General features: G+C 48.3%; 6 protein-coding genes and 1 long non-coding RNA gene across 9 annotated transcripts; 3 read left to right on the top strand and 4 right to left on the bottom strand.

The window, feature by feature from the left end:
* Nucleotides 1-25977: 25977 nt before the first annotated feature.
* On the top strand, nucleotides 25978-28749 carry LOC101784153. Its single transcript, XM_004962216.3, has 4 exons — nucleotides 25978-26136; nucleotides 26214-26351; nucleotides 27467-27718; nucleotides 28268-28749. The coding sequence occupies exons 1-4, from the start codon at nucleotides 26050-26052 to the stop codon at nucleotides 28508-28510; spliced, it is 720 nt and encodes a 239-aa protein (XP_004962273.1). The 5' UTR covers nucleotides 25978-26049; the 3' UTR covers nucleotides 28511-28749.
* Nucleotides 28750-33800: 5051 nt separating this feature from the next.
* LOC101771332 (enolase-phosphatase E1) lies at nucleotides 33801-35047 on the bottom strand. The gene is made up of 2 exons (XM_004963759.2): nucleotides 34296-35047; nucleotides 33801-34161 (listed from the first exon to the last, which is right to left on the bottom strand). Exons 1-2 carry the CDS (start codon nucleotides 34930-34932, stop codon nucleotides 33962-33964), a joined length of 837 nt encoding a protein of 278 aa, XP_004963816.1. The 5' UTR covers nucleotides 34933-35047; the 3' UTR covers nucleotides 33801-33961.
* A 453-nt stretch (nucleotides 35048-35500) lies between these two features.
* Nucleotides 35501-41742, bottom strand: LOC101785222 (vesicle-associated membrane protein-associated protein SCS2). 2 transcript variants are annotated; one of them, XM_004962218.3, is made up of 8 exons: nucleotides 41522-41742; nucleotides 38707-38777; nucleotides 38392-38473; nucleotides 38085-38200; nucleotides 37487-37990; nucleotides 37234-37299; nucleotides 37052-37129; nucleotides 35501-35976 (listed from the first exon to the last, which is right to left on the bottom strand). In XM_004962218.3, exons 1-8 carry the CDS (start codon nucleotides 41574-41576, stop codon nucleotides 35860-35862), a joined length of 1089 nt encoding a protein of 362 aa, XP_004962275.1. In that variant the 5' UTR covers nucleotides 41577-41742; the 3' UTR covers nucleotides 35501-35859. The 2 variants fall into 2 exon arrangements, with proteins under 2 accessions (XP_004962275.1, XP_004962276.1); XM_004962219.3 differs by having other exon boundaries at nucleotides 37234-37296; nucleotides 41522-41737.
* A 1127-nt stretch (nucleotides 41743-42869) lies between these two features.
* LOC101785887 lies at nucleotides 42870-44843 on the bottom strand. The gene is made up of 3 exons (XR_214880.3): nucleotides 44120-44843; nucleotides 43436-44022; nucleotides 42870-43341 (listed from the first exon to the last, which is right to left on the bottom strand). It is a non-coding gene; the product is annotated as an uncharacterized LOC101785887 (long non-coding RNA).
* Nucleotides 44844-49937: 5094 nt separating this feature from the next.
* LOC101786159 (elongation factor 1-alpha) lies at nucleotides 49938-52943 on the top strand. Of its 2 annotated transcripts, none has more exons than XM_004962220.4 (3): nucleotides 49938-50020; nucleotides 50496-50977; nucleotides 51812-52943. In XM_004962220.4, exons 2-3 carry the CDS (start codon nucleotides 50516-50518, stop codon nucleotides 52691-52693), a joined length of 1344 nt encoding a protein of 447 aa, XP_004962277.1. In that variant the 5' UTR covers nucleotides 49938-50020; nucleotides 50496-50515; the 3' UTR covers nucleotides 52694-52943. The 2 variants fall into 2 exon arrangements, with proteins under 2 accessions (XP_004962277.1, XP_004962278.1); XM_004962221.4 differs by having other exon boundaries at nucleotides 49949-50020; nucleotides 50493-50977.
* Nucleotides 52944-54972: 2029 nt separating this feature from the next.
* LOC101770942 (circumsporozoite protein-like) lies at nucleotides 54973-55566 on the top strand. The gene has a single exon (XM_004963758.1). The coding sequence runs from the start codon at nucleotides 54973-54975 to the stop codon at nucleotides 55564-55566; it is 594 nt and encodes a 197-aa protein (XP_004963815.1).
* A 7361-nt stretch (nucleotides 55567-62927) lies between these two features.
* LOC101770531 (basic 7S globulin 2) lies at nucleotides 62928-64274 on the bottom strand. Its single transcript, XM_022825256.1, has 2 exons — nucleotides 63426-64274; nucleotides 62928-63323 (listed from the first exon to the last, which is right to left on the bottom strand). The coding sequence occupies exons 1-2, from the start codon at nucleotides 64272-64274 to the stop codon at nucleotides 62928-62930; spliced, it is 1245 nt and encodes a 414-aa protein (XP_022680991.1).
* Nucleotides 64275-69927: the final 5653 nt, after the last annotated feature.

Genomic DNA, 69927 nt, shown 5'->3' with positions numbered 1-69927 from the left:
GATCCGCCCGTTGTGGTGTTGCTCCATTTGGCTATTGAATGTTCATCGTAATAAAATTCTCCTTCGGGATTTATCACCTCGTCCACCAAAAATCCTATGAGAGCTTCTTGGATTGCCAAATGCCTCTCCTTCTCCAAGAGTTCTTCTCTAGTCCGCAACATCTATAATTTGTAATTTGGAAATATGTGAATATTACACGAACCATTGAACATAAGGAGCTAGAAAATAATTAATTATTAATAGGTTTATTTTATGTATAGTTATATTGTCTGATATCACCTTGTCCCACACAAAATGGTACATGTGCTCATAGACGTAGTATTCATATAAATTATTTTCGTGTTCCTATCTCAAGCACTTTAGTGGGAAAAAACAAGTTATGAAATATTCGTGTTATAGAATGTACAAAATGTGCAAACTTCATACGTATCGGGAATGTTGTATTGAATGTAAGTTTTTCTTTGAATTCACCACAGTGAGTCTTACGGAATCGTTTTCATGCACTGTGAATTAAAATAATGAATCATTTCCATCCATATTCTTGTTGAAGGTCTAGAATTAGGTTGCCATCTTCTTCAGCGTCCAGTCTTTCACAACTTTTTCATCGACCCCATCAAGAAGTGTGAAGTGTTTCTTGACATCTTCCCACAACATATCTTTCTGTGTCTGCGGGAGCATGTATGGATCATTTTGTTTACCCTTCCATTCTCAAATGCTGATGGGCACATTGTCCCTTACAATAGTCACGCATTGACTCACGAACTTTCTAGCGACTTTTTCGGGAGCAATTAGCTGGCCCTCTTCTATCACTTCAGTGATATGAAGCCTTCCCTCCACTATCTTTGTACGACCTCGCGGCTTCTTTTAGTTCATCGATCCAGAGGGCTAAAAGTTCAAGATTTGTTAATTAGTACATAGTAATAATGAATATAAAATTAAAGATTGGGTAAAACAATGAAAATGATATATACCTCACCGAAACCTTCCATCATGGCAAGGTCTTGTTCCGCATTGTCATCAACGCCGTGCTCTGGCTCATCATTGCCATCACCGGACATGTTGAGGAACATGTCCGCCTGGCTACCATCATCCTCGGTATAGGTTTTTGGAATGTCAGAGCCACTACCGCCAGCAATAATCTGCTCCATTATATACCTTGCATCCTCTTCGTCTCCCATCAAAACTAATAATTACATTAGTTATACAAACATGTAATCATAGATACATTAAATTCAAAATTATATCAAGTAGTACAATTAATGTATAAATATAAAATAAAAGAAACTTGTGAAATATGCACATCAAACCATACATTAAATTAAACACATGAATTGAAATATACAATAAATTTTCTAGAATTGAAATATAGACATGAAACCATAAATTAAATTATATACACATGAATTTAAATATACAATAAATTGAAATATATAATCTACCAAATATACACATGATTGAGATATACACATTTAAACTAATTTTCTAGGAAGTTCTATTCTCATATATTATACTAATTTTCTAAGTATATACTGATTTATACAATTTTTCTAAGTATTTAAACTAATTTGTAAAATTTTTCTATAAGTATTTAAACTAATTTTTACTAATTTTTCTAAGTATTTAAACTAATTTGGACAATTTTCATACGTATTTAAACTACTAATTTTTATAAATATTTAAACTAATTTGTACAATTTTTCTAAGTATTTAAACAAGTTCATACTAATTTTCTAAGGATTTAATCTAATTTATATAATTTACAAATTAAACTCACTAAAAAATGCGGCTTGCGTCAACAAGTCGCAGTTCGGAGGGGGCGCCCGTAACTCGCGGTCGGGCAGGGGGCGCCGCATTGGGGCAGAGCGACGTGTGGCAGCAAATGGTGGGGCGGCGGGTCGGTGCATGGGAAAGGGGACAGTGGGGCAGCGCCGCGAGATTGATCGATGATGACGACAATGGCTGGCGGTGGCACACGGCCGAGCGTCGTCCGGGTACTGCCGAGCTCACGCGCGGCGCCACGCAGCAACGGAGAAGCCTGTGGGCTGGGGGACAAGGAGGGCGTCAGGCCGAGAGGGCGCCACGGGGAGCCAGGGCACAAAGGCGAAGGGGCAGCCAAGTCGTGCGAAATGCGGCGGCAGCCGGGAGCGCTCCGGGGGATGGCGCCGTGGAACCGAGGCGAGGAGAAGACGACAGCGGTGCAGCAGCCGGAGAGCGACGACGACGGCGGAGGAGATGATGGCGGCGACGAGGAGGAGGGCCAGGATCAAAGAGGAGGCGGCGGCGGTGCCCAGCCAGTGTGTGGCGGCGCGCGAGGGGAGGCAAGGGGCGACAACGACATGGAGGAGGATGGCGCGGACTAAAGGGTGCTTTAAGAGCGGGAGATGAAAAAGCACCCTTTAGTCCCGGTTGGTAATAACAACAGCACTAAAGACCTCTCCTTTTCATTCCCCCTGATTTTGTAGTTTTAATTTATATATGTTTTAAGTTGTTTTGTATTGGTGTTTTAAAGAAAAATAAAAACTTTACATATTTTGAACATGAAAAATATATTAAATTAGCAAGTATATTTCAAATAAGTTTGAATCAGTCATTAGTCATTAATTCTATACTAGTTGATTAAGTTTCTAAAATAATTATTTTGATGCATCACTATCATCAATAAACTCTTCAATTAAATAATTTCAACACGCAAAAATGCAATTGATGTCTGTGGTTAAGTTAACATTCTTTGTATTGATCGAATAAAGGTTCACCATAGAGCATTACAATATAATTCAAAAGTTCTGATGGCCATAGAGCATTACATATATGTGCACCATATCCAGTGCATTACAATGTAACGTTAAAAAACTTCTTGATGAAAGTTCCTTGGTCATGATCGCGACGTAAGTACGGAGCCTCTTCTTTGGCTAGCATGATGCTTGGGTCAACTTCGACAGCGAATGGAGGCATGCCATCAAACTGATCATAATCATCTGACTGGTCCATTTTGTCCTCAACTCTCACGATTTTTCTTTTACCTGGAAGAACTATGTGGCGCTTTGGCACCCATGGTTCTTTTTTTATCTATTGAATTTTTCTTGGATTTGCTAGACATGTCCTTCACATAGAAAACCTGATGCACATCATTGGAGAGGATAAATAGTTCATCATTGTATCCAGTCTTGGTCAGGTTCACTATTGTCATTTCATACTGATCTTTCATTACGCCTACTCCAGTTAGCTTCACCCATTGGCAATGAAATAGAGGTATATTCAACTGTCCGTATTCGAGTTCCCAGATCTCCTCTATGAAACCATAATACAAATCCCTTCTCATGTTGTTGTCTATACAATCTTGTTGTCTATACAATCTATACGGACACCACTATTTTGGTTGGTATTGTTTTGGTCTTGGCCTCCCGTGTATAATTGTTGGGGGGAAATATCAACGGTCCCCTAATACACAGCTTAAGGAAACAAACCTGAAGGCCCGGGCCCACCAAAGTGTGATCAAGTCTCCGCCTCGACCGACCCCAGCGTCACGACCGGGAGCGCCCGACCTCCCTCCGCAGGGTCTCCGCCTCGACCGACCGCGCCCCCAGGGTCGGGAGCCCCCGACCCTGTACCACAAAGGTTCCGCCTCGCCCGACCCCGAGCGAGGGAGTCGGGCACGTTGAGGCCCACGGGTCAGAGTCCTCCTCGGATACGTTCCGCGTAGACAGGACAAATCCGGTGGGGCCCCCCGTCGGCCTCACCATAAATGCGCCGCAGAGAAGGCAGAGCGCAGGGCGACCGCGCCCCCCACGCAACCCGGCGCAAGTACCCGCGCACGACCCTCCCGTACGAGCTACAGTACTAGCGGCCAGCTTCTATTCGTCACAAAGCACTCATGACCTCCGGCGACCGGAGGTAAGCTAGGAGCGGCCCCGTCCTCGGGTCCCGCGCGCCCTCGGGCCCCGCGCAAACGGCAGTACAGGCGTGAAGCTCCCCCTCTCCACAAGCTATCGCCAGAGCGGCGGTATCCACCGTCCTCCCAAACGGACGGAAGGGTGACGACAAAACCTCCTCATCATGATCTATCCTGATACCTACGAACGTCGAAGTAGCTACCTGCGAAGAGCTACAACACATGGCATCCGGCGGCCACCCCTTCGGGCATGCACGGCGGCACGCGTTCAGGGTCGGCAGGACGTCGGGCGCCAGGAGCCTCTGCCCTCTTTCCCGCCAGGCCTTTTTTACCATCTCGTTCTTTACCTTTTACCCGGTTCCCAATTGTAACTCCGGCCGGCCCCTTGCGATATAAAAGGCGGAACCTAGAGCCGGAGGAGGGGGGGTTCGGCCTCTCGAAAGATCAACACTCCTCCTAGAACACAAGAGACCTGGGACCAGGCCCTCTCTCGCCCGTCTGTAACCCCCTACTACAGAATCCCCGCGCGGGCAACACGAGCATCCTCGATACTGGACGTAGGGCTCCCTTTGCCCGAACCAGTCTAATCCGTGTCTCTCGTGCAAACCATCTGAGGCTCACGCGCATAAAAGAAATTCACTAGTCTAAGTCCTGATCCGCCGATCTTGACAACGACAGTTGGCGCGCCAGGTAGGGGACCTTTGCGCGTACATCACCAAGTCTCAGATGGCCAATCGCGATGGCAGCTTCGCTCCGGGCTCCCTGATCCGCTTCGGGAGCCTGGACTTTCTGGCCACCGGGAACGGGATCGAGCTGATCCCTGTCCATGTCCTGCCCGCTCGTCCTGCTGCCCTCGGCACCACCGCCAGGACGACGACGACGAGAGGCCGGACGCCAGCCGGAAGGGCCTCACCAGAAGGATGGCTCTTCGGGCTACGCAACGCCGCGGGGGCTCATGGCCACCTCCTAACGCGGTCCCTCGCCACGTCGCCCGCGAGCAACGAGCTCGTAGGCGTGGCAAGGGCACCCTCCAACACTAGCTCTAGTAACGAGAATCCTGACCCCTCGCGCGAGTGCTTCATGGCTGACGCGCACTGCGAGGGGTCCAACGGCGATGGTGCCGAGGGGAGGCAACGGCCTCCCCCCTCGCGCGCCGCAGCTACGACTGGGGCCCTACCCGGGGCGCCAGAGGGCTCTCTACTGCCAGAAGGGCACATGGGCGCACGCCGAGAAGTAGAGCACCCCCACCGCGAGGGAGGAGCACGGCAACGAGCGCGCGACGTCCAGGAACGCATCTGTGCGGATGGAGAGCGTCCACCGCTCTTTGCCCGTGCCAGTCAGAACGTCGCCGCGGCGGCGGTGCTGCTCCGACAGCTCCCCGAGCCGGCAACGCCTGAGGAGCGACGGGCGCGCCAAGAGATGCGTAACCTACTCGAGTGCGTCGCCGTCCAGCAGGCGGAAAGTTCGGCGTCTCGACGACGCGGCCAGAATGCCAGTAAGGCAACACAGGGCGCCCCCCCGGAGCGGCGGGGGGAATCTATCCATCAACCCCTTCCGGAGGCGAACCCAGCTGCGACCGCCCAGCGAGCACCGCCGCTCGCGGTAGGCGAGGCCCGATCCATCCACCAACGCGTCGGTCCCGTTCGCGACGCCCGCGATACACTGAACGCGCGGAGACGTTCCCGCGCGGACAGGGCGGACGGGGCGGACCGTGGCTACCACGTCCACCATGGCGGACGCTACGACAGTGGGGAGGACCGCAGTCCGAGCCCTGGAGCAGCTGGACCTCGAGCTTTCTCTGCGCGCATCCTGAATGCGCCCTTCCCGCCGCGCTTCCGGCAACCAACGAGCGTGGCCAAATACTCGGGGGAGACCAACCCTGGAGTATGGCTCAGCGATTACCGCCTCGCATGTCAGGCCGGCGGGGCGGACGATGACCTGTTCATCATCCGCAACTTACCTCTGTTCCTGGCAGACTCCACGAGAGCCTGGCTAGAGCACATCCCTTCAGGACGCATTCGTAACTGGAACGACCTGAAGGAGGTTTTCGTAGGAAACTTCCAAGGGACGTACACTCGCCCTGGCAACTCCTGGGACCTCCAGAGCTGCCGCCAGGGGGCGGAAGAGTCCCTCCGGGATTACATCCGGCGCTTCTCCAGAAAGCGCACCGAGCTCTCCAACGTCGCCGACGCCGACGTCATAGGAGCTTTCCTAGCAGGGACCTCATGCCGGCCCCTCGTCCACGAACTAGGGCGCCGAGGTCCCCGAACCACGGAGGAGCTCCTCAACATCGCCACTAGCTATGCCTCCGGCGAAGAGGCTGTCGGAGCGATCTTTGATCGTTCCAAAGGCAAGGCAAAGCGGGAGGAGGACGTCGGCGAAGGCACCTCCAACCGCCAGCAACAGAAGAAGAAGAGCAAGCAGCGGCGCGAGGCCCCCCTCGTGGCCGCAGTCGAATGAAAGCGAGGGCAGCCGCCCCCCGAGGGCACACCCGGCTTCTTCGACAAGCTGCTCAAGGGACCGTGCCCGAACCACGAGTTCCCCGTCAAACACGCCTACAAAGACTGCAACCTCATGAAGAGGTTCTTCGTGGGCAACCCGGTGAAGAGCGACCGGAAACGGAAGCCCGATGAGGAAAAGAAGGGCGACGAGAAGGAAGACGGCTTTCCTAAAGTGGACGGCTACTTCATGATCTTCGGGGGACCCGCTGCGTACGACACCAGGCGCCAGCACAAGCTAGAGCGTCGGGAGGTTTACGCCGCCGAGCCTGCGACCCCGACTTTCCTCGATTGGTCCGCGCCGGCCATCACCTTCGACAGATCCGACCACCCTGGACGCGTCCGGCATCCAGGGCGCTACCCTCTCATCGTCGACCCCATCATTGGCACGACGCGTCTCACCAAGGTACTCATGGATGGGGGAAGCGGCCTCAACCTCCTCTACGCTGAAACCCTCGACGCCATGGGGATCGACCGCTCCCGTCTCCGACCTAGCAAGGCCCCCTTTCATGGCGTTGTGCCAGGGAAGCAGGCGACACCCCTCGGGCAGATCGACCTGCCCGTCACGTTTGGGACCCCTTCCAATTACAGGAAGGAGGTCCTCACCTTCGAGGTGGTGGGCTTTCGCGGAACCTACCATGCCATCCTGGGCCGCCCATGCTACGCGAAGTTCATGGCAATCCCCAACTACACTTACCTCAAGCTCAAGCTGCCGGGGCCCAATGGAGTCATCACCGTCGGCACGACCTTCCAGAAGGCATACGAGTCAGACGTCGAATGCTGCGAGTACGCCGCGGCTATCACCGTCTCGAGCGACATGGTGGCCCAGCTTGAGGAAACCGTTGAGGACCGGTCCAACGCCAAGCAGTCAGGAATCCCCTTCAAGCCCACCGAAGGTATCAAAGAAGTCCCCCTCAATCCCGGTTGTTCCAGCGCAGGGGTGGTGCGAATCAGCGCGGCCCTATCTCCCAAATAGGAAAGCGCGCTCGTCGGCTTCCTCCGCGCAAACAGCGATGTCTTTGCGTGGAAGCCCTCAGACATGCCAGGCATCCCGAGAGAAGTCGCCGAGCATTCCCTGAACATCAGGGCCGGCTCTAAACCGGTGAAGCAGGGCTTGCGCCGTTTCGACGAAGAAAGGCGCAGGGCCATTGGCGAAGAACTCGAAAGGCTCCTGGCGGCTGGCTTCATCAAGGAAGTACACCACCCCGAGTGGCTGGCCAATCCTGTTCTTGTAACGAAAAAGAATGGGAAATGGAGAATGTGTGTCGATTATACCGGTCTCAACAAAGCGTGTCCAAAGGATCCGTTCCCTTTGCCGCGTATAGACCAAATAGTCGACTCGACAGCCGGGTGCGAAACACTCAGCTTCCTCGATGCATACTCCGGCTACCACCAAATCGCGATGAAGGAGGCCGACCAGCTCGCCACCTCCTTCATCACCCCCTTCGGCCCCTACTGCTACGTCAAGATGCCATTCGGCCTCAAAAACGCGGGGGCTACCTTCCAGCGATGTATGCTTAAGTGCTTTGGAGATCTCATCGGGCGAACCGTTGAGGCTTATGTTGACGACATCGTGGTCAAATCCAGGAAGAGCGATCAGCTTGTTCCCGACCTAGAATTAGCCTTCGAAAGGCTGAGGGATAAGCATATCAAGCTTAACCCAGAGAAATGCGTGTTCGGCGTCCCAAGGGGCATGCTGCTAGGCTTCATCGTCTCCGTACGCGGCATCGAGGCGAACCCGGAGAAGATAGCGGCCATCAATGGCATGGGGCCAATCCGGAACATGAGGGGAGTGCAGCGCGTCATGGGATGCTTAGCATCCCTAAGCCGCTTCATCTCGCGCCTCGGCGAGCGAGGACTTCCCCTCTACCGGCTCCTCAAGAAATCCGACCGCTTCGAGTGGACCAGCGAGGCGCAGGAGGCGCTTGACCGGCTCAAGGACCTCCTGACGAAGGCCCCGATCCTGGTTCCGCCGGCCGACGGTGAGACCCTCTTACTCTACGTCGCGGCAACCACCCAGGTGGTCAGCGCGGCCCTAGTGGTGGAGCGGGAGGAGGAGGGGCACGCTCTTAAGGTGCAACGCCCGGTGTACTTCATCAGCGAGGTGTTGTCCGAGTCCAAGTCACGATACCCGCAGATCCAGAAGCTGGTCTACACCATCCTCATCACGAAGAGGAAGCTGCGTCACTACTTCACCTCCCACCCGGTAACGGTCGTCTCCTCATTTCCGCTTGGTGAGGTCATCCAGAACCCAAATGCAACAGGAAGGATCGCGAAGTGGGCGGTTGAGCTTATGGACCAGGGTATCACCTACGTCCCCCGCACCGCCATCAAATCCCAGGTACTTGCCGATTTCGTGGCTGAGTGGACGGAGGTGCAAACGCCGCCGGTGGTAGAAGAGCAGGAGTTTTGGACGCTGTACTTCGACGGGTCGCTGATGAGGGCCCGCGCCGGAGCAGGCCTCGTTTTCGTCTCTCCGCTGGGTGTACGCATAAGGTACATGATTCGCCTCCATTTTCCTGCATCCAACAATGTCGCTGAGTATGAAGCCCTTCTCAACGGGCTTCGCATCGCCATCGAGCTGGGCATCCGTCGACTGGACGTCCGAGGCGATTCCCAGTTGGTCGTCGAACAAGTCATGAAAGAGTGGAGCTGCCATGACCCAAAGATGGCCGCCTACTGCAACGAGGTACGTAAGCTCGAGGACAAGTTCGACGGGCTGGAGCTCAATCACGTCGCAAGGCGCTTCAACGAAGCCGCCGACGAGCTCGCTAAGGCGGCGTCTGGCCGGACGCCCGCCCCCGACGGCGTTTTCGTTAGCAACCAGCTAAAGCCTTCGATCCGCTACCCGGAGCCAGCAGGGGTCGGCGAGGCATGCCCAGCCTTGGGGTCGAGATCCGAGCCAGGAAAGGTCGGCAATACGCCATCCATCCTGGACCCGAACACCCGTCCCGAGGGAAACGACGCCGCGGAAGCCAAGCCCTCCGACCCCACGGTTATGGAAATCGAGGCGGGTCCCGCGGCGGGGGCCGACCCCCCGACCGATTGGAGAACCCCGTACCTCGAGTACCTTATCTACGACGCGCTCCCAACTGACAAGACCGAAGCCCGCAGGATCACGCGCCGAGCGAAATCCTTCGCCATCATCAACCAAGAGCTTTACAAGCGAAGCCATACGGGGATCTTCCAGCGCTGCATCCCGATCGAGCAAGGAAGGGCGCTGATCCAGGACATCCACGCCGGGGCCTGCGGTCACCACGCTGCGCCAAGGACGCTGGTAGGCAATGCCTTCCGGCAAGGTTTCTACTGGCCAACCGCGGTCGCGGATGCTACCCAGGTAGTCCACACGTGCGAAGGATGCCAATTCTTCGCCCGCCAAACCCATCTGCCCGCACAGGCGTTGCAAACCATCCCCATCACGTGGCCGTTCGCGGTCTGGGGGTTGGATCTTGTTGGACCCTTCAAAAGGGCGCCCGGGGGCTTCACCCACCTACTCGTCGCTGTCGACAAGTTTTCCAAATGGATCGAAGCAAGGCCTGTGGCGCAGATCAAGTCCGAGCAGGTGGTACAATTCTTCACCGACATCATCCACCGCTTCGGGATCCCGAACTCCATCATAACCGACAACGGTACGCAGTTCACCGGAAAGAGATTCCTCCAGTTCTGCGACGACCACCACATTCGAGTGGATTGGGCGGCAGTTGCGCACCCCCGCACGAACGGGCAAGTCGAGCGAGCCAATGGCATGATACTCCAGGGTCTCAAGCCACGGATCTTCGACCGCCTTAAAAAGTTCGGCGGACGATGGGTTGCGGAACTCCCAGCAGTCCTCTGGAGCCTGAGGACGACCCCCAGCCGGGCGACGGGATTCACCCCGTTCTTCATGGTTTACGGGTCCGAGGCCATTCTGCCCACCGACTTGGAGTACGGATCACCAAGGGTCAAGGCGTACGATGAACAGGGAAACCAGGCGTCGCTCGAGGACGCACAAGACCAACTCGACGAAGCACGAGACGTAGCCCTCCTGCATTCGGCTAAGTACCAGCAGGCCCTACGGCGTTACCACAGCCGCAGGATACAAGGCCGCGCCTTCAACGTTGAAGATCTAGTGCTTCGCCTCGTCCAAGACAACAGGGGTCGGCACAAGTTGACTCCCCCTTGGGAAGGCCCGTTCATCATCGCACAGGTGCTACGGCCAGTCACCTACAAGCTGGCAACTCCCGACGGGCAAATCTTCAGCAACGCCTGGAACATAGAACAGCTAAGACGCTTCTATCCATAGCTCTTGTTCATAATTTATACATAGCTTTGCCCCCGTTTTCGCTAAAGCTCAGGGATATCCGACCCTGGCCTCGCTCCAAGGTCGCATATCCCTCGGGGGCTACCAGTTTTGTTCTTCTGCTAAAAAAAAGAAACCTTGAGCCACATTTGCTCAGCCCTTTCCGTTTAAAGCTCAGGGGTATCCGACCCTGGCCTCGCTCCAAGGTCGCATACCCCTCGGGGGCTACCAGTTTTGACCTTCACGAAACAAGAAGGCTTTTTCTTTTAAGCTCAGGGGTATCCGACCCTGGCCTGGCCCCAGGATCAAACACCCCTCGGGGGCTATCGGGGGCTCCGACCCCAGCCGCTGGGCACCGCCAAAAAGAAAACGTTTTTTCTTCTTTTAGAAAACCGGCCACTCCCTTTTGAAAAACCTTTGGATACAGAAAGATAAGGATGCGTGAACGGTACTCAGCCAAGTTGCGATCGGACTGCGAAAGGCCTACGCCCCAGCGGCTACGGTACCCTCGCTCATCAAAAACTTACTGACGCACCCGGCAACGCATCCAAACGCTTTCAAAAACCAAAGGAATAACAAAGGGAAACGGTTTCCTTAGCAAAATAAAAAGTCATAAGAACAGGCCCGTATGGCCAACGCAAACGAGTTCGAAACGACTGACTTAAATACAAACGTCTTTTGGGCACATGCCCGGTGCAGTTAATTAACAGGAGGGTCGGCCGGAGCGGTAGTCCCAGGGTCGGCTGGAGCGGTAGTCCCAGGGTCGGCGACGGCGGCGGCTTCAGGATCGGCGACGGCAGGGGCCTCGGGGCCGGCAGGATTGGCTTCAGGGTCGGCTGGGGGGAACGGCTTCATCCTCCAGAAGCTTCGCGAGGGCCTCCGCCGGCGCAGTCACCGCGGAGTCGATCTCGTCCAGCTCGGCATCGGTGTAGCCGACGCAGTACCCCTCACTCATCCCGACAAAGTTAATGTCGGCATAGTGAGAGCCGAAGAACCCGAAGGCGCGCCGCACACCAAGGTGAAGCGCGTCCACGGCAATCTCGCGACGGCGACGGCGCATCTCAAGAACACGGGCCGGCAGCGAGCTCGACCCTTCTTCCGGAGCGACGCCGAAGTCCTCGCAGACGACGCGGACCGCATCCCGCAAGGCGCCATGCTCGCCGCGCTCCTCGTCAAGCGAAGCCTGCAACTTGGCAAGGTCCTCTGCAGGAGCCGATCAAGAAACCTCACCAAGTTAAAAGAAACGAAACACCGACAGCACGGAAATACAGAAGCAGAAAGAGCCTCACCGTCGGCCTTGGCCTTCAGCTCGTGTTCCCGGGCGACACTGAGGGACACGGCGGTCTGGAGCCCGTCCACCTGCAAACGGAATTGGTCGCGTTCCGCTCGAAGGGCTGCGTTCTCCCCCCTCAGCCGCGCCAGTTCTTCGGCGTCCCGGCGGGCCCGCTCGGTAGCAGCTGCCCTTAGCCCCTCGGCGTCATGGCGCGCCTTTTCCATGGCGGCCTGGAATTCCTCAAGGTCGAGGCGGGCCTTCTCCGCGACAGCCTGGAGCTTGGCCTCGGCGCGCCGCGCCCCCTCTAGCGCCGCCTGCTCGCGCCCCTCCAGGTCGCGAACGGCCCCCTGGGCAGCACCGAGCTGCAGGGCCAGACCCCTGGAGCGCTCCCTCTTGGCGGTGTAGTGCTCCCAGAGTTTCCGCTGCCGCCGGAGGAAGTTGGATTTCTCCAGACTGGCCTCTTGAAGAGCCTGCAAAGTAGCATGATGGTAAGACAAGAAAGTAAAAAGAAAAGAGCTTATCACCAAGCGGCGGAAACGAACATACCTGGTTGCCAGGGACTACGGTGTCGGCCAAGGCCCCTAACGCCGAGGTTAGCGCCGCCTGAGCCCGGGCGACGCCGCCGTGCACCACCTGCCACTTATGCCACTCAGCAGCGTCGTCCAGTGCATAAAGGCGCCGCGGCGGATCGTCGCGGGACGACCAGCGGAGGATGTGCCCTCTCCACGCCCCGGGGACGGAGGAAGCCGAGGGCGGAACGGGGCCCGACTCTGACGTCGTCGCCGACGACGACATCAAGACGCCAGAGATCCCCGGGTCTACCGACGACTCCGGCGCCTGCACCGCGGCCGCCGACGGCACCTCTGTGGGCACATCCACCTCGGCCGCCGGCTCCGGCACCGATACCTCCACCGCCGCCGCGCCCTCGGGGGCCAGCGCCCCCTCTGCCTCCGACCTCGCCACGTCAGCAGGAGCATCCGCCCCGCCCACCGCCATCTCTACCTCCTCCGCCTCATCAGCGTCGAGGTCGATCACCTCCCCGGCTTGCGGGCCCGGGGGAATCGCGACCCGAGCCGGAAGAACGACCGGTGGGACCACCGGCAGAGTAGGGTCCGCTCCCCCTCCGGCGGCCGGCCCCGCCGCCGTCCTGACGACCGGCTCCTCAGCGGCCACCTCCGCCGAGGGACCTGCGGCCACGCCAGGAACCCCGCCAGTCGCCACTGGCGGGGCGGCGGCCCGTCCCCCAGAGGAGGACGACGACCGCAACATCTTCTTGGGCGCCAGCCGCGGGCTGACGCCACAGGGAGAAGCGCTGCAACGTCGACGAATAGGCGTCAAATCGAAACATATGGAAGGAGAAAGGAAAAATGACATGCGGATAGAGTCAACTTATGCCCTCGGAACGCAGGGGCGACGTACGCGCTTCGACTCGGAGCCAGACGCCGACCCCGGGGCGTCTGGCAGTGGCCGCTTGTCGCCACCCCGTTGCCCCCCGCCAGCAGGCACGGTGGCGGGGGCAGCCCCCACGGATCCCCGAGGAGCCCCCCGAACGGACTCCTGGGGGGCGCCCTGCACCGGACCCGAGACTGCGGTAGAGGCAGGCTCTGAAGGCCCCTGAGGGACGCTCCGGCTCGGCGCCGGGGCGACATCCCTCGCCGGCGCCAAAGGAGCACCCCGCACCTGCTCCTGGGGAGTGCCCTGGGACGGTCCTGAAGGGGCGCCCCGCGTCCCCCTCTGGGGAGGATCCTGTGCCGACCCTCGGGGGACGCCCTGCGTCGCCCCCTGAGGAGCGGTCCGCGCAGGCTCCAGGAGCACGCGCCGCGCCGGCCCCTGAGGCCCGGCCCCAGGACCAGGGGGAGCCGGATCCCGCACGGGCGCTCCCGCCGCCGCACCCCCTGCCGCCGTCTGCGGGGGTACGTCGCGAATCACTAAAGCCCCCGAACGGGGGGCAAACAGTTCCCATTCCTCCTCCTCCTCCTCCTCTTCTTCTTCTTCTTCTTCTTCTTCTTCTTCATCATCGTCGTCGTCATCGGACACGACCGCCCCTTTCCGCCGCCGTAGGAGCTCCTTGGCGGCCCTTTGCCGCCGCTTCTCCGTCTCCTTGTCCTCGCGGCGCTTGTCCTTCTCCGCCTGAGCGCGGTTGAGGGCCCTCCGTACGGCATCCTCCGGCACCGGCGGGAGAGAGTCCTTAACCCGGGTCAGCGAGCCCTGTGAGGCGAAAAAGAGGATCAGCATCGGAACGGCAAGACGGCAGAACATCAGGGGGAAGAGGTAGTGACCCAAACGCCTTACCAGGTCCACGAAGCCCGGCTCCGGGCGCATCGGCGGGTGCCTGGGGACTGGGTACTCGACGTCCTTGTCCTCCAGCGCCTCCCGGAGCCGCTGCTGGATCTCGGAGTCGGCGAGCGCGCCAACCGCCAGGACAGTGCCCTCGGGCGGCATGTCAGGGGTCATGTCACCGAGGGGCCGGATCCGCAGCATCAGCGGCGCCACCCGCCGGGCATGGTAGGCGCCAATGACACCGGCACCAGTAAGCCCCGCCCGCTTCAATTGCCCGATGGCCTGCAGGAGGTCAAAGATCTTCTTCTTCTCCTTCTCCACCGGCCCGTACGCCCACACGTCGGGCGCCACGTCGATGGTGCGGCCGGTGAATGTCGGCAAGGGGGAGTTGGGGTAGTTCTTCACGTAGAACCATTGGTTGTGCCACCCCTTATGGGACACGGAGGTCTTCACCGTCATATACTCCTTGGAGCGAGTATGACGGAGGTGGATGCCGGCGCACCCAATCGGCACCGGAGGCGACTGATGCTGGCCCCCGGCCTTCCCGGTCTTCTGGTAGAGGCTAACCGCGAAGAAGTACTTCCATAGCTCGAAGTGGGGCTCGATCCCCAGGAATCCCTCACACAACGCGACGAACGCCGCAATGTGCTGGATCCCGTTGGGGTTGAGGTGCTGGAGCTCGAGCCCGTAGTGATAGAGCAGCCCGCGGAAGAAACGGCTCGGAGGGGAGGCGAATCCCCGCTCATGGAAATGGGCGAAGGAGACGACGTAGCCGGCGGGCGGCGACGGAACCTGCTCCGTCTCCGGCAGCCTCCACTCGTCCCCCGCCGTCCTCTCGCAGAGGAGCCCCTTCCGCACCAGACCTTCGGCGCGCTTGGCGGTGAAGTCGGAGACTCCCCAGGAAGCCATCGCCAAAGAGGGAGGAGGACCGGCGAAGACGAAGACGAAACGCACGGCAAATGGCAACAGGAGCGAGGAAAGCGAAAGCGAGCGCAGGAGGAGCTAGAAGGCAAGAAGGCTTGAGCGTGAAAGAAGAGGAACCAGAGCGGCGTGTTCCAGCTTTTATAGGAAGAGTACCGGGGAAGCCAAACCGACGCCCCGGCCGCCATAAATGCGGCGCCAGGTACGCCCCTGCCACGCCCGTTTCCTTTCAAAAATCGCGCGCACGATCGGCCGCGAAAAAACATCCTATCTTCCTCGATCCGCGGGACGGCGCTTCCATAACTCCACTCCCCGGGCTTCGCGCCCACGACGCTCCGCACGACCGGCCCTGGCACATCAACCGCTCCGCTCCGGCCTAACGCCCACAGGGAGGTAAGAAAGGGATACGGGGCTGAAAACGCCCCTACGGCCCAATACGGTCCAGGGGTTCGAAAACTGGCCCAACACGGGTTCGACAGTTGCCCCAGGACATCCCCGAGCGAGGGGTGAGACGGGACGGGCCCGCTAGCGGCCAACACCCAGGCGGGCAAACGCCAAGGGCGCCCCAACCTCACGTTCGAGTCCCGCTCAGTATAAAGTTCATGGTTTTTCCACGGGGAAAGGCAACGAGCCCTCGGACCCAATCGAACGGATCCGAGAACTATATGAACTGACTGGCGGGAAATTGGAGTACGCCACCAGCTTGGCCCGAGCCGGACCCCCCCGAACGGGGACCGGGACTCCACTCGAACTTGCCCGTTTGCAGCTCAAACGAGCACCACGGTTCGTCCTACGCGGATAATGTGGCCCGGCTCAACCCCTCCGTCCTAGCGAACGGACGCTTGAGGGGCAACGATCAAAAAGTCGACCTGGCCTCCCGATCGGTTTCCTGCAGCGAGCAGGAGCTCGGGGGCTAGCCTCGCAAAAAACTACCACACGTGTGGTCACAAACTGACAGGCTCCCCCAGGCATGGCAAAGGAGAAACAAACACGCCATGATACAGGAACCGACGGCAAACAGCGAAAGAAGCCTACGGAGGAGCACTCCTGCTCCACCACAGGCTCGGGGGCTACTGTTGGGGGGAAATATCAACGGTCCCCTAATACGCAGCTTAAGGAAACAAACCTGAAGGGCCAGGCCCAACAAAGTGTGATCAAGTCTCCGCCTCGACCGACCCCAGCGTTAGGACCGGGAGCGCCCGACCTCCCTCCGCAGGGTCTCCGCCTCGACCGACCGCGCCCCCAGGGTCGGGAGCCCCCGACCCTGTACCACAAAGGTTCCGCCTCGCCCGACCCCGAGCGAGGGAGTCGGGCACGTTGAGGCCCACGGGTCAGAGTCCTCCTCGGATACGTTCCGCGTACACAGGACAAATCCGGTGGGGCCCCCCGTCGGCCTCACCATAAATGCGCCGCAGAGAAGGCAGAGCGCAGGGCGACCGCGCCCCCCACGCAACCCGGCGCAAGTACCCGTGCACGACCCTCCCGTACGAGCTACAGTACTGGCGGCCAGCTTCTATTCATCACAAAGCACTCATGACCTCCGGCGACCGGAGGTAAGCTAGGAGCGGCCCCGTCCTCGGGTCCCGCGCGCCCTCGGGCCCCGTGCAAACGGCAGTACAGGCGTGAAGCTCCCCCTCTCCACAAGCTATCGCCAGAGCGGCGGTATCCACCATCCTCCCAAACGGACGGAAGGGTGACGACAAAACCTCCTCATCATGATCTATCCTGATACCTACGAACGTCGAAGTAGCTACCTGCGAAGAGCTACAACACATGGCATCCGGCGGCCACCCCTTCGGGCATGCACGGCGGCACGCGTTCAGGGTCGGCAGGACGTCGGGCGCCAGGAGCCTCTGCCCTCTTTCCCGCCAGGCCTTTTTTACCATCTCGTTCTTTACCTTTTACCCGGTTCCCAATTGTAACTCCGGCCGGCCCATTGCGATATAAAAGGCGGAACCTAGAGCCGGAGGAGGGGGGGGATCGGCCTCTCGAAAGATCAACACTCCTCCTAGAACACAAGAGACCTGGGACCAGGCCCTCTCTCGCCCGTCTGTAACCCCCTACTACAGAATCCCCGCGCGGGCAACACGAGCATCCTCGATACTGGACGTAGGGCTCCCTTTGCCCGAACCAGTCTAATCCGTGTCTCCCGTGCAAACCATCTGAGGCTCACGCGCATAAAAGAAATTCACTAGTCTAAGTCCTTATCCGCCGATCTTGACAACGACAATAATGTATAACCATTTATCTCGTAACCTTATAATTTCATGATTGTGCTAGAAGGTCCCCTGGCTAACCAAGTGAGTTCTTCATAAATCACGGAGTTAGCCATAATGTGTTGACGCAACTAAGAGGGAAAAGTATCCATGTGGTGACATATAATCCAGACATTGGATTTCGTTGGGTATTGGGAAAATAGAATATTATTGTGTTCCTCGATATACAGAGCCACAAAAGATGATTGTTGTAGAACCGTACAGTGTGCTTTATGGAACAAATCACTATCGCTCAAACTTAGTTTACTTCCAAGGGTGCCCGTTCCTCGTAGCCTCCCCTTTGGCATGATATTGGAACTCCAATCGAATTAATTGAGTCAATAAAATCAACACAAAACTTAATGACCTCCTCTGTTCCATATCCCTTAGCGATACTTCCTTCTGAATGCGCACGATTAAAAACATAGTATTTTAGAACTGACATGAACCTCTCGTAAGGTCACATATTGTGCAGAAATACTGGACCGATAATAGTAATCTCTTTAATTAGGTAAACTAGGAAGTGCATCATAATATTAAAGAAGGATGGTGGAAATAGCAACTCAAAGCTGACAAGATATTGTACCACATTGTTCTGTAACTTTAGTAGCTTGGTTGGATCGATTGCCTTCTGCGAAATCACATTGAGAAACGTGCATAGCTTTACGAGCGCCAATCGTACATTCTCTCATATAATACCCTTCAATGCAACCGGAAGCAACTGGGTCATCAGCATGTGGCAGTCATGGGCCTTTAGATTTGTGAACTTCTTTCTTTCATATTTATTATTCCCTTTATATTCAAGGAGTACCCAGGCGGAACCTTGATACTATTCATGCATTCAAACATGCTATCCTTCTCTTCCTTGCTAAGAGTGTAATCGGCAGGACGTAAGTAGTGTTGTCCTTTATCTCTCTTTTTCGGACATAGGTCATATCATTGCTTCATACATTTCAGGTCATGTCGTGCTTCCAATGTATCTTTTGAGTTCCCATAACAACATATGAAGCCTAGCACGTTCACGCAAAGATGTCTCGTCAAGTGCATCACATCTATTGTGTTGTGGACCTCTAGGATTTCCTAATAAGGTAGCTCCCAAAATATAGACTTCTTCTTTCACATGGGTGCACTTCCGTTATCGTCATTCGGAATAGGTTCGCTACCAAGACCCTTTCCAAAGACTACCCTTACATCCTTTATCATCTCAAATACACGCTTTCCATTACGGTGTGCAGATTTTTTACGATGGTATGGCGCCCCTTTGAAATGCATCCCTTTCTTTCTTAACGGGTGGTTAGTAGGAAGAAATCAACGATGGCCCATATACATGACCTTCCTACAGTGTTTCAAATACATGCTGTCTGTGTCGTCTAAACAGTGGGTGCACGCCTGATATCCCTTGTTTATCTGTCCTAAAATGTTACTCAGCGCAGGCCAATCATATATGGTTATGAACAACAATGCTCGTAGGTCAAAGCTCTCTTATTTATCCTCATCCCACACAAGTACACCTTCTTCCTTCTAGAGCAGTAAAAGTTCATCAACCAACGGTCTTAGGTACATGTCAATGTCGTTGTCGGGCTGTTTTGGGCCTTAGATCAGCACCGGTATCATAATAAACTTCCGCTTCATGCACAGCCAAGGAGGATGGTTGAGCATACATAGGGTCACAGGCTAAGTACTATGACCACTACTCAACTCATTGAATGGATTGAATCCATCAGTACTTAAACTAAACCTTATGTTCCTTGCATCACTTTTAAATTTCGGAAATGCTCTATCAATTGATATCCACTGATCCCCATCCGATGGGTGTCTCAGCATCTCATCTTGCTTATGTTCTTCTTTTTGCCATTGCATCAACTTAGCATTCGTCTTGTTTCTGAACAAATGCTTCAAACGTGGTATTATAGGGAAATACCAAATCACCTTGGTGGGAACTCTCTTCTTGGGAGGTTACCCCTCAACATCACCAGGATCATCTCACCTGATCTTATACCGCAGCGCTCCGCACATAGGATAAGTATCCAATTTCTCGTATTCATCACCACGATAGAGGATACACTCATTAGGTATGCGTGTATCTTCTAAACCTCCAACCTCAGAGGGCAAACAACCTGTTTAGCTTCATATATTGTGGATGGCAATTCATTATTCTCGGGAAGCATGTTCTTTATAATTTTCAATATCCCCTGAAATGTCTTATCGGACACATTATTTTTTGCCTTCCATTGTAGCATTTCCAGTGTGGTACCCAGTTTTTTATACCCCTACTTGCAATCTGGGTACAATAATTTTTTGTGATGATTTATCATGCGCTGCAACTTTTCTGATTCATTCTCAGTTTCGCAGTCTTTTTGTGCATCCCGTAGCACCAGATCAAGATCATCAATAGGGTCGTCTTATACAAACTTTTCTTCATTAGCCTCGCCCATTGTAGTATCTACAAAAGCTTGGCCTGCAGCCCAGCCCGGAATATTGTTATCATCCTCCTCTTCTTCGACGTCTTCCATTATAACCCCTCTTTCGTTGTGCTTGTCCAAACTAAATAATTAGACATGAAATCGTATCTAAACAAGTGGTTGTGAAAAGTTCCCTAGGAAGAGTAGTCCTTCTTGTTACTGCATTGGAAGCATGGACAACATATGAATCCCTTCTCTAGCTTGTTGGCTTTGGCCACTTTGAGAAAATAATGTAGGTCATCAACAAACTCCTTGGTCTGGCTGTCCGCGTTATACATTCATTACCGGTCCATCTACATCGTATTACGTGAAAATGGACACAGGTCTTCATATTAGATAAAGAACTTGATCAATATTGATAATTTACATCAATCAACCTTCGTAAAGATAAAAACAATTCACATGAAAATTACACCAATCAACATTCATATCATTCAGTAGGTTGACGAAAAGAAAAATGCTAGAATTCTGGAGCAAGACAATAAAAATATATATACACTAAAGATTATAAACGCTCCGTAGTGGACTTCACGTAGTCAATTATCCTAAAATAATGGTACAACATAGCAGAATGTTCGCCCTCTAAGCCATCTCTGCACATGGCTTAATCTTCTACGAAGTCTATGGAGAGTCACATCCGCTCCTCCGGTACTAGAAAATAATGGTACAACAGAAGATTTTCGAGTCCATGTACTCGGGCTAAATATCATAAAGGAATCTTGAAATAATTGTCCAAACATCTTTTGGAGCAAGTGCCATATTCACATAATAGAAGTATGATGGCACACAATAGCTCGTCCAAGCAAAAGATCTGTTCACTGAGCATGGCCCATTTTGGCAAGCTAAAACCAACCAAAAGCCGATGGGTCAAGGTTAGTGAACAGATCTCTGCCTGAACAGGCTATTAGGCCACCATACTTCTATTATGAGAATGTGGCTTTAAAAGATGTTTGGAAAATTATTTCAAGATTCTTTTATGATATTCAACCCGAGTTTGTGGACTCGAAGTTCTTCTATTCTACCATTATTTTTAGATTCCTGACTCCGTGAAGTCCAATATGGAGCGTCTGTAGTCTTTAGTGTATCTTTGTTATCCTATTCCACAATTGTAGCATTAAGTTGACCAGTGTAATTTTCATGTCACTCTAATTTAACATGCAAACTATCCAAAAAATTGTAGCAATGACCTAATTCTATTTCTTACACCTACAATTTATTTACAAACTAATCATACAAGCTAGCAGAAAAAGTTATACGCATGCATGAAAAACTTCTTTGGCTAGCATGATGCTATTTCTATTTCTTACACCTACAATTTATTTACCTTAATTTTATTGCAATGACTAAATATTAAAAACATATTTACTCTTATTTTTTCCCATACCTAATATTGATCAAGATATTTATCTAATACGAATCATATATAACAAGCAAGCTATCCATCAAATTCTAGCTCAAAAACATGTATAAATAAAAATCCTCTCCATTCTCTCTCATTCTAAAAAACTCATTTTTCTCTATCTCTAAAGCATAAAACAAAGCATAATAACAATAAATGAAGAGAGGATGAAGTAGCTAACCTTTACAACACTTTGGATGAGTGAAATCCCCATGAAAATGAGGAAACAAAATTAGGCAGCACCTCCCTGAGCTTGCTTGCTCGCCATGGATACGAAGCCCGAAGCTCTCGGTCTGAGTGGCTCGGACTTAGGGAGGAAGAAGCTGAATATATAGGCGAGGCGTTTAGTCCCAGTTAGTCCTGGTTGGTAATTCCAAGCGGGACTAGGGGGGCCTTTAGTCCTGGTTGGTGTTACCAACCGGAACTAAATGCCCCACCAGATTCCCTCGTCCCACTAGCCGTTACAACCGGAACTAAAGGGGGCTCTTTAGTCCCTGTTGATATTACCAACCGGGACTAAAGAGCCCGTCGTCGGTGGCCGTCGGTGGTGGGAATTTGACCCGGGACTAAAGGTCCTTCAGTCCTGGGTCAAAAACAACCGGGACTAAAAACGCTGGATGGAAGGTCTCTTCTCTGCTAGTGTGAAGTATATGAAGCTTTTTTAACTAGAGCCAACATGGATATTAGTGTATGCCCATTGGTGATAATAACGGTCTTACCGGTGTTTATCATAGATCAGCTCGGATACTGTGTCTAGACCCCAAAAAAAAGAGACCCGGTAATAAATAAACATTAAATGCACAATATTCATGTAAAGGGAGAGAACAATGACCTTAAGAATGCCTCAGTTGTAACAAAAATATTCATATACATGTGGCCCTTAGGGTGGAAGCTATTGTTCTATACATGACCAACTGTTTTGGTTATGTTTGTCTAGATAGTGTATAGCTTCCATCACAAGGGCCACTCATCATTAGCAAAGACTTCAGTACTAGGTCAAACAGAAAGTACTATCGCATAAAAATTCTACCCATTCATTGTATAGCGGAGGTTCAGTTCATGGTTTTATTCCATGACTAACTTCTATGGTTATGGTTTATCTAGATAGGTTAGCTTTGAGCACTGTATAAATCAATTATTGATGCCTCCGTTATTGAGTCATTGTTTGAAGGCTTTCATGCACGGTCAGTTGACCTGAAGTTATTAGTTAGTACTTAGTACATCATGAAATGTTCTTGAGGTCAAGACCGTGATGGAAGCTTTCAAACATAGAACTTGGTTATCATCATTGGCAATTATGTAACATAAACAATGTTGACCATTAGATCCATGAGTACTATATATAACATATAACATGCATTGTTATATGAATGAATTGCATACACAACGCATGCATAGACAATCTGAATATGAAAGCATATGTGCTAGATGTTCATATAACAACTTGATGTACTCACTCATCATCATTTAGATACGGCATCACAAGTTCATGAAAGACATTCATATAAACTAGATGCACATTCAATCATCATTGCTTGTAAATTAACTAGTAAAATGTCATGTATCCACATAAATTAAATTGAACTAGATCAAAATTAAGTATCATCAGCATAGACTAAACTAGTTACTCATGCGACCACACCAAACATAAACTAGCTAGTTCCATCATGCATCCGCATTGATTAAACAAGTTCACCATCAAAATAAAATAAACAACTTCATGCATCTACATTAACAAATTAAATCACTTATTAGCAGAAAGATAAGCCTTATCTGTCTGAATTCCTCCTCAACCTCTCTCTTACTAGCTTCCTGTAGACCTCCTCTACCAAGAGCCCAGCACTGTCCTCTTAACAATCGAGAAGAGTTATAATGGAAGTGTACATATACACACGTAAAACACTAGTGTGCTCCAACTTCTAATCCGAGTAAATTGGGATCAGAAGTAGAAGAAGCCAGTAAAAGTTTCCACACTACACGCTAGTCGAATCGCATGCTTGGGCATCTTCCCAAAGAATATGTAATATCAGTAAATTAGGCATTATTGTAGGTTACGACAGAGTCAGATGTGAGCAACAAGCCGGGTGATGCCACAGAGGAGGGAACCGATTTAACGAAGTTTAAGAAGAGGACAAGAACAGTGATGTACCACTACCAGAGTTGCATATTAGATTAGGTCACGATCTCACCTTACCCAGGCAAACCGCTGCTTCCATCTGCGAACAGCTTTTCGCTACATGTTCGTTCCACTGTGTTCCAAAGCCTTTTCTAGCGTCACAGCTAGGATGTCAGGTCACCATCTTCCAGAAACAAAATTTAGGATCGGTCTTAGTGGATTCGATATATACCTTGGAAACTCTAAAAGGGAAAAAACACTACATCCGACACCATGCACTTGCAATGTTAGAGGGTTGTCGTAACCCATGTCAATAGCAGAACAGCTACCATCCTTGACATTCCTATGCTACCATCCTTGACATTACTATGTCTTAGAGACTAAGCCGGAAGCTCTTCCGATAATAGGATTCGGTCTTTTCTTTTGATGCTTGCTTTGGCTTTAATGGTTTTCCAAACACCAACATTGGCATGTACCACGGGTATTTGAAGGTCTCGCCAAAAGATACGACCGGAAACCCAACAAACGACTTGGGCCGAAAGCAGCCGAACCAGCCCAAGAGGAAAGACCCTGACCTGCCTAGACCAGGCTTGGAAACCGACTATGACTCCAGGCGGAAGGTTCCACCACGAAGGGGTCAGGCCCTACTCAGGTCGGGGGTTGGATGCTCCACTTCGCTGCCGACCCCAACCTATCGGCTAGGTCGAGTCAAGATGATCTTAGAGCAGCCACAGCGTGCCGTACGTGGCGATGCTTGCAAATATCAAATCACCGTGTTTTGTTCTCTCGCTGCAGTGTTGGGCATTGACAACGTAGGGCCCGCTAGCAATTTTGAAGTAGTACGAACAGTTACTTTCTTTCTCACTGACAACATGCGACCAAGGAAACTGTGACTTGCCATTGGACGGAAACTATATTCTAGTGCGGCATCGATGAAAGTAGAGTCATCGGTGTTGAGTTTTTTTCGATCTAGCGTCGCCTCTAGCAGTGTGTCAATCGATGCTAAGGAGGAAAGAGAAAAACGAAGCATCGCTTTTAGGACACGCTGGGGGGTGTTTGGGAGGCATGTGCTAAATTTTAGCACATGTCACATCGGATGTTCGGATGCTAATTAGAAGGACTAAACATAAGCTAATTATAAAACTAATTGCAGAACCCCTATACTAATTCGTGAGACGAATCTATTGAGTCTAATTAATCCATAATTAGCACATGTTTACTGTAGCAGCACATTGTCAAATCATGGACTAATTAGACTTAATAGATTCGTCTCGCGAATTAGACTCCATCTGTGCAATGGGTTTTGTAAATAATCTATATTTAATACTCCTAATTAGTATCAAACATCCGATGTGACGGGTACTAAACTTTAGGAGGTGTATCCAAACATCCCCTTATCCACCCTTCCGCGGACCCTGAGGCTACTCACGACTGGACATGCACACACGGGTCATCACGGAGGAGGGCGAGGAAGTCAAAGAAATGGTATCAGGCAAGACTAGGGCCAAACGCCAAGCCATAGCTCTCGGCTCGTTTGTAGCTCGTCTCGGTCAAATTTTTAACGGTTATAGATACCTGGGTACCCTCATGGAGGGCTCAGCTGACCACTAATGGGCCGGCCCGATTTGATGAAGAAGGCAGAAGATAGAGTCCGACTAGGGCTCTCCACTTGTTGTAATCCGACTAGATCCCATCTGTACTTGCCATGTAACCATACCCCTCAGAGTATACAAGGGGAGGTAAGGGTACCAATCCTACCATACGAACCCTAAACACCCGAGCGTATGGCGCAATACAATCCTCCAAACAGGATGTAGGGTATTACGCTACACTAGCGGTCCGAACCTGTATAGATCAAGTTCATAGTCTTGCGATCCTTTCTGCCTATAAATCAACCATCTAGGTACCCCCTAGGTGGACTGCCGGTCACCGGCAACATCCTAATAAATCTTTCCCAAAAACTAGTTAATTGGGGATATCCCAATATTGCATTCATGATTTTTGGGAGAGTTGCTTTTGCAGTTCCTCAATAATCATCCTAATCCAACTACCGTATTGGAAGAGTCACAATTCCCCTTTTATTTTGGGAGGGTTGGGGTGAATTATTGGTTTGCTCCAATAATTAATTATTTGGAAAAGGGATTGGGAAAGGGATATCCTGGGGCACTGATTTTTTACCAACATTTCTAATATGATAGTTGAATTAGGAAAAGGGAGACTGAACAGGATCTTTATCCAACTAACGAGGAGAAAAAAAAAGACAAAACTAACATTATTTAGCAGTATCTTTTGATCAAATATGTGGTATATTGGATACAGCAGCACTATATTTCTTTCTTCCTAGGGATAGCCATTTAGTTTGAGAATTAGTTATTGAGTGAGGTTTTTGTTTTGAACTTTATTCTGAGGGAGTAGTGTTTTGTTATCACTTTCTGAAGCCGGAATTTTCATTTAACGGGCCTTCCTGGGCTCCGAGGGCCATGCCAAATTGAGGGAACTTCTACTTTCAGCCCTTGCGTGAATCACGTGGCCGCAGAATCCCAAGCCATGGAACGGGTATGACGTGAAGGAAAGGTGAGAGACAAGCTCAAGTTACCTAAGCAGCTAAGCTTAATTGCAGTTAAATTAGTCGCTGGCACTAATACAGTCGCTGCCGCGGAAAGGGGGATCGCGCGAAATGGAGCTCTCGCCGGCGCCGGTCCCGGCGGGGAGATGGGCCGACCTCCCAGAGGACATCGCCGTCGCCGTCGCCTCCCGCCTCCAGGTCGGAGCCTCTCTCCCCCTCTTTCTGAGGTCCTAAAGGGTTCTCCCGTTGACTCCGCTGGCTCGAACCGCGTGCAGGAGGCCGACGTGTGCGCGCTCGGCGGCTGCTCGCGCTCCTGGCGCACCGCCTGCGACGCCGACTGCGTCTGGGAGCGCCTCTTCCGCTGCCGCTGGCCGGCCGCCGCGGCGGAAGCAGCGGTGGCGTCCCGTGTGCAGGTAGGTAAAGAGGGACCAAGTTGAGCTCTTGATGTAGCCATATTCGGATCATGTGGTCATCATAGCTCAATTTCACCGGAATTTTGTTAGTCATACTAGCTCAATTTCACCAGAATTCGAGCCTCGAGCTGTACATCTTCGGGACTTCTAGTATCAATGTATCATCCTGCCTTTAGGCTCGTACTGGAATTTTATCTGTTATGCTAATTGATAACAAGGAAAGTTTTCATATACTTGATCTGAGATTAATATTAGTACTATTTCTTTTCTATGCCAATCAGAAAACTGTTGTTCACTGCAATACAAGTTCTTGAATTTTCTACTGAAAAAGTGACCCTCACCTTTATGTTCTAAGTCTTAACAAATGGGAGAATGGGCAATAATCAAATATACTTACCCTTGGTTTCTGCTAGATTGTAGGGCATGTGTAGATTTAGGTTCTCAATGTACCTAGAACTATTATTTGGAACAAGGACACGTACGTCCTGCTATCCATGTGCATTATTCTTCACTTAACGCAGTGGCATGTTCCCTCCAACCTTATTGTTCATGATGTGCTGATTATAAATGCTACCATCTCTTTTTCCTGAATTGGCTCATAAGTCATAACTTACAGTAAATGTTTAAGTCTTCACCTTTGGTTCAAAAATATTACATATTTAACTGATTCTGTGAATAAGAATTTTCATCATTTGAGCATAAAACTACAAGAATTAGATCCTAGTCCATTTTAAGGCTCAACTTTTTAGTGGACACAGTTGGCCCTCCAAGCTTCATCTCCTTCACTTTCTGTGAGGTCTCTTAGAGAGAGAGAGATAGAAGAGTGATTGGTTCTGCATGCAAGTCAGTAGCAGGCTACCGGAACCAAAATATGGAGCAGAGCAATACCTGCCTACTGCAAGTCTATGGTTCTCTTTAGGGTACATTTTGGATGTTTTCAAGGTTTAATGTATTCCTTTTAGAGAATTTGATGCAAAGGTTAAAAAATAAGTTCACCGCAACTTTGAATATCTGATGTACTATTTCCGGTGTATTCTTTTCATATACTTATATGCTCCCAGGATACTGAATGGATAGCTGATCAAGCTTTCAACTTTCTGCAACTTATGCTGCAGGGATGGAAAGCTCTCTACATGAACCAACACAGAAGAATGGCTGTTGCAATATCTAATGTGGTTGAATTTGTGGGGAGCAGCTTAAATAATGGGTCGCTTGAATCTGAATATTATCTGAAAGCTATTGCTGATCTAGCATTGATAGCTGATATAGGATTTCTCGATGTCCAGTTTTTCTTGTTTTCAAGGAATCACAGTGCAATAATAAATCTCATTGGATTGCACTACTCAATTTCATCTTTGCATGTGCCGGTGAGTTAAGCATTCCTGATGATTTTGCTGCACTTCTATTATGGCTAAACAGGCTTCATGTTGAAAGTCTACACTGCTTCATTTCTAAATTGCTAAAGCCACTGTTAGCAAACTGTTTTGGCCCCAAACTGATTGATCTTGTATTTCATCCCAAGAAATCAGAAATTGTTACATGCGCTCAAGCTTAATTCTGGCAAAATCTATGTTTTTCCTTTGAAGCAGCCATGTCTTTGCTAGCTGCTTTGCAAACTATAAGAGTAATTAGTAACCACTGTATATAGGCATCACATATTTTCTCTATTTTGTCATGTACCACCATATGCCTGATGTACTCTGTATTGCCAATCATAGATCGAAGTATGGAGATGCTCAAAATGACCACTTCAGATAAAATATTATCATGCTTAAAGCTTTGGATGCAAGAGTTGAAAAATTGTCTGAATGTTTCTTTTGGATAATGTCAGATACTTTAACCGGAATGATCTAACCAAGCTTTGGGCTACTCATTAACTATAGTTCTGACACAGACTTTGCCCCTTTTTTCCCCAGCCAACTGAAGTCAGTAAAGCACTCCAAGCTTGCCAAGTAGCAGGAAGGAAAGTATGTGTGAACTTGCTCAAGCTTGGTAGGTGGTTCTATGGTTTCCGATTGCGTGATGAACATGAGTCTCGTAAAATATCACTGAATGAGCTCACCATGTCTGAGGGAGCAGAAGTTTTAGCCATTCTTAACCGTGGAGCTGTTCATGAGGTATTTCGTCTCCGGGTCAGTTTGGCGGACATGGATAAGTGATCTGAAAGTATGCACACCATAAGTACTTCAGTACTTGGCTTATTGTGCCCTTTGTAAATATGTATGACTTTTGTGCCCTCGTGGCTCTGCTTAGTTGTAAATGCAAGCATAGGTATAGAACCATGTAAACTTTTATTACATAGTCTTGTATAAAATAAATAATAAAGGGCCATGTGTAAGTTGGTCCTACACATTTCGCCATTTATTTGATAAGCTCTGTTGAATGTTTTCTATTTTCATCTCCCATTGTTACTTCTTACCGTCTACTGCAGTAATGATCCATTATTTTCTGTAGGTAATAGATATATTGTTAAGAGTATATTTGGTAGGCTATGTATCCCGGAGGTGTCCTGTATTTGTTAAGAGTCTCTGTATTCAGTGAACTGGTTTTGAGAAATAACTGAAATATCTGACCAACATAGGTAATACCACGGTTGGAAGAACTACTCCTGTATCACAGTAAACCTGATATATTCAGAAGTCTGCCATAGTTTCTTGAATTGATCTCACTGAGTTTAGCACGCACGTACCAAAAAAACATGCATTTACATGTGGCAATAACTCTGATAAATTCACGTTATTTTTCTTCTTTCAAAGGATAGTAGATATCTTCTTATTTTATTGTCTACATAATAAAAGCTTTCAGACTAGTATATCTGATGGCATTGACATGTGACAACACTGCATTGCCATCTCTCTAATACCTACGGGATCAGAGACAAAGATAGTGCTACCCCATCAAGGTGTCCAAATGTTAAAGACGCCTCATGTCGAAAGAGACCAGTGAAGTTAGTGCTAACATATTTTGAGACTAGTCTCTCTGCAGGAATCTCTGAAACTGAGTCTTTCAGTAACAGTGAGGTTTATTTTCTCTAACACAATGTAAATTCTCACAAGCGCGATCTAAGGTTGATGACCAAACCGATCCAATGAAGATGAATAAAATCCTCACATATCGTGCAACATACTAAAGATCTCATTGGTAACTCCAACTCTTAAAAAAGGAGGAAAGGAAAGAGAATCATGAATTGCAGAAAAGCATCAGGATCCTTCCTCTAACATAACATGGACAAGGACAATAGCTTTATGATAAGCACAAAATCAACTAGCTGAATACGATCTCGTTACGAGTGCTGAGTTCTTCAAAAAGAAATTTTGAAGTAGAGACCTTTGGCGAAATCTTTTAGTATTTTATAACTTTGTGCTCTTTAGTGTTTTCCTTATGGAAGCCACTAGTCCATCCAGGTTCATAGAACTAAAGAAGAACTACCTAACAAGCAGCGAAGGTCTCTGAGTCTCTCTGTTGCCTAATTGCATTCTAAATGTTCTGATCGTATTGAAACCTCAAGAAACAGAGAAGAGAAGTAGGAAGTCTGCCATGGTTTGAATATAATGTTGATAGCTTCTTGAATTGATCTCACTGAATTTTGCAAAAAAAAAAAAAGCCATTTACATGTGGCAATAACTCTGATCAACTCACGTTATTTTTCATCTTTCAAAGGATTTTGGACATCTTTGTATTTTATTGTCTACGTCATGTTGTTGTCAAAGCATATTTTGTATTCTGATGTGACACGGAAAATTTTATTGAGACTAGTATATCTGATGGCATTGACATGTGACAACACTCCATTGTCATCTCTAATCCCTATTGGATCTGAGACGACCATAAAGCTATCCCATCAAGCTGCCAAAATGTTAAAGCGCCTAAAAGTTGAAAAAAAAAAAGAGACCAGTGAAATTCGTGATAACATATTCTAAGACTGGATCTCATCCCTCTGCAGAATCTCTGAATCTGAGTGTTCGGTAACAGTGAGGTTTATTTTCCCTAGCCCAATGTAAATTCTCACAAGCGCGATCATGTAAATTCTCACTAGTCGATCAAGGTTGATGATCAAATCGATCCAATGAAGAGAAATAAAATCCTCACATATCTTGCAACAAACTACAGATCTCATTGGTAGCTCCAACTCATAAAAAAGGGGGAAAGAAAGAGAACCATTTTGTTTTTTGAAACGAAAGAAAGAGAACCATGAAATGCAGAAAAGCATCAGGATCCTTCCACTCACGTGGACAATGACAATATCTGGATGATAAGCACAAAATCAACTAGCTGAAAACGGTCTTGTTATGAGTGCTGAGTTCTTCAGAAAGAGAAACCATATATCTGCCTATAAGTGGAAGATCTTTGGTGAAATGTTTTGCTAGTATTTATTTGTCTAATAACTACTGAAGAACCAACCTAACATGTAGAGAAGATCTCTGAGTATCTCTGCTGCCTAATTGCATTCTAGCTCTGCTGATCGTATCAGAACCTCAAGAAACAGAGAAGAGAAGTAGAAGAGGCACATATCAACAGCAACGCAACACAATAGTTTCAGATAACGTCTACCATTCTCTCCAAAGCTATAACATCAATCAACTCAGGTTGCTAAAATATATACTGATTACAATCATGACTTACGGTAGGACGAACATCACAATTAGGTAGGGTAGAAGAAAATTATTCGACAAGTGAAGAATCAGGAACCGGTGGACGCCTGGCCTGCTCTGCTCTGCTTCGGCCTCTGCTCCGCCATGGAACCTTGGAAACCTCCTCTCAGCAGCAGGGGTAGATGGTGACGCAGCGCCTCGGCCTCTTGGGCTGCGTGCAGAGGAGCATGAACACCAGCGCGATGACGGCGGCGACGAGCAGCCCCAGCAGGTTGAACCCGGCGTCCTCCTCGGACTCGCTGCTGCAGCACATCTTGCCCATGGCGGCGCGCTACCTCCTCAGCTGCCCCGCGCGCGCGCAGAGGAATGGGAGATGGTGGTTGGGAGGAAAAGAGAAGAGATGGTGCCGACGACTGATGACTGGTATGGTGACCCGAAGGAAACTTTGTTAGGACCCTTGGCTTTGAAGGCAGTGTAGTGCTGGAGGAGAGACCCAGTTGTTGGGGCATCGCTATCGGGTCCTCAATGATGCCATCCCCTTGAGCCTCCTCCTCCTCTCCATCCTCCCAAGATGGAGAGGGGACAGCTCAGCTCGCAGCTCGGGCGCCAATCGCACCCACCGCCGGCACTAACACCGCCGCCGGCGTTGGATCAGACTGTTGGGCAGATCAACTACTCATCAGATCAGATATACATATACATATATATATATATTTGGTAATTAGGTCGGGTCTTTTCTTCTGCCATGATGGAATGTTCTGAGGTCCCGGGGATTTTGGTATTTGCGCTTTGTTCGACGGCGATGGCGATGAAAACTACAGGAATCGTGCTATAGCTACTTTCCGGTGAGCCGGTGGTTCAACCTAGGATGGGCGGCTGGTGTAACTGCCATTTAGTTACCTGTCGAAAGCACGCATGGGTAGAGCCCGTCGGTTTCAGCAAGGATACGGCTGAAAACCACAGGACCAGCTACCACACCGAATCGATCCCTGAGGCTAACACTAACATCCACGTACAGTGATGAACTGAGCCGGAGGCTGATGACGGCGACGCCGAAAGCAACGCGGGTAACGTAATTCGGCGACAGTTTCGTTTCATGTGTCCTGGCTCTGTGAAGGGGAACGCGTAGCCACCAATGAGCGCTGGACAACGTGGTCACGTTGCGTACCGGCTCGGCTCCGTCCATGGGCGCCTCTCGCCATGAGTCGTCGTCGTCGTCCTTGGTAAACGCGGCACGTTCTTTTGCGTAGAATAGCGAGGCAGGTGACGACGGGCCTTTTGTTGCGTTGCAGCTTCGCGCTTGCATTGCCAGCGGAAGACGGCCGAGCCGGAAGCTTCTTGCGATCCAGCTTTCTGAGACTGTTTGGGATCATGCATGGATGCTCCTTTTGCATGATGGGAAAAATTCGGCATGAGCATCATCAGTTTGGACATCTGTGCCTGGGGTCCACTGTGCGATATACACGTACTGTTCATCGTTCCGAGCTATTTGTTTACTGGCGTTCAGATTTGTAGGCGTGGCGCCCTTGCGGTTGCACCTAACCTTCACGCTGCGTGGTACCAACGCCATGGCATGATCGCATCTGCTTGTAACATGCAGTAGTATTCGGTTGACGTTGACCCAACCATATGCACCTGCCGCGTATCATTGAACCCCCTTTTTGTCTACGGAGTTTGCGTGCCAACTACTTCCCATTAAAAAGCTATGCAAATCTGTCAAAACTTGAGGTAAACCAAGGTAGATAGGAACATGAAAAGTGTTAAACGTCTTTCTGACTCGCCCCTTGCTAGTCTTTTCCTTTTTTAAGTTGGGCCATTCCTCTCCTCTCCACACCTCGCTTAGAAGCTTCCATGTGGCAGAAATCAGTCATCTTATATGAATTCCCCTGCTTTTCTATAGTGAATAAAGCCAATGAATAGTCCCAGGACTGCTAACTTTTCTCATGTCTGCAGTGATGTTGTAGTGGCTTTATGGGAAAACACGTGTGTACGTCCCTTCTCCGTCAACGGCGATGACAGCGACGATAGCAGGCCAAGGCTTCAATCTGGATCTCGGTTCTTTCACAATTCCACGGGTTGAGACATTCCTCTATGGTGCTTCGGAAGTATTCAGATGCGCCGCGTGGTTGTTGGCTTATGCCACAATCTAAAAGGTTAGGATCCTCATGGTACGGTTGGAGCTTGGAGGCATGCTTCCAACCTTTTGTGACGACACACGGCGGAGGGCACTGAAAACTATATATACAAGATAACATGTCCGTAATTTCTTCTTTGATGACTGTACTTTTTTTTCCAATTTTAAATGTTTAATATAATTTCAACCTATTGGCAGAAAAGAAAATGATCAAGAAGGTGAGCCAGCCCAAGAATCAGAGAGAGACTATGAGGTAATGGGCCAGGACCCAGGAGCACATAAATAGCCCGATGGGCCGATCCAAGAACTGGGCCGCCATGCCCAAGTTCTTCGTGCATCAATCGATCTCACGAATAGGCAGCAGAAAGTGCAGAACCGTGTGATCCACTGATCCTGCAACCGAACGCGAGTCGCCGCGACGCGATGACGCAAGAATGGATTGGTTCAGCTGTACTCCCTCCGTTTCAAATTACTAGTTCTCGGAGAGTCAAATGTTTGATCAAAATTATAGAGAGTATAATAAAAGTCTATGGCACCTAATAGATATAGTATGAAAATATATTTAATGAAGAGACTAATGATATTTATTTGGTATTATGAATGTTAGTACTTTATTGTATAAATTTGGTCAAACTTAAGATGTTTTGACTTTCTAAAAAAGTTGGAATAACTTTAATTTGAAACGGAGGGAGTACTCAACTACTCACGCGCGGTTCGCAAGAATGGATTGATCGATCGAGCATATATATATTGATTACACGTAGTACAACCAACGCATCACAAACCGAAATCCAACAACAAGAACAACATGTCGTTTAGTTTGCTTGGATCGATGATGCACTCGCTGGTCGCTGCACGTCGTCTCTTCGCCTCCTCCTAATCAATTAGTTGGCCGGCGGTTCGCTTGCGGTGGTGGTGGCAGCGACGGCGGTAGCGGTTTGTTCGTCGCTGGCGTTGATCTTCTTCTCCGCCGCCGACGACTCAGCTGGGACGACGGGCGCCGCCGCCCCCTCCGCCTTGGGCTCGTCGACCGGTTTGGCCTCCACGGGCTCCGTGGTGTTCTGCTTCCCGGCTGATGACTCCCCTGCAAAAACAACGTACATTTTCCATGCATCAGTTGTTAATTCTCGTGAATTGTGATCGGCAAAAATCAAGAATACTATGAACATCTCGTAAAGAGATTGTAAGTGTAAAATCGATCTTGAGTAGCATACTCACCATCCTCCTTGGTCGGAGCAGGAGACGTCGCCTTCTCCTCCTCCTCGGGTTTCTTCTCTGCCTTCTCCTCCTCGGCCGCCTTATCTGCCTCCTCCACCGGCGCCTCCTCGGCCATGGTGGACTCCGGCAGCTGCTCCTCCTCCACTTTCTCGGCTTGCTGCGCTTCAGGTGCCGGCGCAGCGGATGCCTCGGGCGCCGTCGAAACAGCAGCCGCCGGGACAGCGACGTCGTCGGCAACATCCTTCTTCACGGCCGCCGCATCATCGTCCTCTTTCTTCTCCCCGGCGACGGCAGTGGCGGCGGGCTTCTCGACGGACACCACCACAACGTCCGCCTTTGCCTCGCCGGCGGCCCGCTCCTTCACGAAGCCGTCATTCTCTTTCTTCTCGTCGACAGCCGTGGCCGCGGGCTTCTCGTCGGAAGCCGCCTCGACGACGCCCGCCTTGGCCTCGCCGGCGGCCGGCTCCTTCACGACGTCCTTGACGGCGACGGCGTTGTTGGCGGAGGACGACGTGGAGGATGAGGTGTGGTTTTGGCCCGTGGAGACGGAGGACTTCCTTCGGAGGAGCTTGCCGTCGGCGCCGCTGGCGGTGGTGTTGCCGGTGGCCACGGCCTCCTTGGAGCCACCGCAACCCATGGCCGGCCGGCGCTGGCGACGCCGGCGAGACGGAGGAGGAGGAGCGGTAGAGAGAGAAGGCGATCGGAGAGGGAACGGGCGGAGGAGAGGAGTCGCCGGGCGAGCTTGAAGGATCGGAGGCAAAGGGACGCTGCGGTGGCACGGCCGCTTTTATAAGCCACACCCGACCCGACGTGCTCGCATGCATGGCAACCACACGCGAGGAAAAGTCAACGCTGACGCGTGGGCCAACAAGGGGTGCACGACAAGTTTGGAAAGGCATGGACAACTGGACAAAGCTAGAAGAGGTTGGCAACGCATCGTTGCATTGCATGCGCGTGCCGCCCCCGATTTTCTCCCTCAGATACTCCGTCGGCCGGCGAGCCGGCCGCCGAAATGCGGTTTCTTTAGCTCTGCCAGTCACCAACTCGTCGTTTGGTGAGGTTCATTCGTCAGCCGGGGACTTGATCAGCCGGCAACAGGCCAGCCGATTTTGGAGGTACATGTTTAGACAATGGCAAGATCCAAGATGTACTACCATAGTAGCATCATATCGGAGATTTCTATATAGTGATAAAACAGCAACCAATTATCACCAAATCGTAAATGCCTTATTTGACTAGTTCCATAAACTTGTGATAGTTTCTTGCCGAACTTTGGCAAGAAGCCAAGAAAGGAGAACATGGAGGATATGATCTCCTGGTTAGTCTTCAGGCAAACCTTTTAGAGTTCTATACAAATTAAAACTACGCTGTTCTATTTCTATACGCTCCAGTATTTGTCACCCTGAAATGTATGGAACTATGGAAGTCCACGGACTAATGTGACCATCATGACGCGACAGTAGTTTCTCTCTGATTAACTACCTTAGTATCCTCTGAAACTCGGCCGCTCCAGGAAAGATCAGCAAACGCCCGGCCCAGGAGCTTCATCTCCGATACCCCATTCTCATAGGTGCAGAAGGTAACCGAGCGACATGCCAACAACTGCCATGTAGACGACAAAAAGCAGGGGAAAACCAGTGCTGGAGTGAACCTGTGCAGCGCCCGCCTTTTTCAAGAATACCTATTCAGAGAGATGCAAACAGTTAGATATGAACGCAGGAAAGCTAGTGGAGAAAACCGTTTACAATGTTTACTGAGTGCGAGTGGTAAGTTATTCCAGCATGTGAATAATCGAACTTTCAAACAATACACAGGAAGCAGCTGGAGATTGCAAAGAACAATAAAAAGAAATTTTGATACACATTTACGGGTTCATAGTTTGGGATAATTTTAGAGGGGACGAATTTAGAAATTTTAATAATCTGGATACTAAAAATGTTGAAGTTATAAATTAGAAAATTGAAAAAAAAAATATTAACCTAAATGCAAGCACAAGCTATATGAGTATCAATAAACCCTACAGCTTGTAGCCCACTAGTTTAGTCAAAAGCTACTCGTCACCATTCAATGCAAAACACATGCCAACAGTAGCCATTTGTTTGGGCTTGTAAGTTAGGACCACTGTCCCAAGGTATTAGTCCCCCCATCCCAGAATATAGCTACGTTTAGGTTTTTTAAAAGTCAAACCTTTTTAACTTTAACCAACAATATCCCTACAAATAATTTATTTCAAACAGAAAAGGTTATATATTATAATAGTTGGTTTCAAGATAAATCTACTAACATCATTTTTATGTTATTAGTCTCTGTGATTATTTCGCAATTTATAGTCAAAATTGAAAAGATTTGACTTTGAAAAAGTCTAAATGTAGCTATATTCTGGGACAGAGAGAATAGATTCAGAAATGGAACTACAAGTTTTGGTAGTTAAGAGGTTAGAATAAGAGGTGTTTTCCTCTGGTGGAAACAGGCAAACATCCCACCACATTGGTAGGGATTTAGGTATGGAAAGCTGGAAGACCACATGCAGTCTTGGTGCTAGATGCCATGGATGTATTTGACAGAGTTCTGCGCCAGGTGACTTCACTTGACTTAAGTGGACATAGGGATGAAAAGCATGGCAGCCCTACGCCAAACTCAAACATATGTATATGGAGAGCTTATAATTGTTCTTTCAAGCTTCAGTTATCATGAACATGGGCACAGAAGAAAGTTACTGCAAGATGGTTCATATCATTAATGCAACAAAAATTTACCAATTCTTTCCGTAACTTATCCCGCTCCTGGAGGGTAATTTTGGTCTCTTCCCTCAGTTTTACAATCAAAGTTTCAGCCTACAAAATAGGATGATCCAACAAGCATTTCAGAAAAGGAATCTCTTAAGAGATTCAACATTCAAACAATCGAACTCAAATATTTAGCACTATATCTTCCTTACCTCTTCAAGTTTTACTTCAAGATTGTTAAGTTTCATCTGTAAAGTGTGAACATCTTCAGTTACCTGCTAAAGGGGTAATAAATAAAGTTAACAGCAGACTGAAGTAAACACATCACAACTGTTGATTGCTAACCTAGTGCATGTATTTAAAATTCATCACCAAGACAAAGTATAGTGATGAAATTTGTGGTAATGGATTCAGAATAAGCTAAAAAGAGAGCAGAACATGAACGATACTTGAAAAGAAGCTTACATGAGATATATGAAGGTCATCGGTATTGGTAGATTCTATATCACTTAACGGTGGAACTTCACTTGGAGTAGGAGTATATTCCAATGGTGGAGATTTCAAGTATGCACTTGTTTCTGTTGACGAAAATTGAGATTCTACAGAGATAGAAGAGGTTTCTTGCAGACTGGGAGCAGATTCCGACAAAGTAAGTGAAGTTTGATTTGGTGGGACTAGAAAATCTTGCAGAACAGTAGGACCTTGTTTTACAGAGGAGGAAATTTCACTGAAAGTAGCAGGGGTTCCTCTTAAAGGGGGAAAACTTGGTTTCAGGGGATGACGAACTTCATTCACCACATTAGGTGCTTCATTCACATTATTCAGTATTTCCTCTGCCACAGTAACCCCAACTGGTTCCTTGGCATGCAGAACTCCATTGATGGGTTGCTCTACTTGATCCTGAGTCATGCTGACAAGGACAACTTTCAACTTCTTCTCCTCAATATATCGGTCAGTTTCTTTGGAGAACTACAATGACAATGAAGGTTCAGACAAACTAAAAATAGAGAGAAAGATGCAAAGCAACATCACATAAGCCAAGCACAAACTGTTGCATACTTACAAAAGCAGGAACATTGTCTTCATCAGCTGTGCCAAACGGAACAACTGTGGTCTGCACAAGAAACTTGTCTTTTATTTGCGGATCTGGTGAAGCATTCTTTGGCGCTTGCATAGTAACTACATTTTATATAAACAACAAAGTTAAATAAAATAAATAAAAAAGGAATAAATTTCACTTTGAAGAAAAAAAACAATCCACCATGGTATTCTAGGAAAAGACCATCTAGCTTGCACAATACTCTACTGCAATCAATTCCAAATATGCCAAAGCACCAATCTCACCATTAGCCAGTAAATACAACATTTACCTGTAAAATCACGTGATTCCAGTGGAAGAATAACTCCTACATTTGGTCGGACACAATATCTTTTTGGGGAAGTGGTTTTAACCTATTAAATATTCAAATGCCAAAGTTATCAAAAGAGAACTGATATCAATGTGCATGTATGAAAACATTAGGTCTTAAATTATTTCTTCTAAAGAAAATACACAAACTGTGAAGGCAGACTACAACTGTTAAGGAAAGTGTGCCATCAAGCTAATCCATACACAGTATGAGAAAATCTGACTTCACAGCACAAAACCATGAACCATAATTCATAACATAAAATTGGAGACCAACCTTGAATGCAACATATTGATCCGACTTGTTCACAAGACGGACACAACATGAACTCTGCTTCTTCACCTCAACTGATAACAAGTGAAAGTCAGATAAATATCAGGAGATGGTAGACTGGATAACAATTTGAAGTCATGTATTAGACTATATGAATCCTAGTTATTCATCAAAAAAAGAAAGAGAAAGAATAGCATGTTAACATAAAATTACAAAGACAGCTATAATAACTAGAGCTTATGAGCTATGAGAATACGCGCTACAACTTCATCTAAATTAACCAATCTAAGATACAGATTTCGGTATTATTCAAATCCTATGGAAAGGCATGTGATATTATTTGATTAAATGACTGCTTCATGCAGTCTTTAAGTGTAAATCAGTATGATTTATCAAGGCGGAGCAAAGCCATTTGATAAGTATTTACGATCATGATGAGTTACTTCAGGCTACAAAATGGCAGAACCAACCAGATTCACAAAAATTTTCCGTGATGGTTGGTTACTGTAGCAGTCCCGGCCTTAAATACCCGTGCTAACAGTAGCACTGGAAATACCAGTACCCACCAGCAAAACTGGTAAAAGATGGCAACCATAGCTGGTTTTTGTAACTCAGGTACTAAAAGTACTTGCAATTGTTTTGTTTCATTTCCAATTCACTTTCTCTAATTACCAGTATGTTGCCTCGATATAGCCACCATTTATTCTAGAATCTAGATCTCTAGTAGATTCCTATTATTCTGTTTCTCAATTCTGGCCATATTAATCCCCACTTTTCCTGTTCAGCTTGTTTCACAATACATACGTAATTTCTTCTTTCTTTAGCTAAGCTCATTCAAGTATACTGATATACAAGACTACCACCAGCCTTTCAGTACTTGTCCGAACCACGCAGTGAAGGATGAAACAGGAATTCCAAACAGGTTCCAGATCTCATCCTTGAATGATAAACATAACAGATTTTTTGGGATGATGCAATAGGCCTGAGACTTCTATACAGATATGAACACCCAAAAAATTCACTCCATTAAAAAATAAAGTTCATCAATTTTTTAGCCATGAATGCATAAATCATTTATGCATCATATCTTGCAATCATATACAATCAATAATATATCCCATCTGGCACAAAAGCTGAAATAAATTAGTTTGCTTACTCTACTAGTAATTATTACTATTAAGTACTGTGTTGAATACAGCAGTCTAGTAGAGTCCCCCTAACCTCTTTCAGCCCAACAACACGTTCTGCTATTATTTTCTCTCATCACAGGAAAGTGGTGAACTTATATCATATTAACCAATTCATCAAATGGACATTTGTGGCAAGCAGATCTGTCACAACTCACATGCCTGCCCATTAAACCACAAAACTGTACTCAACAAATGAACTACCTATGCCAGTATAACATCCAACCACAAGCATTGCCACCACAAGAAAGGATCCATCCTCTTAAATAGCAGCTTTATGAATTCTTGTCCTTAAAAAATATATAGGTAACATGTTACAAAGTGTTAACGCCCGCAGCAAGTCCCTAAATTTTGTATATATTCACTGGAGGAGGAGGGGGGTTATGCATTAATGCATCTAACTAAATGAACCGTGAAAATCTGTAACTCCATCGTTACACAGAGTAAAGTAAAAGTACACGGTGCAGAACCAAATTTCAGGTAAAAATCATCACCTAGCATGTTACAAACAATGCAAAGTCCCCCCCCCCCAATAAATAAATAATGGGAGATGAAACATAATGTTCCATTCCTCAAGCCTTTGACAGGCTGATTTTACTCTGTTACCAACCATGCACAAACCAGTCCTATTTTGTTACCAGTATGTTCCCCTTTAACCCATTTCCAACACAAGGTAATTCATTCACGTTCATTCGTTCGTTCAATACAACTGTAGGATTTTGTTTTATCAAATAAATGGTTACTGACGCGTTTCATTCGCTGTTTTTTGCATCATCACAAGTGTCTAGCAAACATCAAGGAGTCTAGAATGTCACTATTGCAACCAATTTACCAAATGTGTGCATGAGCAACAAGGAGATACGTCATATCCCCACACACCAAACTTCAGAGCCATTGACAGCACAGGAGCTAACATCTGTTCACATCCCAACCACCTATCAGCACTAGCAAGTTGCAACACCAGAATGCACTCGACTTTCTAAGGAAATTTCAACCGTGACTCGGAAACAGACGAATCCGGCTGCAAGCACAAATCATTCTACGAAAAATGCTAAGGCCACGGTTGGTCCCTGAATTTGTTTGCACAAACCTCATGCAATTGGGAGTAATAATTGTATATTAATATAATATTTTCCCTAGACTGTCAGTACGTCGCAACTCGTGAGTACAAGCTGAACCCCGCAAAATCAGTTATCTGTACCATAAAAATCGGTTCACAGTTGCGACAGTACAACAACAGCAAGCAAAATTTCAAATACGAAGCGAACCGGAGCAATCGTCAACAGATCGCTTCGCATTGTGGGAAAAAAAATCCCTAGTACGTTCTATGCGGCAAATCGCAATCGAATCATGGTCAGTTAAACCCTCCCCGCAAAACGCACGGGCTGACGGACCCATCCGCAAAACCCCAATCCGACCCAAGCGGCAGCAGCACACGGCCGAATGAACCGAAAAATTTACGAGTCACCAGGTAACCAGCAAACCGCCTGCGATCGGAGAGGCCAATGCATCAGGCAAAGCAGCCCCGCTCGGTCGGGGACGGGTCATGGCGACTGAACTCGAGCCTCCGGTTGGGCTGGAGCGGAGAGGAGGGATCAGTCAGGGGACGGGAAGAGAAGAGGAGCACGTACAGAGGAAGCGGAGCTCGCGGGGGTGGATCTCGACGAGCGCGTCCTCGCTGCCCATGGCCGCCGCCCGCCGGCCCGGCCGCCCGAGCGAGGGCCTGCGGACCGGGACGGATCGAAGCAGCAACGCTCGCGGCCTCGGCGGTGGTGGTGGGAAGTTGTGCGTGCGGGCGGGCGTGCGCGTGTCGTGCTTGTCTGTCTCGGAGGGGAGAAAAAGGGTGGACGCTGGCTGACTGGGACGCCACTCCGCCTCCACTCCAAACTTCGAAAGGAGGCAACAACTCGAGTCCGAGTCCCCCGGTCCGGCCGTTTCGTGTTTGGGGTTTTCAGTTTCGGCGGCCGAAAAGAAACGCGGTGCTCGTCGGACGAGGCAATTCGGAGCCTATCTAGCTGGGCGGGCATCTTCCGTCTAGTGACACGTAGTGTAGAGAGAAAATGAAGAATGGTTTAGAGCAACTCCACCTACTCCAAATTTAGAGGGGGCTGTTTGGATACACCCTAAGTTTAGTACATGTCACATCGGATGTTTTGATATTAATTAGGAGTATTAAATATAATTTAATTATAAAACTAATTGCACAGATGGAGTCTAATTCGCGAGACGAATCTATTAAGCCTAATTAGTCCATAATTTGACAATGTGGTGCTACAGTAACCATTTGCTAATGATGGATTAATTAGGCTTAATAGATTCGTCGTATAGGAGTTCTACGGTTAGTTTTATAATTAGCTCATATTTAGTCATTCTAATTAGCGTCCGAATATCCGATGTGACCCTCTTAAAGTTGTACCTCGCATTCAAACACTCCCTAAGTAAAAAAAAAACACTCCAGCAAGCCCTCTCTATTTTGGGGAGGCCCCAATTCCCCCTCCACCCTTCATTTCTGAGGATCTCCAGATAATCCTCTGTCAATGGACTATTGCTGGAGTTGAAAACTTTTCTATAACCCCTTTAAAGAATAGAGAGAACCAATCTTTAGATTCGATCTTTAAGAGTTTTGGTTCGAGAGTTATTGTTGGAGTTGCCCTGGAATAGTTAATGTTGTTATTTTGAGACTAATGAGCACGGTACCATGGAACCGGGTGCACCTTAATCCATTTTAAGAATTCGAATAGTTTTACAGTGGTCTACCAGTTCTAAGAACTCAAATTTAAAATATTTAATTTTATTCAAGGACATGCACTACTAACAAATAAAAATCACTGCCCAAGTTTTCAGGGAGATTCTTTTGAAAAAGAAAAATCAAACGAACAACAAATTTACATTCCATCGTGCAAAACCATCTTCCATCTTTTTTTTGTTCTTTTCATAAAAGTTCAACGGCGCATTACATCTAATAAATTTCCAAGCACATGAAAATTATAGAGATACTTCATTGTATTTGTATAAGACATTAGCAAACATGAACATACAAACATTAAAATGAAAATTTCAGATCGTAGTTGAAGAGAGCAGATCTCACGCATGCTGAATAAAAAATCAACGCAAAAGAAAATTACATTGCAATCTCGTTGCGATTTTTCTCAAGCTCGGCATGGAGGAAAATCAGGGGAAAATGTTAATTCCCAAGCACACAACTTCCCAATCTCATGAAAAAATCACACAACATGCACCACGTTCCTCGACGAAATGCTCGTCGCCGTGTTTCTTGCCAAAGCTGCGCACCATGGGGAAGCTCGGGAAAATAACACGCCGTCGCAGGATTCGAGCTCCTCCTTGCCCGTCGATGCCGAGGCAACTACTTGGAATAATTACATTGCATTTGCAGGTTTAACTAATTTGCAAATAATTATGTTGGCTGGAATAATGTTGTACATCCTTCTGCCTGTACCATTGAAGCCAAAATATCATAATACCAAACAAACAAAATCTTTTACTGGAAAACCTCAAATACAAAGTGTATGAATGAGAGACCGTACTTGTTGGGAAAAAAGAGAGATTTGAAGCACAAAGAACTCTGTGACAGGCACACAAGCAGGTCTAGTGTCGAAATGAACAGCTGCTATCGATATGATCACATATTCATATCTGACTCATTCGTTGCTTAGCCTTGTCGTCATTTGAAAAGATTTAATCCTTAATCAAACCCTTGCAGCAAATCGAACAGTGATTAGGTAAGAGATTAAGACCCTACCGTTCGAATAAAAAAATACATTAGCTTGTCTGCCTAATCGTTGTAAGGAAAATAATCATCCTGCCCTTCTCATAACTAAATGCGCTGAATCCTATGGGTGTATGGCTGCTATTTGACATGGCTGTTCCAAGGATTACCATTGCACACGTCCAGGCGTGGTGAGGTATCCATGTTGTGGGCATGAAAACACAAACTGAGATAATGAGAGCTGTTTTCTTCATCTAAAGCTACTGATCCAGTGATAGCAGTATGCATGAACACTGATAAAAGTAAAGCTAATGGTACAATTCCCTGTTGCTATCCATTCACCTAAAGCAAAATAAGATTTGAACCTTGGATGTTATTACCGAGTGAAGCAATCAACAACATATTCTGGAAGAAGGTGAAACGAATTTATTAGCTTCAACTGGAATTTCATCAAATACCTTAAGTGCAAGCACTAACAGCACAAAGCAGCAAGCAAGGGTACCTCGGACATGGCAAGTATGGCCAGATCAACGGGCGGGAAGCACGGAGCAGGAAGCAGGGCATCAGCAACCTCCTGCTGGCAGGATGCCTCGTCGACCTTAATGGTGGGCAAGCGAATGTTTTGGCGTGGTGAGCGTGGCCATGTCAAGGCAGAGCGCGGCGAATGTCCCCGGGCATGGGAAGCATGACCTCGGGTCGACGCGGAGCACGCGCTGGCCGGCGCCCTCCCCTCGCGGCCACACTGGTGAGCGAGACGACTGGGTGCAGCTGGGTCTTGGGCGACGGCTTGCGACGGTCTTCTCTCTCCCCCGAGCCGCGAGCTCCTGTGCCCCGGCCCCGGCCCTGATCCCCCAGCTCGCGGCAGCGGGGCCGGATCCGGCCGTGCGCGAGCTCCGGGCAGCCGCGGCGGCGTGGGAGAGCCCGAGCTCCGGGCGGCCGACGGCGGCTGGGGAACCCGAGCTCCGGGCTGTCGCGGCGGCGGCTGGGGAGAGCCAGCTCCGGGCGGCCGGTGGCGGCAGCGGAACCCGACGTCCGGGCGGCCACTCCATCTCTATCCCAGCCGGCGGCGACGTCGAGGTCTGGAGAAGGAGAGGAACCCAGGGCGCGAGGAGGCGGCGGTGTGGGAGGCGAGGAGGGGGCTGGGCGCGAGGTGACGCGAGATGAGCAACGACGACAGCGCCGGAGGCGATTCGGTCGGCGGTGAAGCACGACCCGTGTGGTGGGCGCGGTGGGCTCGATTTTATCGCACAAGGCCGAGGCCCATGACCGGTGCCAGTTTACCAGGTGCGTACGTAACTTTTTCTCTTTGGCGATAAACGGGACACGCGGCCGGATTGGACTGGCGGAACCGCGTCGACGCTCCTGAAGGCAGGAAAACTTACGCCAGCGTTCGAATACCATGGTCAAAAATATCGGATGTTCGATGCGAGTGGGAGGACTAAATGTAAGTTAATTATAAAATTAATTATATAACTTTTAATGATGGATTAATCAGATTTAATAGATTCATCTCGTGAATTAGACTTCATTTAATTTTATAATTAACCTATATTTAACAGATCTAATTAGTATCAAATATCCGATGTGACATATTTACCGAATCATGTTTGGATGTGAATATTGTCGATTTGAAAATTGATCATCTTCTCTTCCTCTCCACGAAGGCCGAGCTCCATGACTCCAACCCTTGCTTCACAGGTGACGAATTGGATAGACGGGGATTGGACATGCCTCGCAGAGAGAAGAATTTGGGCTCAATTGCTCACAAAAGAACTAGAACTGGGAGATCAGAGCAAAGCAACAGAAAATGAGGAAGCCAATCTATGCTCGAATGGATCTGCACTACCAGAGACGATGAATTTGAATGGGGCATCATGCTCCGGGTGGAAAGACGCACATATGCCTGGCGGCATGAGAGCAGGCGGAACTCAAAACCTGGAGGCGGTTGCCCATGCCGCATGAGCTCGAAGGCTCGAAGCTCGAACGCGACAAAAGCCGCCGCCGTGGTGTAACGCCCGTAAAATACACCCAGTTAAATCACTCGTTAAAAATACTTTCCAAAATTTTTTCGACCGCCGAGCTCCGTCAAATCCTTTCCCTTCCGTCGGACCCGCCGTCCTGGCCCCGGCTCGTCAACTCTCTTTTTCCGCTCCCCGTAATTTTCGCCGCGTGCCCGTCAAGTCCATCACCGCGCGCAGTCGAATCCCGCAATTTTCGCCATCTTTTTCCCCTCCCTTTCCTCCCTTTCTCTTCCTTCTTTCTTTTTCCTCCTCTTTCTTTCCCTTCTTCTTTTTCCTTCTCTTTCTTCCTCCTCTCACTTCCTCTTTCTTCTCTCTCTCCTTTATTTCTCCCTGCCACCCCACTTGCGCCTGGCGCCCCCTCCCACGCCAGCACGCGCGCTGGGCCGCGCCGCGTTGGGCCGCGTGCCCGCGCCGCGCCGCGCCGCCCCGCCCCGCCCCGCGCCGCGCCGCTTCACGTCGCCCGTGCCACGCCCGCTCGCGCCTTGGCGTCTAGCGCTTGGCTCGGTGCGTCGCGTCGTGTCGCCGGTCGCCGTCCACGAGCTTCACCACCCCGGCACGCCACCGGCCAAAGGTCCGGCCGCCATCATTGCCTCGGCCTTCGCCCGCCCGTGCGCCGCCTATAAAAGGGGGGGAGCCGAGCCCTGCACCACCACACCCTCACCACGAGCACCTTGCCTTCCTCCACCACCACCACCACCAGAACGCCGACGGCCATCCCTTCCTCTACCTCCTGTTGCCTCCAGGAAGAAGAAAGGGGTAAATCCCTCTCCTCGCGATCCAACCCACCAGTTTCCCTTATTCGCAAACAAGTCCTCCCACCATTCCAAAAATAATTACAGACAGGCCCCTGCTCCCGCGGTTCAGTCCTAAACCTCTTTTTAAAGCCCCTAATACTCCTTTAACCCGTCATTTCATGCGCCAAATTTCCTCCAATCCATCCCAAATTCGACCACGGCCTCCTCTCATATATTTCCGCCGAGGCATATCAAAATTTCATGAAAATACCCTTCCTACCTATTTTCCGTTCATATTTCCTGTTCGGAGCTTAACGGGTAAAATCTTTTTCCTTTTTATTTATTGTGTGCTCGTTTGTGTGTGCCGTAGATCGCGAGGTACCCGAGGAGGAGCGCGAGGAGGAGTTCGACCGCAAGCCCGAGCCCGAGGACCAGTACCGCGAGCAGGAGCTCCCGGAAGGCTTTGAGAACGGCAAGTCCAATCTCACCCCTTGATGCATATTTAATACCCAGTTTTTCAGACACAACCTATTGGCCTGTTTTATAAAATGCATATTGTTTTATCGCAAGACATGGTTGGATAGCCACCCCTTGATTGTTATGACTATTCCTTGTTGTCCCATATTTATCTCTAAATATGAGTTGCTCTGTTTAGATGATAAACACTGCTAGAATGCTTAGGAACTCATTATCCAAATTCAAACATGACTACACCTGTTTATTTGGAAAATAAATGTGTGAGTATGTTTAACTGAGGAGTTGGGCTTTCGGGTGTAAAGAGAGGTGGTGGATGAGATGGATGGGTGTTTCTTGTGTGGAATGCCGGGTTGTTGGGCTCGTACCTTAGTGGTTGAGCAGAGTGGGAGATATTCATCTTGTCATGGCTAAGGACCGAGTTGATGTGTCATCCTGCCTAATTCCATCATCGTACAACCACTCGACCGTTGTATGGGCAACGGCTTAGCATAAACCCCACTAGCTAAACTGCTAGGCTTCAGGTGTGCTGGTGAGCAACGGGAGCCCTTGGAGCAGGACTAAGCTCTTGGTGACTTAGGTCCCGGTTTCGACCCCGTGGATAGGTGGCTAACCCCTTGGGTGCTCCCGTGTTGACTAGTCAGTGTTGGCTAAGGTGGGTAATGGCTTTGTTAGGATCCATACCGTCACTAAGGTGATTGCGATACGGTACCCTACTTGTGGGAAAAGTGTACAACCTCTGCAGAGTTAAAACCTATCCGGGTAGCCGTGTCCACGGCATTGGACGAGTTACGGCTCGGTCACACAACTAGCTTTTGGGGATGACTAGTATTTTTACTGCGTGTGTGGGTGTGTGGAATTTTGGAAGTGTCCGGCAGGTGTGCCGAGCGCTACGGCGAACGGGGAGTCCGGTAGCGATAAAACTTGGATCCTTTGTGTAGGATCAACCCCACTTGATATATCGTTTACTAAAATGTTTTCATGAAACTTCTTTGAAATGAAACCCTGCATGTGTCTAAAATTCAGCTTTACTGCAAATAAACCACAGCTTTATCCTTGATTATTCTTATGCATATTTTTGTTGTATCCCCCTCCGTGGATGGGGTTGGACTTGCTGAGTACTTTTGTACTCACCCTTGTGTTGTTACTCCAGATGAGGATCCCGACTTCGTCGCCGAGGACTTCGAGTAGGAGGTTGCGTCTGCACCCAACGCTGCCTGCGGTGTTGGCCCTTTTGCAGGATGCTTCCGCTGACGCTTAGTTCCGATTGCAGCTCGGAGTCCGACTGGACTGCAACTTGGATTTGTATTGTTATCGCTTTAGTCTTGCTTTGGGTGTGGCTTGCCCGCCCGCTCCTTCGGGAGTTGTACGGTTTCTGAACTATCTGTTGAATAAATGTGTTATCAGCCTCCTGGGACTGATAATTGGATCACATTTAGTCTCTACTTATGTGGAAACGCTTCACGTGGCCGGGCCGGGGACGACGAACTCTCCGCATCTGGATTCGCGCGCCACTCACCTGCGCACCTCCACCGCCTGCGGAGAGGATGAGAGCGGCGGCGCTGCCGAGTGCCGGGTCAGCCCCTGCGGGTAGGCACAACGAACTCACGCCAAGGGACAGGGGAGGGAGCCAGGGAGGCGGAGATGGACCGCAGCAGAGGGGCGCGCTCCACGGAGAGCGGCGCGCCGGCGGAGGGGCGGCGCGGCTCGCGTTGGAGATACATGCGGAGAAGGAGCGAGGATGATTCCAGCTAATACGGAGGGGTCGAGCTCGGTACCGTGGGAGAGGGTGCTGCGGCAAGCTGAATACCGCTTGGCATTGGAGAAAGTTTCCAGCACCAAATCTCGAAACAATACCAATTCCGAATTTCAGGCTTCAATATCTACATCGAACACTACCTTAAGAGCACGTACAACCCATGGACGGTTGCTATAGCGTCGCGGAGGCAAAACAATCCGACGTGAATAATAATTAATGACAAGAGAGAAAGGAGCCGTAATAATTAATGACAAGCGAGAAGGGAGCCGTCGTCTCACGAAGGGAGCCGTCGTCTCGTGAGATGACGGCAAGGACTCGTGCTCCCAAGTCATGCGACGATTCCCATCGCCTATGGTACGAATCGGTGCTGTCTCTTTCGGATCGAGTGAGAAATCGGTTGCTTACCTACTTCCGGCACCTCGCCAGCCGCCAGCCACCGTCCATGCCCGGCTGCCGTCAGGCGCTGGCTGTTATCCGTGTCACGCGTGTCTCCCGTATCACTGCGCCATGCTCCTCACAGCCTAGAGCCGTGGCTCGCCAGCTCCGACGTCAACGCGCTACTCTGCCCAACGGCTACCATGCCGCATGCCCACACCCCTCCCTGTTGCGTCGTGAAGCGTCGGCCACCGACCGTCCCAGCATGCGGATAAGGGAGGAGACATCGAGGGAGAGAGAGGAGAGAGACAATAGATGGACAGGAGCCACCGAAGATTGCAGAAGCATTGCTTCTTTATGCTTTGGCCCTTGAGTTTTAAAAAAAATGATTTGTCCCTTGCCTTTTTGCGTCCTTGTAAAAGATAGTTTGCAAAAGAAAATCCTTTAAGCAAGTAAGAAGGGTATGGAATAAAATAAAAAAATATACTTCAATGCTTACAAAATTATACTCACCATAATTTATGAGTTTGTATATGAATTAATTAATTTACAAACAACCTAAAGGACGAACTACTGTACAAGCTGTCTGTGTTGTCGTCTTTATGTCACATGGCAAGTTTTGCAGACAGCAGCTGTCTAAACAGTTGTACATGCACTAAAGCTTTTCGTATACAACTGTAGTTGTTTTTTCATAAAATATACAACTGTCGCTATTCATATACTACTGATTTTTCTTCTTCGAAAAGTTACTACTGAAAATTAAAATACTGAAATTTGGATCGCCAGCGCACGCCGTAGCACGCACGCCCAATTTCGGCCTCCCAGGGTTTCACGTATGGGCCTCCGCCACGACGAATCAACGACTTGGCAGGCCGGCCATTCCTTGGGCAGGCCCAGCCCTACACCACGCACCGACTCCACTCCTAGCCGCCGCCCTCATATATAAAGTCCCCAACCCTAGCGGCGAGCGCCCATTCCACCGAGCGGCCTCCCTAACTCGACTCCGCCGCCCCTCCACGCCGCCTCCTTCGCTTCCTCAGGTACCGTTTCTTCTCGGCCGCTCCTCGCTTGATCTGAGCTACTTGGTGCTTCTCCGCTGCTCCTCGCTTGATCTGTGCTACTTGGTGCTGTCGCGGCTGGATTGATGTTCTATTGTGTCGCCTCGCGCGAGTAGTGATTTGGTAGTGATTGAGTTGTTGATGCTCGCATCTCCGATTCCGTAGGGTTCGTGGGTTTTGCGTGCTCGCTTGTTAATTATACTACTGGATCGAACGTTTAGAGGCTAGGGCTGCTTTAATTCCTTTATTTTTGAGAGTCTGCTGCTCTGTAGTTGATGTATATACTGATAGTTAGTAGCGTCCTTGCTTGATCTGTTTTCCGATCTGATCTGTAAAATTGTTCTCTTACTGCTTTTTTATGTTTTTATATATTAGCACCTTCCTTCAAATTCTGTGCAGATACTTGCTCATTTGCCCTGCTTAGTTTTTCTAACAACTGATTCATCTGATGAAGCAGTTTAAGCCTCACCTGCAGCCATGGGTAAGGAGAAGTCCCACATCAACATCGTGGTCATTGGCCACGTCGACTCTGGCAAGTCGACCACCACCGGCCACCTGATCTACAAGCTTGGAGGTATCGACAAGCGTGTGATCGAGAGGTTCGAGAAGGAGGCCGCTGAGATGAACAAGAGGTCCTTCAAGTATGCGTGGGTGCTTGACAAGCTCAAGGCTGAGCGTGAGAGGGGTATCACCATTGATATTGCCCTGTGGAAGTTCGAGACCACCAAGTACTACTGCACCGTCATTGACGCCCCTGGACACCGTGACTTCATCAAGAACATGATTACCGGTACCTCCCAGGCAGACTGTGCTGTCCTTATCATTGACTCCACCACTGGTGGTTTTGAGGCTGGTATCTCCAAGGATGGCCAGACCCGTGAGCATGCTCTCCTTGCTTTCACTCTTGGAGTGAAGCAGATGATCTGCTGCTGCAATAAGGTATGTTCCTAGAAATCCCTGTATCAATCAATTTTATAATATGATGACATCTTGAATATGCTTGTCATTCTTGATAGTTCAGCAATGTATAGTACTGGCTGTTCCTTTTAGTAAATTGGATGCTTCATGTATCAAGAAAAATGTGAGCATGCGCGTTGTTTAATGAATTTGACAGGTTGTTTCAGTCTCAGGCATAATGATTGCGAAAGCCATCTGTTTCCTATACATTTATGCATGGTAGTAGTTTAGTCTTGTATGATCTGCCTTGTAAGGTTCAGTAATCTATTTTTCTTCTCACCTATTTTAAGGAATGTGCCGATCTTAGTGGACACTGATGTAATATAGAAATGCAAGCACAAGCTGTCAGCCAAGTGTTATGTTCTGCTGTCCATTTTTTTCAAATAATTTTGGTATATAAGTTCCTCGTTAAACCGTTTGGTACTGAAGTAATTGAAATATTTGTAATGCATACAGAATGTAACACAAAGTGTTGCATCATTTAACTGTCTTAGTATCTGTATTGTTAATTAATGTACTGTGTGTAATTTAGTAATAGGATAGGATGTGTTCACATACACCTTTCGAGGTCTGTATTTTGTCGTTGCTTTATGTGTTACATCCTACAATAGCTAATTTGGATGTCTGTAATATATGGTCTACCTATTTATATTTGTTTGTTAATGCTGAGATGCCACTTTAAACAATTTTGTTCCCTTAAGAAGTACAGTATGTTAATTTGATTGATGCAATGTTCTCATGTATATACAGTTTGCCTTCTGTTCATGCTACCTCTTCCACTAAGCTGATGATGTACCGTTGCTATTCTGTTTATAGATGGATGCCACCACTCCCAAGTACTCCAAGGCCCGTTATGATGAGATTGTGAAGGAAGTCTCCTCCTACCTGAAGAAGGTGGGTTACAACCCTGACAAGATTGCCTTCGTCCCCATCTCCGGTTTTGAGGGTGACAACATGATTGAGAGGTCCACCAACCTTGACTGGTACAAGGGCCCAACCCTGCTTGAGGCTCTTGACCAGATCAACGAGCCCAAGAGGCCTTCGGACAAGCCCCTGCGTCTTCCCCTTCAGGATGTGTACAAGATTGGTGGTATTGGAACCGTCCCTGTTGGCCGTGTTGAGACCGGTGTCATCAAGCCTGGTATGCTTGTCACCTTTGGTCCAACTGGCCTGACTACTGAGGTGAAGTCTGTTGAGATGCACCATGAGGCTCTCCAGGAGGCCCTTCCTGGTGACAACGTTGGCTTCAACGTGAAGAACGTTGCTGTTAAGGATCTCAAGCGTGGTTTTGTGGCCTCCAACTCCAAGGATGACCCTGCCAAGGAAGCTGCCAGCTTCACCTCCCAGGTCATCATCATGAACCACCCTGGCCAGATCGGCAATGGTTACGCCCCAGTCCTGGACTGCCACACCTCCCACATCGCTGTCAAGTTTGCTGAGCTCATTACCAAGATCGACAGACGGTCCGGTAAGGAGCTTGAGAAGGAGCCCAAGTTCCTGAAGAACGGCGATGCTGGTATGGTGAAGATGATTCCCACCAAGCCCATGGTGGTGGAGACCTTCTCTGAGTACCCTCCTCTGGGTCGCTTTGCTGTCCGTGACATGAGGCAGACGGTTGCTGTGGGAGTCATCAAGAGCGTGGAGAAGAAGGACCCGACCGGCGCCAAGGTTACCAAGGCTGCTGCCAAGAAGAAATGATGGGCCTGGTGGTTAATCCTGCATCTGCTTTTGCGATACCTAGGTGCCTTGTCTTTATCACACAAGTTTTGTCCGCCACTTCTGTTAGCCTGTGAACTGTTAAGGTCTGCTGGCGGTGTGCTATGTATCAGTTGTTTAGGTACCATCTTAGCTTTGGCTAAACTTGAATGGTCCAAGACCATGTGTACCCTTTTGTGAGACGTTATTGGTTGGATGTATTGTCGGAGTCTTTCGTTCTGCATTTTTTTTATTGTTTTCTTAGTGTTGTTTGCTCTTCTGAGTGGATTGTGTGGTTTTTGAAGCCTTCCTACAACGGATCTGTTCGCTTTAACGGATCTGTTCGCTTTAGTTTATCAGCCACCTAGCAGTATTTTTCTCTCACAACAAATCAGCAATTTTAGTGTAGTATTTGGAGTTTACTGCTATATGTGCTTATTATTTGGCCTTTTTAGCTATGCTATGTGCTTTTGCCACTGTCATAATTCTTTAGATGACATAAATATGGTATCGATCATCCAGAGTAGCTCAGGACTATCCTTGGTCGTCTTAGGTGGTGTTTGAGGTGGTGTTTGGATCACTAGTTCATGAGCTATAGTGTCTAAATTTTAGCTCATAAATTTTAGTTCTGCCCACTTGTTTGGATCACTAGTTCATGAGCTATAGTTCCTAAACTTTAGCTCCTAAATTTTAGTTCTGCTCACTTGTTTGGATCATATGAGCTAAACTTTAGTCCTTCATCAAATAAAGACTGATTTGCCCTCATTTATTGAGCACTCCCCACTCGTCCTCCACCTCCTCTAACGCACCCCAGCACACCTCCCCTCCACGTCTGGCATGCCCCGCCTCCTCCCCACGATCGAGCTCGAGCCCCGCGCATCACCTCTTCGGTGGCTCCGCGGCGTCCCCACGCAAGTCCTCCCGCGCGCACCCCGGCGAGGCGTTTGCTGCGGCTGTCTTTCCCGCCGCCGCCATCCGCCAAGCACATCAGGGTGGCGGCACAACCTGCCGCGGCCCTCCATCCCCGAGGAAGGCGGCGGCGAGGGGGAGGGTGACGACGACGGCCGGGGGTAGCAGAGGATGGCGGAGGAGGCGGACCCCGAGCAGGCCGCGAGGCTCTTCAGCATCTCCATCGAGCTGAAGCGGACCCGGGAGGACGACGACACTGGCGGACCACGGCAGCGCCGACGCGGAGGTGAAGACGGAGGCGTCGGATCCGCATCAACATCGAGGAAGTAGCAGCAAGGAGCCGTCGCCGGACCAGCACCCGTGGCTTGGGCTCGGATCCGACGGCGACGGTGAGGCAGAGGAGGAGGAGGAGGAGGTGGTGGCGCCGCGGGGCCGAGCGGAGACCGCGGGGCCGCCGAGGCGAGGCGGAGGCGGCGGCAGCGGCGGCGGGCGAAGGAGGTGGGGGGAGAGAGAGAGTGCGGGGAGGAGAGAGGGGAGGGGGGCAAGGGGAGGAAATTGATCCGGGGACCACTTTTAGCCCAGTTTAGGGCATCTTTAGGAGCTAAAGTTTTTAGCTCAAACTTTAGCTCTTTGACCCTTTTTGTCCATCTATTTGGATTCCAAGAGTTAAATTTTAAGTTAAAAGTGTAGAATTAAAATTTAGCCCTTGGATCCAAACAGATCCTTATGGTGTATAGAGCATGTGTTCTCTATGCAATTTCAAGTGTAGAGTAGGTTCGGTGTGTATTGTGTTGCCGTGGTGCTCAGCTATCAACGGCCATCCGACGGCCGGAGTTAACGAGACCAGATCATCGTATTGTGGTTTAGGATTTTAATTTTGTTAGCGACCCCTCCTAGGTGAGCCTCTTTGGGCATGAGCCGTATGCTCCAGGGCTCCAAAGTTCATGTAACTATAAAGAACTCTAAGCTACTTAGAGTGTGTTTAGAGTGTGTTTGGCAGCACTTCACTTTAGTAAAAATTGATCCACTCCATCAATTTTAAAAATTTTGCAGCCAAACACGTCTAGCTCCAGCAATTCCGGCTCCAGGAAAAAGGTGGAGAAGGGGGGCAGATTCACATTTTTGGTGGAGTACCTCAAGGGGTGCTCCAAAAATCCACCTTTCAGACCTCCTTGTAGAGTTGGTGGGTATTTAACCACCATTGCCACCCGTTACACAGTACCGATTCGATCTAAAAAAAGAACAGACCGTCGCGCTTCTCTTTCCCACACCTGTCACTTCTCTTTCCCGCCGTCGCTTCTCTCCTGCCGCCGCGCAGAAACCTAGCGCTGCCCTTCCTCCCTGGGCTGCCGCCGGCGGTCTTTCCCGGCGAGATGGATGGTGACAGCGAGCCTCCTCCGCCAATTTCTCCAATTTCTTCCTCAGCTCAACCTCAGGGATCCATTTTGGGCGGTGTGGTCAGGGGAAATTTGGGCGGTGTAGCGGTCCTGGGCGCCACCGGCGGGGGAAATTTGGGCGCCACGGCCAGGGGTGCCGTGGACGCGCATGAAGACGGTGCTGCGGTCCTTGGCGCCGGCGGCCTGGGAAATTTGTGCGGCGTGGCCAGGGGTAATTTGGGCGGCGCAGCGTTCCTGGGCGCCGCCGGCTGGGGAAATTTGGGCGCCGCGGCTAGGGGTGGTGTGGATGCGCATGAAGACGGTGTTGCGGTCCTGGACGCCGGCGGTCGCAGGCCCTTGGGCGCGGCCATGGGCCAGGAAGAATGTGCGGTCCAGGGGCAGGAAGTTCAGCGTCGGAAGTTGGGCATGACCAGGGGCGGCGGCCAAGGCCGTGGCCGTGTTGGCCAGGGTGACGGCCGTGGTGCCGGGCTTGGCAGCGAGCCCAACGGCCAGGATGTAGCCGCCTCTGCTGCACAACAAACAGGCGTGAAGAAGGCAGCAAAAAGAAAAGAAATGCTCCTGACAGGGTAATGCAAACTTTAGTAGCCTTTCTTGTGTTGCTTGTAAACTCAGTGTCATTGAAACCTTGCTTGTGCTGCTTGGCTGCTTGTTAGAGATTGGCACCACTTGCTAAGGGATTTAAGAATGTTAGTCAGCATGAACCGCACATGAAAGTTACTGACAAGAACATTGTGTAAGAACTGAGCTGCGTTCTCATTTTAACAGTTACGTTATACATGAGAACCAAGGTCTAGATAAAGATGAAGCCTTTTCCGGCTGAATTAATATCTGGAACTATATTAATACTTTTGCCTGCATTCACAACGTAAGCCATGTGTGCTTGCACATGCCTGCGTGTTGACCAACACATGTGGATGCAAACCAACTCGAGCAATCAAACCTGATATATTCCTTGTCTTATTTTCTATAATTTATTTGGAGGGTGCTTGCATCTATTATGTTAGCTTCACCAAGTTCTCAATTTTGCATTTCAATCTGGGAATACCACAGTAGCATATTGTATGTCACTGAGATCATCAGCTGATTATGCTAGAAACTTTTTGTGCGGCTTATATCTTGGTTAGGGTGATTCAATTGAATGGACTGATGCAAACACAACGCTCATATGTTCATTGTTTTCTAAACAAGTTAAGAAAGGGAATAGGCTGAACACCCAACTCAGTAGGATATGATGAGGTTAGCGATGAATTTTTCAACCTCACAGCAATTGAGGAATTGTGTTCTTTTAATGTTACTTTTTTATTGTATGAACTATTGTCATTGAAACTTAAGTGTTGTTTTAATATTTACTTACTTGTTCGAATGAAGTATTGTCATTGAAATTTAAGTGTGGTACTTATTTTATTTTATTTTTCATATGGTCTCTTATTTGTAGGAAAGTGAGAGCGATAATGAGGACTCTAATGATGAAAGCGAGGTCTTTTGAAATCTTATTTTGGGTGCTGTAGAAATTGCACAAATATGTGCTAACCTCTACCTTGTTAAAAATCCACCAAGGACATCTGGTGTTAGTGGTATAGGATGGCTGCTAGAGACAATGAAAACTCCTGGAGAATGCCACAGACAACTTCGTATGAACAACAAAATCTTCTTGGATCTTCATGGTGTGTTGGTTGAAAGGTATGGGCTACAATCTTCTATGCACATGAGCATATATGAGATGCTTGCTATGTTCCTATACACATATGCTGGAAACAAGTCTAATAGGAGAGCTCAAAATAGATTTAAGTATTCAGGCAAAACTATTAGTAGGAAATTTGATGAGGTTCTAAATGCTTTGATGGCTATGGCAAAAGATTTCTTAGAAAAAAAAAATCCCAACTTCCCCATAGTCCATAAAGGATAAGAGATGACAGACGTTCATATCCACATTTCAAAGATTGCATTGGTGCACTTAATGGCACTCATATCCGTGTCGCTCTTTCACCTGATAAGCAAGTAAGATATATTGGAAAAATTAGGGTAGCCACTCAAAATGTACTAGCAGTATGTGACATTGATATGTGTTTCACTTATGTTTCCACGGGACAACCTGAAGTTATGCATGACACTAGTGTGCTATATACAATACACTCAGAGTGGATGAAGAATTTTTTCCACATCCTCCACAAGGTAACATGTGTTCAATTTGAACATACGAATGTGATTAACATGTAGATTAAATTCATAACTCATATTATTTTTATACGAATATAGGCAAATACTATGGTGTAGATGCGGGATATCCTAATCGTTCTGGCTACTTGATCCTTACAAGGGTGAAATGTATCATTTATTGGAATGGCATAGAGGTACCGAACTTAAGACTCCTATGGAAAGGTTCAATCGGGTTCACTCATCTATCCGCAATGTGATTGAGCGATTTTTTGGATTATTAAAAATGAAGTGGCAAATTCTTTGGAAAATGCCACCATATCCATGTACAAGTAAAAGATGATTGTTGTAGCTACCATGGTCCTTCACAATTTCATTCGTGAACATGGAGGTGAATATGAAGACTTTGCTCGGTTTGATCGTGATCCTGATTTTGTTCCTACAATATCGGAAAGATATAAGAAATATGCAATTTCACAAGCAGCGTCAGATGGGTCAACTTCTGCACTCAACGCACCAACTATGGATGTATTTCATGATGAGCTAGCCACCACACTCTCTCTTACTTGGAACTAATTTGTAATGGCAAGGTTGATTTTGTACCGTATTTGTTGCGTAATTCTATTTGGCAAAACATTATCGGGTTGAACATTCTTAAAAAAAAATTATTGTAGCGTCATGTACTGTAGCACCATACTGTAGCGATTTACTGTAGCACGTAAAAAAAAGACCTCTCCGCAATGCTAAAAACAGAACCAGCTATCCACCATGGGCAAAATAGAACTTTCTCACCAAATCCTTATGTTTCTGGAGTTGGAGCACAACAAACAGCCAAACGCGTATAGCAACTCCATAGTTTTTTGAAGTTGCTGGAGCGGAGCTAGGAAAGTGTGGAGCTGGTGGAGTGGAGCTGATTTTTGGGAGACGCAATGCTGCCAAACACCCCCCTTAGCATCTTTTGTAAACAACTAGAAACAGAGGCGCGGCTGGTGCCCTCGTTAGAATGAAGCGGGGCTTGGATCGTTGTGGTCTCGTTTCAGCATGTTGCTCCGTGGCTGGTTGAAGAGGAGACGCAACGATCTTCAGGTTTTGCCATTTTGAAGACATGATATCTGCAAGCGTGGAATCTTTTGATATATTGTTAATTTGTTACTGTACTGTACAATGGGCACTGAAGTGGTTACAGGCAGAGTTGGTGCTAAGGTTCAGGTAACTCCCAACTAACTCACCAAGTTTTGGTGTTACCAGGAACATATCACGTGAACTCTGGACATGGATCCACCGGTTCTCTGCTGCCAAGTTGCCATGCAGTCCTTGATTCATTCGACATAATCTAACTCCTTGATCATTTTGGGTAGAATAGAAAGCAGTTTATATTTAAAGCTGTGCACATGAAAGTAATTCAGTTAGCAGCTGCAAGTATAGCACCGATTGTTTACATCACAAGCAAGATGGCTTAAAACAATTAATAGAATGGGGAAATTAGCACTTAAGGGCTCAAGGCTACATGCATGAAACATTAGTTAAAGCCTGAAAGGACAGTTAAAATGTAAAAGAAAAATGCACAAGCAAGGAGCTTTTCAGTTGATATCATTATAGCATAAGTTGACTGATGCAATATAGGGTATGTTTGAAATTCAAACATCTGGTGCTGGGAGCATAATAGAAGGAAATTAAAACATTTGGTACATACATTGCTCTGAAAATCATATGGAGAATACAGATCTAATTTATATATAACTTACTGCAAGACTGTTCAGTTCAGTTTATCTTTTCACTTGATCACCAAGTCAGTAGCAGCAATATTACTCCGTATCAGTTAGTCTAGCAGCAGCACAGTTACAATCAAGCGAGCAGGTGCCAAAGGAGAATTCAATAGAAGAGTCTGGAAAGGGAGTCTATCAGCAACTCTTACATTTGTAATCGCATTTTCAACTCGAGTGCAGTTTTCACTTTTTAGACATATCACCTTGTTTTTCGAGGTGCGGAAGATAGCTAGTGCTTCCTGATCTTAATTTAAGTGGACTTTGGTAATTCATTGCATTCTTGTTATCTGAAATGCTATCTGTTGATTCCGTAACCGCACCGTGCCTCAAGCACTACTCCCGTCGCCTGTCCTCGGGGTGATGCTGGTGCGTCCTGCTAATGGCATCGCTCTTACGCCCCGCTGCAACGGTGGTACCTGTGGCATACTGGCGCAGGCTCATGGTCACCCTCGAGCCTTCGCGGAGTTTCCTGCTGGAATCCGCAGAAAACAATGGCGGCAGCGAAACGGCAGGCTTTCCCACGCTAACGCTTTGCGATCATCGTTCTTGATCTTCTTGATGGTGCATATCGAGAAAAGGCGATGGCGGCCGATGATGACGTGGAGACACGCGCACCTATGGTGGATGGAATCAGCTACTCCTTGCGCCCATCCGCTTGCAGGCAGCCGCGCCACCCGAGGCAATGTCCCATGGCAGCGGACAGGAACGCCGGCCTGAAGCTCCGCTGGCGCCGGAGCACGCTGGAGATTCCGCCACGTCGAGGTAGAGAGGGGAGGGACAAGGTCACAGGAGGCATGGGGACACGGGGTGGGTGCACACCATTGCGGCGCCCTCATCGAACGAAGTAGAGACAGGGGCGCCCGACGGCCTTGACTTGAGAGGGAAACGAGACTCGTGAAGCGTCGCAAAACTGCAAAGGTCGGGACGTGCGTGAGAGGGACGACGGCTTGATCAGCTCTGCAGAGGAATCCAACAGTCAAGAAATGTGGGCGATGTGGCCCAATGCGTTTCCGAGATCAGGTTTTGTCGGTTAGAGCCAAGAGTCTTTTAAAAAATTCTTCCCCGAAATTATATATTGGGAGCTCTACTAAAAATTTCTTTCCCCAAAATCATGTTATACTATAGCAAATCACTAATAATAAATTCCCCAATATCCTCAGCTGGACCGCCACGAGCGCGCTGAGGCTCGGCTAGTCGGCCACCTCCACACGGTCTTGCTCCCGCGCCCTCCTCCGCCTTGCTCGCCCAGCTCACTACCGAACCGCACCTCCTCACAGTGGAGGAGCTGCTGGGCTCTGCGGCCCGCCGCGCTAGAGAAGATGCGACAGTGTACTAAGGGGGCGTTTGGATGTCAGGGGCTAAACTTTAGCCCTGTCACATCACACGTTCAGATGCTAATTAGGAGGACTAAATATGAGCTAATTAAAAAACCAATAGCAGAACCCATAGGCTAAATCGCGAGACGAATCTATTAAGCCTAATTAATCCATCATTAGCGAATGGTTACTGTAGCACCACATTGTCAAATCATGGACTAATTAGGCTTAATAGATTCGTCTCGCGATTTAGCCTAGGGGTTGTGCAATTAGTTTTGTAATTAGACTATGTTTAATACTCCTAATTAGTGTCCAAACATCCGATGTGACAGGGGCTAAAATTTAGCCCCTCCCTGCCAAACACCCCCTAAGAAGAGAAGACATGGCGGAACGGCCCAACATTGTCAGTGACCGCGAGCCCCACGGATCCCTGAGCTGCAGCCACCGGCAACCCCTCACTCACCTAGCTGAACAACTACACCACACGCGTGCACGCACGCAAGCAGCTGGAGCCGGGAACGAACGCGACATGACCCAGACGGAGACAGAAGGAGGAGGAGGAGGCGGCCATGGACTGGATACTGCTGGAGCAGCTCGTCGGGAAGGCGCTGCGGGAGGTGTTGGGCGCGGTGCGGGGCACGCTCTTCTGCCTCGCTGCATTTTTTCGGGAGGGGACCTGTTGGAGCCTGAGTTCTCGTGTTTTTTTTCCTTAAATAAGATTTGGGGTAATATAAAGGAGCTTTCTCTTAGAGATGCTGACGTGAAGAAAAAAGAAAAGGGGGAAATATATTTTTTCCCAAATGAAAAATCTTTGTAATATCTTATGTGGAGCATGTTGATTTTATTTATTTTACAGCCTGTGCATTACAACGTACAGTAGACAATTGTGATAGCAATTATATACTCTATGGTAACAGATGAAGTTCTGTTCAAACCGACAACAAAAATAAGAGCAAATGTAGATACTACGATTAGTCAATACAGCTGTTGTGGCAACTGATAAAAAACATGATTGAGGTGATTTTGTTTATAGATAGCATACAAAGTTCAGTACACTTTGATTGTCTTCGAAACAGATCACATAGTTCGCAGTTGTGACTTAACTATATAGCCACTGAATGATTCCAAAAGATAGCACTACGAAGTCACGGGAGCTGTGCTTCAACTTGTAACTTTGTGGATCCTCAAGACCTGTGTTCTGCCGAGTCAGCCAATCTCTTAACTTCAGTTCTGAAGAAAAGATCAGTGCACATACCTAATCACTCTTTTGCTTGGGCCACTACCAGGTATCTGTTTAGTAGTAAAGGGTTGGGGGGGGGGGGCTTTGCAGGAGGTTTTATCACTTGCACTTCAAATAAAAGAAAGCAAATATATGAGAAAACGAACAACCATGTCTATGATAAAAAAAAAAGAATACACTGCATTAGCAAGATGTAAGCAACTTTTGGAACTGAATAGACGATTTGTCACCAACACTTTTAGCAACATGTCACAGGGTAAATAATTGGATTCACCAGCATCGCACTGCAGAAATATATGTTGATTCGGCTCATTTAAATACAAACAGGGAAAAGATATTAGTATTGAATAATCATTAACTTACCGGAAGGTCCTCTTTCATGGTTACATCCTGCAAGATATTGTGGTTTGGAGATTCAGAACCATCTTGTTGCTTGCTCTAATCATCATCTGGAAATGTAAGAGCCCCTTTTTTTTTGGCAGGAATAGCCTGGAAAGACAAAGAACATGACTCTCCTCCAATGATAGCAAAAGCTGCTATGCACTGTCATGGCCATCAGAGAACACCAGTGAGATCAAAAGACCACTGATTGCTAGAGTCAGAAGGTGAAGCCATAGGTTTTGGAATGTAACGCTTGCTTTCTGAAAGATTACATTCACTTGAAATGAGACATTTCTCTGGGCTAGGCTCTTTTGTGTAACAGATGCTTAGAAAGTGAATCTCTGGGAAATCAGTGCAGCCAGCTCAGGAAGAATATGATCAGTATCTGCTATTGGAATGTAACAGAGCCACAGAGGCAGTCAGACCAAAAGTTTGATGGATTAGACCAATAGCTGGAGCACTGAAAGTTACTTGCAATTCCTCTTTCAAAGACTGACGGTTGGGGCTTCGTTATATATATCCGTGATTCTGATAGAGATGTAATCTGTGCTGGGCATGATCAGATCGATCATTTGATTGATGCTTTTCAAGCTGAAGTTATTGCTTTCTTACAAGGTGTGCAGGCAACGATTCTTTTGGAAGAAGGTTGGTCCTTTTCCCTCCCTGTCTTGGATAGAGCACTTGCACACCAGAACCATATTCAGAGCTCGCTTGCCATAATGCCATGGCTCAACGTGCTTCTCCCTAAGAGGCCCATGAGAGGAGCCGACGAGCTCCTTGCCATTGGACCCGAGCTCCTGCGCGCGAGAGGCTCTACTTGATGAACTGACTGAGTGAGGTCGCTGTCGCTGCAGCAGGTGGCACTGCTCGAGGAATTGTGCAGAACTACAGGTCAAAAGGAAGGCGGAGATGACAGAATTACAGATGACTAGACACATGAGAATTACAAGTTTCTTCAAAGCTTTATTAATTCTGCTAAACACATGAGAAGGAAGTCAACGCTTTCTCACAAAGCTAGCTGAAAGTCAACACATGACACGTCCTGCTGCATGCGCCTTGGCTCCCGGATCACGGTCACAGAGGCGCGGTGAAGTTGAAGCCACTGCAGGTGGCGCCCGAGCCCCAGAGAAGGCCGCTGAAGTGCAGCACCTCCTTGTCCTCTTCGAACACCAGCAGGTTGTCCTCCACCTGGTACCCGCCGATCACCACCGCCGGCGCCGCCGCCTCCGCGCCGTGCATCTCGACGACGGCCAGGCACAGCGTGCGCTCCGCCGCCTGCACCATGGAGTTGCCGGCGCCCACCGTCCAGTTCATCGTGGCGCCCGCGCCCAGCTCCAGGCGGATCGAAGGCACGTCCCACCCCAGCACCTTCACGCGCCGCAGCGAGAAGGTGTCGTAGCACAGCTCGAACGGCGGCACCGCCGGCATCGTCTTCACGTACCCTGGCCTGCCGATGGCCTCGCCGAACGCCTGGACGAAGGCGCGGTACACGTCGGGGCGCATGGCCGTGTACCGCCGCACGGTGCTCAGCGTCACGCCGCCGCGCCCGGTCGCGGCGTCGAGCTCGAGCGCGCCCGGCGGCAGCGCGGCGCGGGTCGGCGCCACGTTCCAGTTGGACCAGGACACGGAAATGGCCTCGACGGGGAGGTAGTAGCCACCGCTGCCCCTGGGGTTTGCGGCCAGCGGCGTGGACGCGATGGTGGTCATGAGGTCGGGAGGGTAGGACCCGAGGTGGATCGGGGTGTCTCCGAAGATGGCGACGCCGGGCAGGCACAGCGCGAACCGGCGCCCGAACCCGCGCTGCGCGGCCAGCTGCGACGGCAGCGACAGCGGCGCGCGGCCGAACCCCGCGACGCCCGCGGCGCCGGCGGGGAGCGAGCTCGAGCGCAGCAGCCAGTTCGGCGCGCACGCGCCCACGGCCTGGAAGGACACCGGGTACAGCGCGTTCCGGCCGTCGGTGGCGTTGGCCGACATCGCGAAGCTGGTGAGGTCCCCGGCCGCGCACCGGGCGCGCGTGACCGGGTCGCAGGGCCGCGCGGTGCACATGCAGCGGTGGTCTCCTCCATCGACTGCGGCGCCGCCGCCGCCGTAATCCTCCTGCCCCTGCGGGGGGCAGCTGAACCCGCTGGCGGCGGCGCACTCAGCGGATCCGCAGGGGAACGTCGGGTGGCCGGACGCGCACGCGCATGCGGACCAGATGAGTGGGCCGGCGAGGTCGACGACGAGTGGCCCGCTGCCGTCCTTGATGAAGATGGTGTAGAGGGAGGTGGCGGGGTCCTTGGCGAGAGGGGAGACCAGGGGAGCGTGGACAGCGCGGCCGCCGCCCCATTGCGCTGCGAGCAGCAGCGCTGAGACGGCGAGGAGGTGGTGGAAGAAGAGACGGCGCATGGGAGCAAGAGCAAGCTGCTTGATCGTTGACATGGCGTGTCTGGCTAGGCTGCAGTAAAGATCTGGACCATGGACGGAGATCGAAGCGGTTTATAGAGTTGACAAGCCATTATTCGTAGGCGCGGCGAGTATGGATTGGATCGAACCAATTTTGGATCCCCTAGCTCTAGTTGATGATTATATTGGAGTAAATATGACATATTGATAAGCCAACGGATTGGAGATACTCCTAGTACTGAGCAAACACCAGGGGGGTTGACCTTGATAAACTCGCTACTCTCCCAACCAATTGAAAATGGATGACTGCAGTAGCCCCTCACTCATGGTGATCGTACGTCTATGAAGAAATTAACCAGATTCCTGAACACTAGCGATCAACCCGTGCGGCTAATGTGTTTTAAAGCTATTGTATCTTAAACTTATTTACAAATTAAACTTGTAGCTAATTTTCAAAATTACTACTATCTCATTTTTTTCAATATTTCAACGTAATACACATATATAGATATGTACTTCCAGTTGTGATTGATTTTTATTTAGTAACTACTCTATACACTTTTTCATTCACATTCATTTCATCTTGTATTACATCTCCACGGGGCGACGCCACGTTATGTCACCATGGTGCACGTGCACTAGGGTAAATCAAAACTTTGTTAATAACTTGATTAATTTTCACCATATATCTAAGAAAAATTTGTATGTTGCTTGAGTTGTGCACCACCTCCATTTTGATGCTAGCTTCGCCCCTGCACCTACATACATTGTGTTATTACAATTAATATTTTTCATCAATTTCTCACATACATATATAAATAGTCTACATGCTCATACTCGTCATGTGTATATACTTTAACATAATATTTCTATATTAACAACGACATAAATAAGTAATTTAGAATTATATATTATTTTATTTTTGGATATTTCTGAACGATGCACGTGATTTAGATGATTAAGATTTAGGTGTTACTTAGGTTATTTTTAATAACGATATACGTGGGTATCTTAGATACAAATTTAGAATGTTATTTTAAGTTATGCTTTATAATAATATGTATAAGTAAACTAGATGAAGATTACGGAATCACTTTAGATTATTTTTTATAATGACCAATCTCGGTAATTTAGATAAAGTTTTAGATTTTTTTTAATATTTTCATAATGATAGTGGTGGGTAACTTCTTAGAAATTATAATAGACCAATGACTATGATTATTAGAGTTTACAAGACTGATGTAGATATTTTTTTATTTTTATGAGAATTTCTAGGATTTGTCTTTTTTTTCTAGTGTGTCCTTTGGGAACTAATGAGACCACATTGCTATCAAATGATTACCTTGAGCTACCTCTCATTTCTTAAATATTCGAACATAATACTTATATAGATATATACTTATTATCTTTATCCGATTGTGATAGATTTTAGTCAGTAATTACTCAACAATATTTTCATCCATATTTATAATCTTTAAATTTTCACTTGCATCTCATGTATGCGCTTGAATCTGTTTAATAGATCCTAAGTTTGAGCTATAATTTTAACATAGAAATATATATTCTCACCACTTTCTCTATATCTTTATAAATGGTTATACACATCATGCTTATATACCTTAATTATTATATCATATACCAATAGTGTAAAAAATAGACGATTTAGAATCATATATTAATGCATATTTTTAATTAAGGTGATTTGAATTCAAATGTGGAGTTACCTCATGTTATTTTTAATAATAGTATATGTGGATAATGTAGATGCAAATTTGAGGGGTTATTTTAAGTTATTTTTAAGTATTAGTAGTGGACAATTTAGTTACAAATTTAGGGGGTAATTTTAAATATTATTTATAATAGTATAAGTGGGTAATTTTTATGAAGATTGAGGGGGTTACTTTAGTTTATTTTATATAATGGCAGAGGTGGGTAATTTAGATGTAGATTTTGGGGTTACTTTAGGCTATTTTCATAATGGCGTAGGTGTATTTTTTAGAAAACATAATAGATCCAGTGGCTATGATGATTTGAATCTACCGATTTATGGCTAGATATTTTGCTTTTTTGTGATAATTTCTAGGATTTCTCTTTTTTTCTAGAGTATCCACCTAGGATCCTAGGTAGCTTCACCTGAAAGCTTCAAAAGAAGCCTCTAATTAGTAATAGTAAGATTTATGAATATAAATGTAATGGTGCCGGTGAAGTGATTGCTTTCATTTTCATTTTCTTGGCATAACAAAGCTCCCACTTTTATAACTTCAACGTAGGTTCATTGAGATTACGAACCACAAGATAGTTTATTAGTGTCAGTGTTTTATAACCGATAATCTATTGAGGGTATCCCGAGGTAGTAGATTGGTTGGTGGGGAATCATCGAACCTGGAACTCGAAGGTAAAAGCGAGGACACAGGACATGGATTTATACAGGTTCGGACCGCCAGAGTAGCGTAATACACTACATCCTGTTTAGGATTTTGTATATTGCGCCCTACGCTTGAATGTTGTTTGGTGTTGAGGATTTGATCCTCTGTTGTAATTCAATAGGTCTTCGCCTACCGATCTTGGGACCCCTGCCCTCCTTTATATACTCCAGGGGGTGACATTACTAGTTGGTTACAAGGAAGAGTTCTAGTAGGATTACAGGATATGAGTCCTCGCAAGATTACAGAGGAAACCTAGTAGTAGTCCGTCTTCTTCCTTCCTTGCGGGTACAGGGGATCTATCCTCAACAAGGCCCCGAGCGCTTCATAGTCGAATGCAACAGCCTTAAGTAGTTTTCAGATCCTCGCCGAGTAGTTTTGGTGCTCTTCAAGTACTTTGTCTGGCTGAATCTTCAAAGTTCCTCATAGTTGCCATAAGGATATGGTGTGCTCAAGCCCTTGATCATCTTGATTTTGTAATCTTCATCTTTGGAATGTAATATGGAGGGTGGCGGACGTCGCACTCCATATGGAGTAGCCCCCGAGCATTAGGTTGAATCGAAGAATTAGGTTGAGAGTCAATAAAACCTTAAATCTTCTTCTTTCATCTTGAAAGAATCAACTGCTGGCTGTAGCTTATCAACCCCCGAGCCTTGTAATGATTAAGTAATCAATCCGAGGGTCTTTGATCTTCACACAAGTCATCATCTGAGTAGTTTTGCAGTGTCCATCCCCCGAGCTTATGCGCCAGGTGAGCCGTAGGAGCCACGTCGAGTAGTTATTAGCACTTAGCCCCTGAATTTGAGAACTAGTGGAGCTACCGGAGGTATTTCGAGTAGTAATTGGCGCTTTAGTCCTCGAGCTTGGAAGCTAGCTGAGGCACTGAAGATATTCCGAGTAGTAATTGGCGCTTAGCCCCCGAGCCGGGGGAGCTAGTGGAGCCATTATAGATACACTGAGTGTCCTGGGGAGTCATTGCCGAAACTTGATCTAAAAAAAGAAATGCATACATTATGTAGCACATTTGAAGAATTTGGAACTACTGAAATATATTCAGTGATGAATATAATGTAAATATTGTGTGTCATGCTCTTGTTTCGGCTATTTTTCTCCTGAGTAGTTTGCCTATTACGTTTAGGCTTTTAGTCCCTGTTTAGCCATTGCCACTGCTTGTGAGATCTTAATCTCGTGTACACATACTAGCACTGCTGCTACGGAGATCTTTGTCTCATGTCCTAGCGTTTAGGCATGACAAAATATCCGAGGCTATCATGAATTAAGGCGTCAACTACTCAAGGATATTGGTGACTGCTAAGAGAAGACATTTAAAATAAGTAGTCAGCATTGCGACAAAAAGAAAGTGTGATTTCTCTTAAAGTAGTCGTTGAGACTTTGTGCCTTTTGGCTAGAAGAGCGTGTGTTGCCGCGTATAGGATTTGTGCCTCCTTAGGGTGTAGCCGCTATGAGCCTCCAGCACTCAGTGCACCAAACTTCGTGGCAGAGCCTCCTTTCAGTGTACCAAGCCTGTGGTGGAGCTTACAAAACTCGGTGCACCAAACCTGTGGCGATAGCCTCCGTAGTTCGATGTATCAAGCCTATGGCTGTCGATCAATATGCCCCAGGAATAATTGGCAAAGTGTAGCTCTGGAGGGTAATTCCCGTTAAGAGGCATACACAAATAAGTAGTCGGCGTGTTGCCCTGCATGCGGAAAACAAGTCGGAAAATTTATATAAAATAATTAAAAAGTGACTTAGCTTAATTCGTGGATGATTGTCGATGAAGTCGTGTCGATTGTTGATGAAGCTAACTAGTTGGAGTCGATTCCGACTAGTTATTAATCACGTGGAACCCGCCCTCAACTAGTTTTCTAGTCGAGACAAGTAGTCAAAATAGACCGTCGTTGACTAGTTTGACGAGTAGTCGAAGTAGATCGTCCTCGACTAGTTTTCTGGCGAGATGAGTAGTCAAAGTAGTCGTCAGCGACTTAATTATTTGCCTCAATCTGCGCGTGACTTGATTGATGAGCCGTATGCAGCAGCCTACGGCGGAAATCGACTCGGTCTTTGATTGGAACACGGAGCGCATCAATTCTGTCTGGACATAGATTTATCTGCTCGGAACTCTGACTCGGCGACTTGCTTCTTGTCAAGTAGATTGATCTTGATGATAAGGTCTTCAAGCTCGCTCAATGATCTCGACGATCGCCCCTACCTGACGTGTTAGGTGTCGGTGTTTTATACCCGACAACCTATCGAGGGGTATCCCGAGGTAGTAGATGTTGGAGGTATGCCCTAGAGGCAATCATAGAGATGATGATATCTGATTGTATCCATGATTTGTATATTGTGTTCATTGAATATCCATTAAAGGCTACTTGAATTGATTTGCAATTATGTAAATTGTATGTGAAACTCTTTACTTGTATGGTTATTCTAAAGTTGTCCCTAGTCGGAGTTCATGTGAGGACACACATGAATATTAGACTAGCACATGTATTAGTTGATGACTATGTTTCACAAGTCATGGACATGGAGATGTCAAACTAATAATGTGGGCACTTATAGAGACATGTGCTAAGACTAACCCAACACGAGAAGTAGTTCTCTCTTTACACATCGTGTACGCTTTGTCCTTAGATCTGAGATTTGTCGTATGTACTCAAGATGTGGATCGACTTACTTAGGGGCTATCAAACGCTACACCGTAACAGGGTAGTTAAAAAGGTAGCTTTCGGGTTTGTCAAGAAGCATGCTGTGAGGCATGGTCAATCAAGATGTGATTTGCCCCTCTCTGATTGAGAGTGATATCTCTGGGCCCCTCGAGTGATCGGATCAGGAAATGCATGGCCATGCTACGTAAGGTTAAGAGTTAACCTACAAAGGGATTCCGAATCACAGGATCGAGAAAGAGCGGTCGGCTTGAAGCTAGACCAAATATCATGAGGTAAAGGGAATAACATGTACATGATGACTATTCGTTTGATATGATCTTCGTGTGCGTATAGGAGTTGGCACGTCTTGCTAGAGGCCGCTACCGACTATTAGGCTCAGTAGGATTACTCGAGCCATGTTTATACGTATCGGAACCCATAGGGTCACACACTTAAGGGGCTGGAAGCCCAATTCGGATATGATCCGAGTTGGATCAGGTTTAGAAGTACTAATGGACCTCGGACCTAGAGGCCCGTCAGGAACCTCTATAAATAGAGGGGTGGGGCGCCCTAGGGTTTCAATCCTTTTGGCCGAACGTCAGCCGCCGCGCTTCC

This window comes from Setaria italica, chromosome III, assembly GCF_000263155.2.
Source record: "Setaria italica strain Yugu1 chromosome III, Setaria_italica_v2.0, whole genome shotgun sequence".
Lineage (NCBI taxonomy): Eukaryota > Viridiplantae > Streptophyta > Magnoliopsida > Poales > Poaceae > Setaria > Setaria italica.
This window is presented reverse-complemented; position numbering and strand designations above follow the sequence as displayed.

Excerpts from the sequence above, each read along its gene's own strand:
- LOC101784153 (XM_004962216.3), top strand. The coding sequence starts at position 26,050 with ATGGAGCTCTCGCCGGCGCCGGTCCCGGCGGGGAGATGGGCCGACCTC. Across the intron at positions 26,137-26,213 it reads CCGTCGCCTCCCGCCTCCAG|GAGGCCGACGTGTGCGCGCT; the intron begins GTCGGAGCCTCT and ends AACCGCGTGCAG. Across the intron at positions 27,719-28,267 it reads TTTCATCTTTGCATGTGCCG|CCAACTGAAGTCAGTAAAGC; the intron begins GTGAGTTAAGCA and ends TTTTTTCCCCAG.
- LOC101771332 (XM_004963759.2), bottom strand. The coding sequence starts at position 34,932 with ATGGGTTGCGGTGGCTCCAAGGAGGCCGTGGCCACCGGCAACACCACC. Across the intron at positions 34,162-34,295 it reads TGCTCCGACCAAGGAGGATG|GGGAGTCATCAGCCGGGAAG; the intron begins GTGAGTATGCTA and ends TTGTTTTTGCAG.
- LOC101785222 (XM_004962218.3), bottom strand. The coding sequence starts at position 41,576 with ATGGGCAGCGAGGACGCGCTCGTCGAGATCCACCCCCGCGAGCTCCGC. Across the intron at positions 37,991-38,084 it reads AAGACAATGTTCCTGCTTTT|TTCTCCAAAGAAACTGACCG; the intron begins GTAAGTATGCAA and ends TTGTCATTGTAG. Across the intron at positions 37,300-37,486 it reads ATGACCTTCATATATCTCAT|CAGGTAACTGAAGATGTTCA; the intron begins GTAAGCTTCTTT and ends TTACCCCTTTAG.
- LOC101786159 (XM_004962220.4), top strand. The coding sequence starts at position 50,516 with ATGGGTAAGGAGAAGTCCCACATCAACATCGTGGTCATTGGCCACGTC. Across the intron at positions 50,978-51,811 it reads TGATCTGCTGCTGCAATAAG|ATGGATGCCACCACTCCCAA; the intron begins GTATGTTCCTAG and ends TTCTGTTTATAG.
- LOC101770942 (XM_004963758.1), top strand. The coding sequence starts at position 54,973 with ATGGATGGTGACAGCGAGCCTCCTCCGCCAATTTCTCCAATTTCTTCC.
- LOC101770531 (XM_022825256.1), bottom strand. The coding sequence starts at position 64,274 with ATGTCAACGATCAAGCAGCTTGCTCTTGCTCCCATGCGCCGTCTCTTC. Across the intron at positions 63,324-63,425 it reads GCGCCGCGCTGCCGCCGGGC|GCGTTCGGCGAGGCCATCGG; the intron begins GCGCTCGAGCTC and ends GCCTTCGTCCAG.